Source organism: Amblyomma mixtum, chromosome 8 (genome assembly GCF_055824585.1).
Source record: "Amblyomma mixtum isolate Tamu chromosome 8, ASM5582458v1, whole genome shotgun sequence".
NCBI classification, from domain to species: domain Eukaryota; kingdom Metazoa; phylum Arthropoda; class Arachnida; order Ixodida; family Ixodidae; genus Amblyomma; species Amblyomma mixtum.
Genome location: NC_143019.1, coordinates 35,821,518 through 35,873,989, shown reverse-complemented (window position 1 = coordinate 35,873,989; position 52,472 = coordinate 35,821,518). Strand labels below are relative to the sequence as shown.

The 52,472-nt window shown below is 46.7% G+C and overlaps 1 protein-coding gene across 1 annotated transcript; it reads left to right on the top strand.

The window, feature by feature from the left end:
• Nucleotides 1-25,765: 25,765 nt before the first annotated feature.
• Nucleotides 25,766-48,516, top strand: LOC149332075 (phospholipase A1-like). The gene is made up of 6 exons (XM_089557467.1): nucleotides 25,766-25,807; nucleotides 28,837-29,145; nucleotides 35,174-35,426; nucleotides 40,719-40,904; nucleotides 44,574-44,806; nucleotides 48,442-48,516. The coding sequence occupies exons 1-6, from the start codon at nucleotides 25,766-25,768 to the stop codon at nucleotides 48,460-48,462; spliced, it is 1,044 nt and encodes a 347-aa protein (XP_089413593.1). The 3' UTR covers nucleotides 48,463-48,516.
• Nucleotides 48,517-52,472: the final 3,956 nt, after the last annotated feature.

Here is a 52,472-nt window from a genome sequence, read left to right as displayed (position 1 = left end):
TCCGAGAAACAGAGTTTGATCTCCTGGAAGACTTCCGAGATCAAGGTGTCATAGCCCTTCGCCGCATCATCGTAAGGCGGAACGGTGAAGAGGGAGTGACACCCCATATCGTCCTAACATTTGAAAGGTCCCGTCTTCAAGATGCTGTGGAAGCAGCATTCATCGGCAGTAAAGTTCGTCCCTATATTTCAAACCCGAGAAGATGCTTCAACTGCCAAAAGGACGGACACAGATCTAAAACATGTCGCGGAAAACTCGCCTGTGCGAAGTGCGGTGCCCATGAGCACCCAACTGAAAACTGCAGTGGCACCCAAACAGAATGTCCGAACTGTCACGGGCCACATGCCGCGTATTCACAAACATTTCAGTCATTTCTGAACGAGGAAAAGTAATTGAGATCAAAGTAACAGAAAGCATCACATTATTTCAAGCCCGGAAGAATCTTTCGCTTCTCTCCGGTAGATCCGACGCTGACGCAGCGCGCCGGGGGGCCGGGCGGCGTCTCGTCACGGTAAGCACGCAATACAGCATCGCTGATGCGAGCTCCTCTCGGTCCCCCAAGCAAGCAAGCGGCTGCACTAACATTCTATGTCCCAGAGGTCAACTTTTCACAGACCTCTGCGAAAACACAGACAAGTGAGAGGGAGTCTCTCCCTCCTGCCAGATCGTCATCTGCTTCTGCGTCTCCACAGGAAGCAATGGAGGTGACCCCGGGATCTTCAGCATCAGAGACGCCGAGGGAGTCTCCCAAAGAGAAGTGGAGTTTGCTAGACCGCTTTAACCGGAAAAGACATCTGCCGGTAAAGCCTCCCGATAAAGGCGCTGGTATCTGAATAATTCCCTCTAGTCTTCACTTCCTCACTAAGAACAATGGCCGGCGAGAGCATTATCCACTGGAACTGCGGAAGGCTACTTAAGAACCTGGATGTCATATGCGAAATACTCGCACAATATCATCCAAACATACTTTGGCTGCAAGAAACGCACTTAAACCCAACTCATAGAAAGTTTCTAAAAAAATATGTAGTATACCGGAAGGACAGGCAAGGCAGCGTCCACTTACTAGGTGGCGTTGCTATTGTGGGTCAAAATTGAATTCCCTCTCAATGTCTTTCATTCGCTACTGATTTAGAGGCAGTGACAACAATACGAGTCCCAATGTTTGGTAGAGTAATAACCGTATGTTTCATATATTTCCCACCAGATCATCGCCTATCTATTGACGAACTTGAAAAACTTAGCTTCCGGAGCAGGTCCTATTGGTAGGCGATTTTAACGCACACCACCCATTATGGGGAGGTACTAGAGCCGATTCTCGAGAAGCGCTAACTGAAAAATTCTAATTGTCGTCTGGCTCATGCTTATTCAATAGAACAGGACCAACACACTTTAATCCAACACACAACTGATACACAGCAATAGACCTTGCTTTTGGATCTCCATTGCTCTTGGCTGGTACTGAGTGGGTTGCTATTGATAACCTTTATTGAAGTCACCACTTCCCCATTTCTTTAAAATGCACAGAAATTATAAATTCGAAGGTAAATGATCCTAGCAACTTTAAAGACCAGATTGATAAATACGGCAATGCCGAGACTTCCCGGAACAACTTCTTGTCAGGAATCACAGATCTAGGTACAGATTAATCACAATCCTTGATAACTCTGTACATTATAGACTGTACAAAAATTCATCCCACAGTCATCAGGTAAAATACAAAACAAACGAAAACCATGGTGGAATGCACAGCGCAAGAAAGCTCGTCAGAACCAAAATGGCGCACGGTCGAAACTCCGCCGTTATCTTATGGTTGACAACTTAATAAACTTTAAGTGAGCTAAAGCGAACGGCAGGCGTACTCGACATACCGGGTGTTTCAGCGAACACTTTCAAAAATTCTCATAAGTAGAATTTTCTTGGTAAAGATATGGCTTTTGCAGCATAGTATTTCCAAAGTTGGCGGACACCAGAAAACCGGTGAATCATATTAGGTAGTAAACTGGTTCACTAATATTTAATAATTAACTTTTAACTATTACAGTTAGGTGCCTAGTTGCAATTAGATATTTGTAGCTGGTCGTTAGTAACAGCCATATCAGTTTTTAGAATTTCGAAAATGCGATTATCCTCGGCGCTGTGGCTCGACAAAATTTGGCTTTTTCGACTAGTTACGTGCACTGGAGGGGATGCTTTGCCTGCACGCTTTCGATAGCGCATGTATTTTTCGCCCGATGCAGCCAAACTTTGTCGAGCCACAGCGGTGAGGGTAATTGCGTTTTCGAAATTCTAAAAACTGATATGGCTATTACTAACGACCGGCTACAAATATCTAATTGCAACTAGGCGCCTAACTGTAATAGTTAAAAAGTTAATTATTAAAAATTAGTGAACCAGCTTACTACCTAATATGACTCGCCGGTTTTCTGGTGTCCGCCAACTTTGGTAATACCATGCTGCAAAAGCTATATCTTTACCAAGAAAATTCTACTTATGAGAATTTTTGAAAGTGTTCGCTGAAAAACCCGGTATATCCAAACGGAAAAATTGGGAGTCATTTCTCTCCTGTGTAAATTCTTATACAGACACGCATAAAGTGTACAGTAGACTGAAAACACTTAAAGGGCATAGTGCACATCCAATTCTATTTGTTAGCACTGCTGGCGATACATTGAAGCACCGAGCAGATGCACAAGGAAAACAATTCGAATACACTTTTAGCTCAGCGCATTATACAGATTCCTTCTTGAGATGCAAGCTAGCTCAGGAGCGAAAACCTATTGGGAAAAAAAGGCCGTCTGTCGGATAATACAATAGCCCATTTACGTCACAAGAGTTGAGGGTTGCCTTCGGCACATGTGGCAACTCAACAGCAGCAGGCCATGACAGGATCACATATGAAATGTTCAAGCACCTGCATGAAGAAACCCTTGAATCTATCCGGTGCCTGTTTAACAAGATGTAAGCCACTGGACGTTTGCCCGAAGCCTGAAAAGAAGCGATTATTATATCGATATTAAAGCAAGGCAAAGCAGCCACACTTGCGGCCAGTTATCGGCAAATTGCCCTAACCAGCTGTTTACGTAAACTCTTTGAAAAAGTTGTTAATCGTCACCTTGTGCATTTCCTTGAATTCAGTGGTCTTCTTGACCAGCACCAAGCTGGATTTAGGGCTAACCGGTCAACCACTGATCAGCTCGTGGCTTTCGAATCTTACGTAAGGGATGCTTTTGTGCATAAACAGCACTGTTTATCAGTTTGAGAAAGCATACGATACCACATGACGCTATTGTATCGTACGTGACCTGTTCGCCTTTGGGATTTCGGGAATATGTTGACTACCGTTCAGAGTTACCTGACTGAACGAACATTCAAGGTCCGTGCAGAGCATTCCTTATCTAAGCAGTTTTCACAAGAGAATGGCGTCTCTCAAGGCGGCGTTCCTAGCTGCAAGCTTTTCATAGTAAAAATGAATTCATTAAAGAGTATCGTACCTAGATCAATATCCTACTCTGTTTATGCTGACAATTTAGAAATAAGCTTCAAACCATGCAATTTTTCCATCTGTGAGCGGCAAATTCAGCTAGGAGTACACAAAGTATGAAAGTGGGCAGACGAAACGGATTTAAACACAGAAAAGTCAGTCAATGTACTCTTCACACACACAAAAAAAACAAACAAACAAAGTGGTATTAGACCCGAACCCGACATCACACTGAACGGGCAAAGTATTGGTGTCCAAAAAGACAACAAATTTGTTGGTGTCATAGTCGACGAGATGCTTACATTCATCATACGCATTAAGCAGTCAAAAGTTAAATGCATGAAGGTGCTGAACCTTCTAAAAATCCTGTCACACCAGTCGTGGGGTACAAATCAAGACTGACTGTTGAGTCTCCTAAATAGAGTAGTTCTGTCACGTATAGACTACGGCTCAGCAGTATACGAGTCAGCAAGAAAAAATTCAGGGGGGCACTTTGTTGACCTCAAGTGCGGTGAGGCGAAAACCTTAAGCGCCGTGGGGCTGCTTGTGCCACTGATGTGTGGTTGAGATGTTAAGCATCGCCACTAAGAATGGAACGCGACAGCGTCTTGCAACACTGTCAGGGAGTCCACAGAACGCCATCACCTGTTCGGCTCTACGCCTTGCTCATCGGTAAATTATTTTTTGAGGAAAGGTAATGTGTCTGTCTCGCATATCTCCGCGGACGCCTGAACCTCGCCGTAACGGGAAGGGAGGAAGATGGGTGTGAACGAAGACAGCGTATTCACTAGACGCGCCTTTGTTCATTCCAAACCATCGAGTTGTCATGGCGGAGTGGTTAGCGTGCTCGTCTCGCACTCCTGTGGTTCAATTCCACAACTCGACCAATTTCCTACTTAGTTTTATTTATTTATATGGTGTGACTAGAAAGGTTATTTAGGCTAATTGGTTATTAAAGAAATTAACTAAACACAGTCCCACTTACTTGGAGCATCACTATACGATCCCTTTAATTGGTTGCATGGTTACTAGATAAAGTACAACTGGCCCCGTTTGAAATTGACGTCACGACCATTTCGACCAATTTAAACAAGGCCAGCGTAGCTAAAGCCCGACGGCGGCCATCTGAGGTCTCGCTTTGGCTGTCGGAGTATTGCTTTCGCAACAAAAGCACCTTAAAAATGCTCGATTCCGTATACCACCGAGGGCTGCGGTTGGCTACTCGTGCTTTCCGTACAAGCCCAATTGCCAGTTTGTATGTTGAGGCTGACTGATGGTCACTTGAACGACGGCGGAAGTTTACAAGTATAGCATATGCCACGAAGCTATTATCTCACGCTGACCATACATGCAACGCGATATTGCGAAACCCAACCAGGACATTGTTATTTTCAAACCGACCGTCTGAAATCCCACCTTTACCCATTATAGTCGTTACACTTGTCTAAGGCATGAAAATACATGAAAATACCAGTCTCCAATATTCTGGTAACTTCCTCCAAAGACATAATTGCTTCCTGGGAAGTGCATTCGCTTGACTGCGGCATCTTTTCGTGAACTTGTCAAGCATGGGTCGCCTACTGACATAAAACAGCACTTCATGACCCTACAGGCAAAGTACCAGTGCACACAGATTTACACTGATGCCTCCAAGACTTTCTCAATCTCATGTGCAGGTCACAGCTGTGAATTTTCCGAAACAAAAACAATGAATGGACAGACAAGCATATTTCCAGCATAATGTCATGGTATCCTGTTCGCTGTTAGATCCATCCTGCAAAAGAAAATCCCAACCTCTGTTCTTTACTCAGACTCTTTGAGTGTGGTCATCGCCCTGTCCTCTTAGAAATCTTACAAAAACCCTGCAATGAATTCGTTCTTGAAATGTGTTATGTCTGCACGCATATTGAACCTCAAAATTACGGTATGCTAGGTACCAGGTCACTATGGCATAGATGGAAATGAGGAAGCAGATAGGCTTGCTGCGTCAGCTGCCCAACTGAGTCGTATTGATGTAAACCAACTTACATGCCAGGACCTCAGGCCACATACCGTATTGTGCGTTTTTATCGTAAAGACTTTCGAAATTTTTCTTACCTCAACCGCTGGCTCGTTTGCGGTGAAACTGCACACAGAGCTTGCGTATTATGGTAACTTTTGTGTCGTAGCAAGTTTTACAATGGTACTTACTTAGTTAAGCCGTGCATGATGCAAAAGCATAATCGTCTGCGTCGAGATCGGCGTACCGAAACCCAAAACACCGAGTTTTTGCTGAAGGGCGGCAGTAGCGCCATCTGTTTTCCACAACGAAATTAAACAAGAAAAACACAGCTCAGGAGTTCGCGACGTCGTCCTCCGACGAGCCACGAAAGCAGACGATATAAGCTGAATTGGATAAAGCCATTGGACGAAAAAAAGACGCGAACAATATTCTTTTAACGGCACAGCCTCGTTAAAATAGTTGTTTCTGGCATTTTTCCGCTCAGTTGGCCGGAAAATGTTCGCAGCGCTTCAGTTCTTGAAACGCTCGCCTTGGCGCCTTGTGACGCTTTCCACTGCAGAAGACAGATGGCGCTACTGCCACCCTTCAGAAAACCTCGGTGTTTTGGGTTTCGGTACGCCGATCTCGACGCAGACGATTACGCTTTTGCATCATGCGCGGCTTAACTAAGTAAGTACCGTTGTAAAACTTGCTACGATACAAAAGTTACCATAATACGCAAGCTCTGTGTGCAGTTTCGCCGCAAACGAGCCAGCGGTTGAGGTAAGAAAAATTTTGAAAGTCTTTACGATAAAAACGCACAATACGGTATTAGGACTGCACTCCGCAAAGAGTGGCAGCAGTACTGGGATGAACAAGCAGAAGACAAACTACAGACAATAAAACCAAGGATTGGAAGCTATGCCACAGAAAAACTAAATAGATTCAAAGAAGTTTCTCTCTGCAGACTGAGGATAGGACATACATACATCACCCACTCACATATGTTAAAGGATACGCCGGCACCGCAATTCGCGACATTTGGAGCCCACATCTTTGTTGTCTACACATTAATCATCTGCCCGAGATTGGAAGCAGAAAGACGACAGCACTTCCCAGAACTATACAGAGTGAAAAAACCAGTGCACCCTTCTTTATTCTTAGATGATGACTGCATGTTTTCATTGGATAGAGTTTTTACATTTTTAACACATGTCGGATTTTACAAGAGATCTCTTATTCCAAGTAATCTCAGCTCCTCCTCATCTCTGCGCAGAAGGCTGAGCTTAGCCGAAGCTGCCAGACGGCTCACCCTTCTTGCTCGAGCAAGGACTGTGGTTGAGGTTACCAGTCTTCATACTCTACAGTTAGCAGTTTTTAACACAATTTTTAGGCGCTATAGACCTTTTTCAGGTGCGCGCGGCCATCTTTCGACAGCAGCGCCGTCTTGCGCCTGACCGATTTCTCCGCCATGTTGGCTTGGGTGGCCGCCGCTGCAATACAGGCAGCGAGTACTCACCGCGCTGTTCAGCCTTATCCGCGTGCTGATTTTTGCGTTATTTGGCCTGCAAAGTGTTGCACTGTATCCACTGAGCAACTGTGAACAAAATGGCTCGTGCTTCGGCGAGCGGCGATGCGGATGTTTCCCTGCAAGTTGAGCCGAAAATCGACATTGGAGGCGCGCTTCTACGCAAGTGTGCGCAGTTCATTTAACGGCTTTCTGGTATCTATAATGGAGACATTTATTAATGCGAGCACGAAACTTGCTGAGCTCTTCTATGTTGTATAATTATAAAAGAAAAACCGCTCCAGTCTGAGCTAGCAGCAGTGTTGCTGTCAAGCGTTCAAGCGGTCTGCTCTGCGTTGCGCCGGTGACTCGGTGAAAATAACTGGTGAAGTGTGCAAATGTAGGGTGGTCCACTCTTAGGGTGAACATGCGAGTGTGTGGCAGCGCTCTTCGGAGCGCCAATGCATCCGTCGGCGCCGCGCGTCGAAGCAAAGTGTCGCAGGAACAGAGGAAACTGGATGTGGAGCTTCGCGTCGTCTGACATTTCGCTAAACTCGGAAAAAGATGTAGTAGAGAGGCATCTGGCCTTCGAACGCGATGTAATTTATACACTCGAAACTGGTGCACCTGCTGTGACAGTTCCTGAGGGGCATATCTGCTTGGTCTGGCTCGGGTGCGGCCGCTGCTTAATGCCGCAAGAGCGAGAAAGCGCGTGCGTGTGGTCGGGTGGGCACTGCGTGCCTGCTGATTGCAAGTCCCTAATACGTACATTTTTTTTAAACAATCGGCACTTTTCATTATGGCGCCAGTTGAAAATAGTATTTGGTCGAAGCATGAGGTGCCACGATGCAAGGTGGACACGTCAAAGCTGCGGCCTTCAGTTCTTAGGTCCTGCTGGTTTATCGGATATTTACTGCAAGCAAACAGCTGTGGCATTTGTGCAATGCATCATGGCTTTCAAGTACTGTCAAATAGCTGTGTTTACAGTGCCGTTTTCTTTATATAATCAGTCGGCAGTTACAACAGAAATGTTTCACGTAACCCTCAGTGCTGCTGCATCATTTCCCCAAATTATTACTTATGTTTTGATTTTGCAAGGGTCACAGACGACACATATCTTAGCGACATCACCAGTAGATGCTCGCGTGTAAGGATTGTGCAGCTGAAACAGCCCGCAACCGCACTTCCGCCGTGGCTCTCTGTGTTCTTCACACTGCTCCGCTTCAAGCCGCCTTCGCTTCCTGTAGTTGTTTGAACAGCCGACGACTGCGCAGTGGTTTTCCGAAGACCTCGTTGCAGCTTTCAACGCACAAAAACCGAAATCGTGCTACTACAGCTAAGCAACCGCATACAGTTAAACATGAAGAACCGCAGAGAACGCACGGGACGCACGGACACCGCCTTTCCTAACCAGCCAGAGAGGAGGAAAGCAACATGGCGGTGTTCGGCGCGCTGGGAGCGAGGCTAAAACTGAAAAAGGTCTATACACCACCACTTTAGGCGATTCAGTCTGACATACACACATCTGACACACTATAATCATGCACTTACTCATTACTCTAAGGCACTGCACACAAGTTTTTTTTTTAACAATTGTACATATTTTAGCCTGAGCCAACCAAAAACCTTGTGTCTGGCACTTTTTGGCCTCAGAAACACTTGCGCCAAAAAAGACCCAGTATCATCATCATAAAATTAATCTTTAAGCATTTTCGCACTGGACCGTACGAATGGAATTCGTAAGTGCAAATGAAAGTGAAAGAATTCTTAGAAGATGTTGCAAAACGATCATACGGAGCTCCTATCTATTTCATTTTAGAAAATTTTTTTCTTCGATCTTTGCTCTCTGCCAGCTTTATTGACCCGGCAGATTTAACGAAGGCGAAAGTGCAGAACCCTGCCAAGCACAACATGCTTAGCCAGTTTTGTTCTTGCGTGCTTTACCAGTCTTGAGCAAAGTATGCCGTCATTAGCACACGAGGCTATGGGTGCTGTGAATACGTTTAAAAGGACTGCCCGTTTGTAAGAATTGAAGTATACTTCGGATGAATTAATTTCATAATTGCGAAAGTACACTTTTAATACACTGACAAGATGCTAAAACTGCATACATATCTTTCACGCATTTGAAAAGTGCTCGAAGTATGCTTTAAGTGAGGTATTCTTGGCATCTTTTAAGAATATATTTCGAATACCAAGCATGAAATTTAAGGAACGTATTTCCTACATATTTTTAGTGCATTCATGAATACAAGATACGTTTAAAATACAATTTAAATAGCCCACCCTATATTTCAAACGCATTAGCTTTCACTAAGGGTGTGCGAATACAATTTATTTAAATGGTTTCAGCATTTTACACAAGCGAATCAATTTATAATTAAATACGCATGTTCTAATGTGCACTACGAAATATGAGTGCGCGGCGTGCAATGAGTGATGTATATTTTTGATTTCCGGTTGTGGCCGGCCTTTAATAATTGACTGCGGGAATGGAAGCAGATTTGCTGGTTCGCATTAGCTTTAGTGCAACTACTTCCTGGAATACAGATTGCACCACGATTTCAGAAACTGCATTTTGGATTTCTTAAAGTTTACGTATTTTAGCATTCGACTATATCAATGAATTTGACAGTAAAACTAGTACATACAAAACATTCCTACGAAGAAGTGCCGGGGAAAGTTGAAAATAATTCAGAAAGCTGCTTTCCTGAGACAGCTGCATCGGACTCTGAAAAATTCTAAAGGCAACCCGAAATTTCCACTAAAGCTTTGCGAGGAATAATTCTAGAGGCCCGTGTACTGTGCGATGTCAGGGCAGGTTGAACAACCCCATTTGGCCGAAATTTCCGGTGCCCTTCACTACGGCGTCCCTCATAGACCGAGTCGCTTTGGGGCGTTAAACTCCCCATAAACCATAAACCATGTAAAGTTTTGATGCTGGTTAGGAGAATTTCTTGACAAAAGCATCGAAATGTTGAAGAACGTCCCGGTTGCTGCTGTATGCGGGTATGCCTGTTGGGATACAGGCACAAGAGATAATCTAGACAGGGACAAGATCGGGAATATTTATTTATTTATTTTATTTATACATACTGCAGCTCTATTGGACTATTGCCGGGGGGTGGGTGTGAACAAAAAAATGTAGAGAAACAAGGAAGACAACAATGGCAAACAGCCGAAACAATATGTGTGAAATGCAAGAAATAAGGCAAAACTATTCAATAGCCGCTAAAAACAGCTCTAAAGGAAGAGATCTAGTAGGACCAGTTAAAGAATTCCAACATTAAGTATTAATGTAATAAGTAAGTAATAAGTAATAATAAGTAGTAACAGTAGTAGTAGTAGTAGTAGTAGAGAGTAATAAGAGTAATAGTAGTAAGTAATAAAAGATATCAGGCGTACTCCTGGGCCTTCCTAAAATCAAGCCAGTCGTTGTCGCATATATATACCTGTTTTATATGGTAGCAGTGGCAATAAAACATTCCTCACTTAAACATGGTAACCAGCGCTAAAAAAACACAACGGACAGCGAAAAATGCCGTCGGGACACACGCAAGGTAGCTTTTCGTTGCCCTTTGTGTTTTTCAGCGCTGTTACCATGCTTCAGCGAGTGAATAAAAAGCCCCAATTAGCCCGTCTTCCTTCTTTAATAAAACTTTTCATTACGAATGATTTCAGATCATGAAGGAGATTAAAAAGGCGGTTGCCGTACAGAAGCCGTAGAGAGCCTAGAAAATAAATTTTTATTTAGTTATGCTACCAAGCAAGCTTTTCGATATAACAGTCTTGTGCCGCCTATTGATCACGTGACTGCGGGCTTTATGCGTAAAATAGCGACAAAGCACAAAAAAAAAAGTGCCATAAGTGAAAATTTTAGGGACACTTCAGCTTCGCCTTAACGGTATGACGCGATAGCGTAATGGGTCAATTCCCATTTATGCAGAAGATCATTCTCTACTTTATATTCATATATTCCTAGGAGTCCTCATACCCTTCCTAGCGCAGTGGTGCAGCGGTTAAGCGATGCGCCACTGCCCTGCGATGGCAGGTGCTGCGAGCGGTGGGTCTGTGCAACCCAGGTTGCTCTTCCCAAGCGACCAATCATTTTTATGCGAAGCATAGTAGCCGCACAACCGAGCTCTTCCTTGCTGCGCCGCGCGCGGCCGCGTAGCTACCACTTGACCTACATCGGCGCACCACGTGATATGACGTCACAACAGCTGTGAAAGCTGGGGTTCAACTCGTGCGCTCGCTTGCGGACGCGCAGCCTCCACCGGCGGCCTAACTCCTGCTCCTTCCGCTAGGGGCGCTGACGTCACAACAGCTGTGAAAGCTGGGGCTCAACTCGTGCGCTCGCTTGCGGACGCGCCGCCTCCGCCGGCGGTATGCTTCGCATCCTAGGCTTAACCATAAGCTAAGCCAGGCCATTTTTTTTAACTGCCACCTGCTAACGTGGCCAGTTTGCTCACTACATGGTGTGGTGGGCAGGCAGGTTGTGATCGCGCCGCAAGGTCACATGACCTACGTGGCCCACCTGGCTCCTGGGTTGCCCTCTGGAGATTTTGCGTGGATGTTTCGCCCACTGTCAACAAGGCCGATGGCGATGTCGGATTTTCTGCGACGTGAGCTCCATAACGCTGTGTCGTTAAAACTAAAGGAAGTACTTATACTATGCACTTACAAAAGTCTCCTATGGAGATGCACAACATAGGTATACGGTCCCTCAGCCCCAGTACGGCTGATGTAGCGCCGAATGCAGTATTGAGTTGGTAACCTTATTTGTGCTTGCCGAGGTGTTTGCTGTATGCAACCGATCCATTCCCGTGTGTAATCGGCGCCGTATAGAAGCCGGAAGGGGCCCGACTGAGATTCGATGCTGAATGGGGCCTCGGCCAGTTTTCTTGATGAGGACATTGGACTTATGAGGTGTCGTCAGAGGCAAGTACGGTTTGGTCTTGTTCCTGTGTTGCACACAGGGGACCAAAGTAGATATAATAGGGCTCCCAGCAGCCGGAATTCACCGCGTGGTACACACAGGGGTCTAATATTGTGTCTTAATTTGAACGCATGGTTCAACATTATGTTTACGAATATGTTCGAAGGGGTATTTTCAGGTTTTTACAGATTTTTTTGCACGGCTTCTAATAGTGCTAGTGGTCTTGGAGGTTTAGAAAAAGAGCAGTAAATTTCCTTAGTCGTGATAGCAGTAAAAAGTTTAATAATGCGATAGTATTTAGGCTGCCGTCATGCGGTTCCTTGCTTCTCCGTAACGAAATTCCCTGATTGTTCAATACCCTAATTGCGTCATCAGGGTCTTGTGTCCCCATCTTAGCAACCAGAGAGCACCGAGAAAGTCGAAATTTCTCGCGAAATAATGTGATTCGTTGGTGGGATGTGACTTCATCTGAACCTCCCCACCGTGGAAGGTAACTTTGGTGGAAGGCGTGCAACTTGCAACCGAAGCAGACTGCCCGCCGTCGCCGAAATTAATGCAGTGGCCACATTCCCTCTGTGGCGCTGCGGACGAGCCTTACGGGAGCTCAGGAAGAGGAAACGGCGTGTCACTAGTCCCACTGGTGGCTGTGTTTAAAAGAGCCCTCTGCCGTGGCAATGGCGTATCACTTAATCGTTGCACCACTCCGCCATTTCGGATATGAGCACTCCCAGCGACCTATGAATGCGACTTGAAGGGTTTTGACGTCAGTACCATGTGACCACCATTGGACCAATCAAAGCACACTGCGAAAGTTGAAATAATGAGGACCGTTAAAGTTTGGAAGCTGGCCCACCCCCCAAAATTCGCAAGGACACTAAAAAATTTGGAAGGAGGCCAACCCCAGGAAATGTAGTAAGGTGGATTATTAAGTTGGATTGCTATAATCACATAGGATAATCAATGAAAGGTACTTGAACAGACTACGGCACCTCTTTCTCTCTTTCTTCTTTCACTTCCACCTTCCTCCCTTTCCTTACGGCGCGGTTCAGGTGTCCACCGAGATACGTGAGACAGATACTGCACCATTTCCTTTTCTCAAAAACCAACCAACCAGCCAACTTGAACATTCTAGAAGATGGATAACTAACGCATACCACACATGGGCGATGGAAGTGGTACCACCCGGAGATTTGGTGGGAAAATGACAGATCATTAGACAGTCACTGTAGACACCATCTAAGCGCCATCGCGTTTTTTATGCGTAGCATTGCAATCACTCAGTTCAGTCCTTGGGCGCGGCCGGGCAGCCACCAAACCACGTGACGTGACGTCACGGACCACGTGACGTGACGTCCGTCCGTCCGTCCGTCCGTCCGTCACGGAGGAAAAGCTGCTGAGAAAATTGAGTGCCGCCAAGCAATACGTCGCGCAAAAAGACCGCCCAATATGCAACGCATTCTTAGCTTAACCAAGCTAAGCCTGGGGATTTTTTTGCTAAGAATGTGGCTCGGAAGGCACCGATGCTTTTTTTTCTCGGAAAGTCAATAAATGTCACTGGCCACCCACTATCTGCACGTGGCAGCGGTCGTGGCTTGGCTCGAGCCAGTAAGCAGGCCCGTGCAATTTCCTACTCATCCTTCTCTCAGTCACAACAACAACAACAACAACACTGCGGTTGCTAAGTCGTTATGCCGTTGTTTACTGGGAACTAAGCAGTGAGTTAAAACTCAACAATGGTGGGCGCAGATGGAAAGAGGCTGAAAAGAAAAAAATATCCGTTTGAATTGAGACGCTAGTGCATGGCAAAAAAAAGCGCAGCTGGTCGAACAGGCATGATTCGTTTTGGAGTTGGTGGCTTTCCAAGAGAAAAAAAAAGCATTTCAACGAAATGTGATTAATCAAAAGCTAAATGCGCCTGCTTACAATGGTCGTCACATGCAAAAGGTCATCCTCTAGACTGCATCGTTCGTTATCAATATGATGTGACCTTTGTATTTGTGGCAGAGTGCATCGTCATCGGCGCGCGCGCACAAGACGACCACTGCGCATGTCTGAGCTCAACAGCTGCCGGTAGGAATACCGGAGCACTTCTTAATAAACTATTCATTCCTTGTTCTCACATGCTTGCGTGCTACTGACCTTACTGCGAGCGGTAAGCTTTCAACGAGCTTATTCTTTTTTTCCCTCACACGCGTATCCTCCTTGATCGTGCTATTCTCTTTTTGTTGTCTCTATGAGTGATTGCTTATTCTAAATGTTCATATTTTATGCTGACACGCACATGCTCAGAGAGGCGGATAAGTGCGTCCCACCAGCTGGCAGACTTGCAAATGGCTCTTTTCACCCTCAGCCTTTCTATAAGAACCAACAATAATCGTGAACTTCTATGCAATTGTAATTACGCGGACGACGACGACAGAGGTTAGTAGTCGACGCAGCCGAGGCTTGTCAGGCGGTTCTCTGACACCATTGAACGTTAAGTAATTCAACCTTTCGACGAGGATCCGAAGAGTGTGCGTACAAGTTTTTGTTTCCATGCGCCTGTCATTGCCACGTACAAATGAACCCCTGACGGGAAAGCTTGCAATAGAAGCGGCCAAACTGAGATATTCAGGTTTATGAAATTCGATGAGCCGTTCAGATATGTTGTGGTTGTTTAAATTTGGCACGCGAGTTTAAAAACTACATTAGTCACTGCATCGCAGGTAATAATGAGAAACTATGACCTGTGTCCATATTAAACTACCGTCGTCGGTCCTTGATGATTGACAAAGTCGGTACCCCTTCCGTCGGCTGTTATCAGTTTTTGAGTGTAGTAGAAAGTTTAGAATGTTTTTGAGTAGTGTATAAATTACGTGGGGACGAATGGTGAGAATTTTGGTGAGTGGTTGTTGAGTGTTCAAGTGGTTCTCAAGGATTTTATTTACGTTGAGCTGAGTCGAGGCCTAACTGTTAGGCTTAGCTGTTCGCGCGATCCGCTTAGACTTCAGATTCTCATAGGATTTCAGGAAACGGTCCCACCTGAATAAGGGTGGGTGGTCTCCTCGTTGTTCTAGTTGGAGCCAGATGGTTTTGTGGCGCTTCGGAAAGTGCTTCGGGAAAGGAACATAAATTCGGTGCAGCCGACGTGAGACACGTCAGCTCTTATCGACTGCTAGGGACCGTCTATACCCCATAAGGGCAATTGAATCGGTTCACCCGGAGCTTTGTAGGAAAATTGCCAGAACGTTCGGCACTCATTGCCGACACCACTTAAGCGTAATCGCATTCTCTCCTCTAAGAATGTGGCTCGGAAGGCACCGATGTTTTTTTCTCGGAGAGTCAATAAATGTCAGTGGCCACCAACCCCGGTTGCTGAGTCGTTGTGCCGTTCTTTACCGGGAGTTGAAACTTAAGCATCGTGGCCGCAGCTGGAAAGAGGCTGAAGCAAAAAAGATTACCCTTTGTATTGGGGCTTTAGTGAATGGTAAAGAAGCGCAGCTGGTCGAAACTTGCATGATTCGTATTGGAATTTGTGGCATCGAAATGTGATTAATCAAAAGCTAAATCCTCCTGCGTACAATGGTCGTCACATGCGAAAAGTCATTACACTGAATCGTTTGGTTATTGATATGATGTGCCCTTTGTATTCAAGAGACGTGGTTGGCAAGGGCTCTTTGAAGCCTAATATTCAACAAAACATATATAAAAGCTAGGCTGCTATGTGCAGTGAAGCTTTAGTGAAGAGATATGGAAAATGACTTTTTCCTGCAGTGGACATTGCTCTTGCAATGAGAATAATAATGAAGTTACTATGAGCGGAAAGCTTTGAGCGAGCTTGTTCTTAGTTTCCCTCACACGCGTATCTTCCTTGATCCTGCTATTCTCTTTTTGTTGTCTATATGAGTGATCACTTATTCTAATGGTACATATTTTATGCTATCACACACATCCCCAGAGAGTCTGGTAAGTGTGTCCCTCCAGTTGGCAGCGGTGCAAATCACTATCTTTTCACTCTCATTCTTTCTATAAAAACAAACAACTTTCGTGAACTTTTATGCAATTGTAGTTATGACGACGACGACCGAGGTTAGTAGTCGACGGAGCCGAGGCGTGTCCAGCGGTTCCGTGACACTCCCCAACGTCGAGTGAATGCAACCTTTCGACGAGGATCCGAAGAGTGTGCGTACATGTTTCTATGTCTCCATGCGCCTGTCATTACCATGTTCAAATGAACCCCTAACGGGAAGCTTGCAATAGACGTGGCCAAACCGAGATATTCTGGTGTATGAAATTTGAAGAGCGATTATGGAGATCGGCGCAACGGCGCAGTGCTTAAGCGAAGCAACACTGCATTGGCAGGTGACTGTTTCGAGCCACATGTGATTGACAAGCCCATGTGACCTGCGTTTCAGAAGCCCCACCGCTGCTTGTGAAACCCGGGTTATTTTTTTCCCGAGCAATGCGAGAAGAAATAGCCTACGGAAGACTGGTCTCCTTTTCGCACATTGGAGGCTGTATATTTTGCTCTTAGGTCTGCTGTTCTCTCAGTCAATTTATTCTCAGCAACTTTAGTTTTTTCTGAGTCATCAAGCGGAGAACGAGTGGGAGATAGAGGCAAGAGGAATGGGTGGTGGTTTACAGACGAAGGTGGAGAGGGTCAACTCTCCCTAAACCCCACGTAGCTGGTTGAAGATTCACACAGACGCTGACACCGAAAGTGACACCGCCGGACAGTTTTCGCCTTCATGGACCTCCTAATGCTATTGCAACTGCCGGGCTTACGTGGATGCGCACAAATCAGAGAGGATCGTCGTTAAGTTCCACGGCGCGATCTGTGCGCTAAACCTTCCTCTGAGTCGCGGCAGGCAAGAGGGCCGGATGTAATTGGGAATTGGGACGGGCAGCTGTAGCGTGTTACCGCAGGTGGTCCCGAAATCTTCGCGGGGCCAATGTGGCCCACGGGCCGAAGTGTGGCGACTTCTCAGCGAAAAAAATCCCAGGTACTAAGAACTGACCCAGAGACCATCAAAGCACTTCGGCATGCCACATAAATCCCATTCCCGCTTTGGCACGAATATAATCACTTCAGTGAAACACGACCAATCTGCAGCTGTCTAAGTCTTCGTAGCAGAGCTGCTAAATGCAGAAGCGCCTATGCCACGTGAATATAAAGGCGCACCCTTTGATTCAGGACTCTAGGACAGTTCCTTCATAAGATCATTTTATGTACGAAAAATACCCTGCAGTGGGCGAACTGCTGAATGAAATTGGCATATTCATGCAGGTATACATACTCCCTCCAGTAGCAGTTATAAACTCCGGCAGTGTTTAATAGTATATGCAGCTCCGGCGTGTGGAAAGCTTGTCTTACTTCAGCCAATAGAACAGTTCCGGTTCGGTCGTTCCGGACGGGTAAAAAGGTACGTAAAAGTTTCTTACAGCCTCAGAGCGCCGTAAATACCGCGTGCACTAAACCATGTTAGGAAAGATGGCGGTGTAAGTGACTAAACATGGGGATTTTGCGACGCTCGAAAGCACTTAATTTAACCCGCCCTTATCAGGAGACTGTAAATACTGTTGTGGCGTGTACTGAGTACGGAACTGCTTGCCTCGGAACCAAAATACTGCAGCGAAGTAGGACAATCAGTTAAACAGAAAAGGAATCAAGCAAATGTTATTATTCTCCCTTTCTCATAGCCCCTTTTAAAGCGCAGCTCTTCGGCGCCCGTTCCCGAGTTTTGCGGCGTCGCCGTTCTCCCTCGTAACCAGCTCCGCAGCCGGGGCAGCGCGCTGCTCTAGTTGCGCGCTGCTCTAGCTGCGCGACGATGGCCGAGGAGAAAATCGAATGAGGATGGTATGGTGGAAGCCAGAAGACGGGTTTTGCGGCAGTGACCCGCCAAGAGATGCTGCCAGTGTACCGCGCGCCGCCGTCAGTTCGTCTGGGTAAAGACCCAGAGTCGGGGGACCGCTGTGCGCTGCCGAAGCCGAAACCTAGAGCGGCCTCCGTTAGGCACTGCACGTTCAGTATGCGGTCGCCTACGGTTTAAATACCGCAGCAGCTGCATCAAAAATCGCATCCCCGAGAAGAAAAGCTGAGCGGGTGGCCGAGCTCGCGAGTGAGAAAGATGGTGTCCTCTCTCTAAACGCATTCGACGCGAAGCAGTTGGCGCGTGCTCCATACATATCGAGCTCTTTGCGATGTGCGTTCGATGCAACGCTGTCGTGCACTCCACTCGACGCCGTCGCTCGCGGAGCGCGAGATGGGCGCCGTGTCACGGCTGCACACCGGCGTCTTTCGCAGGTACGGTCACGAAAGCCGTGAGTGAATCCAGTTCAACACTGGAAAGTAGGCTTTCTTTTTCGTAGTGCAAGGTCCACAGTGCTGGGTAAGATGGATTTGAGGGTTTGCGAAATTTGATACAATAAGTAAATGACTAAGCTATTGTATCGGCGGACATTCTTTGCAGGGACCAGTATTATACATGAAGAAGATGGGTCTCCATCGGTGTGTTCATGCGACGGTACGAAGCGCTTATACTTTAGGTATGTGGGCTTAAATACTCAATGTTCTACATATACTGTAGTGATGCAGATATGATATTTCACTTTCTCGAGTATAACTTTATTTACTCCACTAAAATTTGCGCAGCAGGTTCTTGGGACGACGATGTCTGAACGTTGCAGTTTCGGCGATCACTCTTTTCAGTTCACGGTATATGGAAACCAGGTGTTATTTTACCTGCATCATCCAGGAAACACAATTCTTTTCACAGATGGGTGGGGTTTGAGCTGGGCTTCTTCCGCTTAGGTCAGCACATTGCACATGGCGTCTCACAGTTCATGGAGTTACTATAGAGACTGATAACAGGGACAAATCTTCGGAAATATCGATAACAGTTAGTCTAAAGTTTTGTTGCGAAAGCAACACTACGCTAGTCGCAAAACCATTTCGCGGAGCTGCCGAAAGGCCATACTGCGCATGCGCGAGGAGCAGTGACGTCACACGGCGCACAGCGGGCGCGCCGCCGCCATCACTGCGTGGGTGACTGCGCAGTAGCGGCGCATAGTTAGCGTGCCGGGGCCGCTACCGCTGCCGCACGCTCTCCATCGCCTCTCTCTCTCTCTCTCTCCTCGTTGCTTTCGCAATCCTCCAGGTTTAACCAGAGCTAAACCACTGCCATTTTTTTAGGGGAGCGTAAACAATGTCTTTCTCGACAACTTGGTTGGTCATAGCAGCGCTTCTCTTGTGAAGGTAAAAAAAAAGAAAAAAAACGAACCACTGAATCTATATTTATATATCTGTTCAAAGCATAAGAATACGTCGACTGCGCGGCACTTATATTCAGTGAAAGCTGATGACGTTTCACCCCATAGTTGCGGCCGCGGATGACTGTCATTTGAGCAGTCTTGATGACGTTGTGTTAACCTCACACTGCGCCCACTGCTTATAAAATTATGCACTAATGCATGTAATAGCAGAATATGTCTCCTGAAAATGAGAGAAAGTTAATAATAGTCTAGAACAGAGAGAAAGTGAGCGCAATGGGAAGCACTCATGAACGGACGAAAATGAAAAACGAACTGAAAGCAAACAGTTACGCCTCCAGCAACTACTGACAAATAAAGGGGGGGGGGGGGAGAGAAAGGAATTTTAAGGAAGAAAAAGGTGGAGAGGTCGGCCGGTGGTAACAAGGCCCTGGCCTGCTACTCCACCACACTGGGGAAAGAGAAGGGGAGGAAAAGGGAAGTGCGAATAAAGGTTGAGGATGGCATAATACAATGAGTTTCATGGGTGATGTCCACACACACACGCACACTGGCTGACACTCGCATCGCGGTGAGTAGATTCGCGTGAAACTCATGTCTGGAACACACACACCGACACATGTCACTGACACCTACTGGAGTAGGGGCTCCATGAAAACAAATGTAGACCATGTAAACTGTGTAAAACAAGTACATAGTGCACAGGCGTTCACAGACGAGTATCCAGGTCTGTTTCACACAAAAATGTGAGCACGGCCTTTGTCACACACCACGAATCAAAACGTTTCGTCCTGGCGCCTAGAAGTGTTTCTTCAGAGAGAGGGCGAGAGTCCAGTTGTCTCATGGTCACTTCCATGGTTTTCCTCTCATCAGTGTATTTTGGGCACTCACAAAGAAGGTGTCCAATAGTCTCTGGAGTGTGGTACTGTACGCAATTTGGGTTAGCTTCGCTTCCGATCTTGTGTAGGTAGTATTTGTTTTAGCAACGTCAAGCCGTCACCGGTGGAAAAAAAGGGGGTATTATTGCACCACAATATATTCAGCAGCAGCAAATAGGTCTTTTGCATCCGCGATATGTTGAATTTATGCGAAAAAATTGAATATCCTATCTTTCAGTTCCGTAATATATGATTGTTTTTACAACAGGCGCGGGCTGAGCGTAGCGCTGTGAGTACATTTCTGAGTGGACAACTGAAACGCACCAAAGTGCATTAGGAAGAAAGAAAGAGGAATCTTAATAGACAATGCATGACAGAACTATATCGTACACCCAGTATGTCTTTCTTGGAGCTGAAATGCTGTTAACAATGAGTGACCTTTAATCCAAGACAAAACTCCCTGCTGTGTTCAGCGCATATCATGAGCAGTTTGAGAGTTCTGCGGAGTAGTAACTTTGCTGCGTTCATTTAGTCTGCAGTCTCTGCACAATAAATCAAAGGAATGTCTGGAGGGCGACTCCTGTGCATACGTGCGTACCGTTATCAAGAGGGCGGCTGCCGCAGAGCTAGTCCAGAGGGATGCAGTGCATCTGGAGCCGCATTCAGCACGAAACTTGTAGCGCTGACAGGGAAGGGATAGTGACGGAGAACACTGTTACAACGCGCTTTTTCTTTGCTTCCCCTTCAAATAGCCTTTGAAAGTGCTCGGCGAGCTCTCATACACTGCTTCGTTTTTGCCAGGCCGCGTCATGTGGCAAATTCGGGGGGTGTGATTCCCGGTGACATTCCCAAGTCATTGAAGAAATACGTGCGTCCAAAAAAGGCGCGTTTTACAAACACTGGTTCCTTGAACCTGATGGGTCGTGGCGCCTAACGCCTTTGCGGCCCCAACTAAGTAGAACGACTCAGCATTATCAGTGCATAACGACACTTTCGCTCTTACGCAGTGATCGGCAAAGAGAAAACTGTTCCTATTCCAATAAAAAAACAGAAGAAATTAAAAGTTGCAGGTCGCATACGATGCTGCGCTAAACTCTCTTACAAAACTGGGAATGTGAATTTGCGCATCTTCAGAAATTAGCGCGAACGTAAAAAATTGCGATCCCTAAAACTGCGATAATATTTTGCTATATTTTACTTGAAGAAATCAGAATCATATTATATAAAGCTTAGCCATTACATGAAGCTTTCAATTTTTCTGCAAATGAGCACGTATTCAGTTGGTTTTGATAGGTGCACGAGCATGTGTTCGTAATTTCCTTCTTTGCACCGTCCTTCTAGCCAAACTGCTTTACAGCAGCAGCTGTATATGACACATTCAGCAAGATTGAGTGGTGGTCTCATGTGCAGGCACCGCCCCTGACCACCACAGAGCTGAGTGTCAACACTTCTCATTCTGAATGTATGGCGCTTCTTTTTGGCATCTTTTCTCATTCTAGCGGCAGCTCAAATTCAAATTTAAATGATGTTAATTGGCCAGTGATATTTTCTCTTAGTAAATATGTTTGCAGAATATTAAATACGCTGGAGCTATGCACATAAGGAGTTGAGCCTATCTCCTACCAAACGCTGGACTAGAAGTGCGCTTATATTTTAGGGCTTTAAATGCGCTTATCATTTTAAAGCCTTTGTTAAAAATTTTCTTTAGCAAGTTCTAAGCACCCAGACAATTTATGCTATTCTTGGAATGAAGATATGGCCATTAGGAGAGAATTTAGCAAATGTCATGAATGCGACTGAAAACTTGTCGGGCATCTAACGAAATGACCTCCATTAGATTGAACTGCCATCCTCTCGGTTGAAGCTGAACTTATCTCGCACATTTCCACTCTTGAATGCAGTAATTTTCGCCGCTTTGCTGTGCGTGGGTGCCGATGAAGATGGAAAAAATGAAGATTATTTAATCACGGCAAACTCTTCCGGTGGATCACCAAGAAAAGAAGCGTGGACCGAAAACGTCATCAATGATACTCTTGCGTTTATGTATGCCAATCAGGTAATGATTTCGAAAAACACATATAAGAGAAGTTGAATAAGCCAGAGAAGCGACTAAAAGTGAGTGCGCGATGGACAACCAAGAGAAAATAAAAGGAAACAGGAAGCTACTCAGTTACGGTAGTTTGAGCTTCGGGAATACTACCAGCATTTTTCTAGGGTAGTAGGTCACTGCCCTGAAGAGGGCAGAGCAATCAGAGACGACTGAATATCTTGTCCATTGGAATGAGAAAATATTCTACTGTGCGACTATTCTTTACGGGAAAGAGGACATCGGCAGCAATATAACAGTATGTTGTACATTTATCAGCAAATACCGCCATCATACAGTTAGCCGTGAAGCTCATCATTTCGTTCTTATTGCTAATGGCTGCTGCACATTTTGCAAAAAAGCCCGATGGGCGATGAGGGCTAATGGTTCATTTGCGTTGATGATGTTGCTGTGAACGACAGTGTCACACATGCTGACTTGGAAGCGTAGTAGGGTAGGTATTCTTCACACTCTGTTACGTCACCAGAGACGTAACAGACCAGAGACGTAACACCAGAGACGTAATACGTCACCAGCACTTCCTACACTGCTTTTATTTTAAGACAAAAGCCTTATATGACCCATTAGCAATGAAACCCACCGTCGTTGTCGGCGCTCAGAAAAAGTGGTCCAGAAGCCCCCCCCCCCCCCCCCCCCCACACACACACACACACTCGTCTGACACCACCCGGAACGCTGTACGACGAACGGATGGAACATAATTTTAACGCGAGAGCGTTAAGGCTCCCGTTGCACAGATAATCTGTTGTCGTCGGCGTTGTGGGCGAAAAATAGCTCTCAGGTGGCCACTCACCAGAGAAGCAGCAACGTAGGTCACGTGAAATTGTGGCGTCGTCACAACCTGCCCAACGGATTGTGAGAAAACTAACCACCGTGGTAGGTGCCACTTAAATTATTGTGAGACATTCCAGCGGCTAAAAAGATAGGGACGAAGGTAGACGAGAGAGGACGAACGCCGGTACTAGAAAGTATGTCATTAAGCGTAGAAAGTTGGGCTAGTTGGTTGGTAGTACTATTGTGAGACATTCTTACTTTCATGACATACTTTTTAGTACCGGCGTTCGTCCTGTCTTGTCTACCTTCGTCCCTGTCTTTTTAGCCGCTGGAATGTCTCACAATAGTACTACCAACAAACTAGCCCAACTTGCCACTTAAATTAATGATTGATCGCGAGAGGTTGCTAGGGAAGTGCAACTTGGGTCTCACATGCCCCACCGGCGGCAGCACCTGCCTTTTCAGGGCAGCGGCGCTTCCCTTAACCGCTGCACCATCGCTCAAGGAGTGGTGTGAGGACTCCCAGGGACCTATGAATGTATGTAAAGAATGATCAATTCCGCATGGACTGAATAACGCTATCGTGTCATACCCTTAAGGCGGAGCTCATGTGTCTCCTCCAAATTTGTATATCAAATTGGTGTTTGAGGAAAAGAAATGGCGCAGCAACTGTGTCGCATCTTGATGAGCACCTCAACCGTGCTAAGGAAAGAGGTAACAATTATGAGAAGGCATGCAATTGAAGGTGCACATGTCGTGGGTTAAAATCCCTGCCACAAGGGCGCGGCAATGAAAAGTATTTCTGGTAGTTATGAGTGAAATGTAACTCAATTCTGTCAAACTATTTAAATTTTTATGCTCCTTTTGGAGCTGCTTAACCTATCTTGAATAGTGGTTGATGAATAGAATTAATATCGTCGCAAAGTCATTCCCGGCTCGTAAAAAATTAAGGAGAAAATCTTTGAGTCAGTACAATCATCAAGCACAATTTTGTGCAGTAAAGCTATTAGGCAAAGCGGAAAGTTGGGCAAGTTGGATAACGTTCATGATGTATTAGGGCCTTTTTCAATGGCCAGCACTTATTTGATTAAAAGATAAGCTTAAGCATGGGTAGTATCATAAGAACTTTCCTTTTTGTAGGAACAACTTTCAGTAACTAACGCAAGCGTACATAGCAGAATCGAGAGCTTTATTTCACTTTTAAACGTGTCAGGATTCGTGCGCAACAAACGGAATATTTCTACTGGCATTAGTTAAGAACTGCCGATTGGTGTGAGTGTTAAAAATCGCAGAAAAAGTGAGAGCTGAAAATTGAACATTCAAGCTTATTACCGAGTTTGCCGAGGTTATTGTTTCGCATGCTTCTTGGCGTAGAAATGCGGCATCGCAACAAACAGAAGCTGTGATCTCATCTCTCCTGTAGTAAGACTCTGGCGCTGCGTCGTTGAAAACGTACAGAAGGTACGATGCGCCAGGACCATCAAAAGAGCAGTTTAACCCCAATTTTCGATCACTATACATAAAGAAAAGTCATTTTATTATTGTATATTCTATATTTTTCTACTGCTTTACGGTGCGAGACCGAAGACCCTAGAGCTGCGAAAAAATCTTCACCATCTGCCTGACTACGCTCACTGCCGAGAAAACGCCTCTCCCATGTCTCTTCAATTAAAACTGTCCTTCGCCAGCTGCTGCTAACGTATCCCCGCAAACTTCTTAATCTCACCCGCCCACCAAACTTTCTGCCGCACCCTGCTACGCTTGCCTTCTCTTGGAGGAATCTACTCTGTTCCGCTTAAGGACCAGTGGTTATCTTGCCTCCGCATTACATGCCCTGCCCAAGCCAATTTCTTCCTCTTGATTTCGACCAGGATGTCATTAACTCGCGTATGTTCCCTCACCCACTCCGCCCGCTAATTCTATATCACTAATGAGCCCATGCCGAATAAGAGCAGGAAGAGGCCGACATTGCAAACGAGATTGACGGCCTACCGCAAACCGTACGCTAACCTGTTTTGGTCTGTTTCGCTGAATTTGTACGTTTCAGGAAATTAGAAATGTACCGGTAAAAGACCTTGAAGAAATAGTTACTTGCCTTGAGAAAAATATAACATTGCAAGATTGCAGGAAACCTCGCCGCCGCCAAAAGAGATTTTGGTCCTGGACGTCATTCGTGACGACGCTTGCCAATGTGGTGAAAAGACCACTCTATCAATTGGTGAGTGAGCTTCTTTATTAAGAAAATCTTTAAACTGATTCTTTATGGCCGGAACAAAACGTAGTAAGAACTTGAGGCTGAAATTTTTATTCAGTATCAGTTCGTTTTGTACGCCAGACAGAATTCTTACTTCTAGAATGGGCAGTTGGTTTTCAATTATGCATTAAAGTCCCACAGAATTAAAAAAAAATAGAAAAAAGGCAATCATTGATGTAGATTAAAATGAAAACAACACCCTGCTGAAAAAAAGTTGTATGATGCAATAAACTCATACGGTTTATCATACAAAATCATAGGATTATAATTAAAATCATAGAAAATTATCATACAAGTGCTATACATTTCTTCAAAATCATAGAGTTATCATAGAGATGTCATAGAATATCATACAAAATGCATGATATCCTATGATGAAGCTTCTATGAGGTTATTGCATCATATAACTTTTTTCACCAGGAATGCATCTCCGATTTTTTAAAAGATTTCCTGGAACGCATTCAGTAAGGAAAAAATGTTGCATTAAACTCTTACGTACTGAGCGCATACTGCGTGCACGTACCACGTACTGGGGCGTCTGTCTACAACGGTCGGCGACGGTGACGGAGAGGGTGGTTGGTTGTCCTCCAATAAAGATGGCAGATACCCACTACGCGGAAGTGGCCAACACCCAGGCAGTGAGCTGCTGGAAACAGGAGCGTTTATAGAGGGAGATAAGGAGTATTAATAGGGTATAGGCTGACAGATTGGAGGATGCAACGACAGGGAACCTGTTAACTGGGAGATCGAAGAAAGGACGACGGCTTTATGTGCAGATTTGAGTACAACGCATATAATGTTTGAATTTAGCACGGACCGAAAGAGAGTAAAAAAAAGAAGAGAAAAAGAAAGAAAAGTAAATAAAAAATTAACATGGGAGTCGGTGCGTCTCTAGAAGGTAGTTAACTGTACAGCAGAGCGCACACTCCTGTTGCTTCGTCCAAGCAAACAAGCGCCAATTGAAAGAAAGACCGCAGTGAACACAGGCAGATCCAACTGGTGAAATGAAATTTCTAAAAGGCGCCTCCTCAAAGAAGATTTGGTTTATTTGGTTTATTCGGGTTTAACGTCCCGAAGCAACTCTGGCTATGAGGGACGCCGTAGTTAAGGGCTCCGGAAATTTTGACCACCTGGGGTTCATTAACGTGCACTGACATCGCACAGTACACGGGCCTCTGGAATTTCGCTTCATCGAAATTCGGCCTCCGTGGCGGGGGTCCTCAAAGAAGAGAAGCGGCGGCAGGACAGCAGGTAGTGCTCTATTGCCTCAGGTTGGGCACAAAATTGGCACAGTGGAGAAACCGCCAAACCAGATCTGTGAAGGTAGAAATTTAGCAGAGGAACCCGGCATCGCTATCACGTCAAAGATGCCTCTAGTATGCGCGAGCGCCAATCTTTACTACTCCAAGGATTCAGAAGATGCTGATATTCGGAAGAGGAAGTAAGCGCCGAGGCTGAAAATTCCTGAAATATTGTGTAACTGGGAAACCTCACCGCAGCTGTATATGCACAGGTTGGCAGGACAGCAATTATTGGGCCGCAGAGAGAAGCCCTTGCTAAGGAATCGGCAACCTCAGTTAACTGAAAGCCCATGTGCCCTGGTGCTCAAAGCAACCGCACCGAATTTAGATGGAGCGGGATCAGCTGCTTAAAGAGGCCTAATGCCCGACACTCAGTGGATGAGGATAATGAAGAGCAATTAGAGTCCATCATATCCCATGACTTGGGAAACGGTAGCTCCTAATTTACGTAAGGCTAAAATTACTGCTATTAATTCGGCGAGATAAATTGAAATGAAGTCATGAAGACGAAGAGAAAAGGACCAACCAAATGTAGATAAAAAAATGCCCGCATCAGCCTTTTCACGCTCCTGCGAGGCATTGGTAGCAATAAGAATATGAGAGGGAAAGGGCCTTAGGTGGCCTTGCAACAAAACGAGAAGAAATCCAAGAGAGAAATAAGCCGGGTTAGTTGGTACATTATGTTGGTACAGCGCCTGTGCCTGTGTGTTCTTCTTGATCTCGTCTACTGTCCTGTTTTTATTCAAATCGTGAAGGAAAGGGCTCCTGCTTTGCATTTGATGGGAAAATGTCATCAAAGGCAATCTGGACAGAAGGAGAGATGTTATGAATGTTTAAGGGATCAAGCAGAGATTGCACGAAACATATCTGCGGAGTATGCAAACGAGACCAGGCGATGTTTAAAAAGACTGCAGGTTGACTAACAAATATTATACCGGCAGTGTTAAGAGGTGAATCGCACATATTTAAAAAGGTTTGGACTGTTAAAAGGCTAAAACGAGCCAATAGGGTCAGGCCGACCAGCTTTTTCTACCTCTACACCGAGCGCCTTCTCTGCTTCGTCGTCGACACAGAGCATGTGACCGCTGATCCGAATTGTGACGGGGAAATAACTAAAAGAATAGGAAGGGGGTGGAGGGCATATGGCAGGTTCTCTCAGGTAATGAATGGGTTCAACTCGCAACGCACTGAGCGTTGTGTGTTTGTATGTTTGTTTGTCTGAAGCCTGCTTTGCGGCAGACTGTGCACTTGTACACCGGGTCATGGGCATCCTACCCAGGTGCGTGTGTGATAAATATTTACACTGGCAGGTTACCCACTTGCCACTGCCCACCACGGCAGGTGGCAGTTCAGTCGCTAGAGGTTGCTTGGGAAGTGCAACCTGCGTCTCACGAGCCCCATCAACGGCAGCGCCTTCCATTGCAGGGGAGTGGCCTACCACGTAACCACTGTACCACGGCTCAAGGAGTGGCATGATAATCCCCAGGGATCTATGAATGTAAAGTAGAGAATGACCAAGTCTGCATATAAATTAGCATTAACTCATTATCGCTGTCCGAACAGCTTCCATCCTTGAACAGTGGATGCCAACACCGCAACCGGAGTACAAAGCGAACTGCTAGCGCACCTAATTCGCATTTGGCTGAACTACGCAAGTTGACCGTCATTTTTTTCCGTGTTTTCAACGCTTGATAAGCCGGATTGACTTCTTACAGCTATCGGCGGATTTAATTCTTGCCTTGTGAGCAGTTTTCTTTACGTATATTGTCTCTCAAACTAGCCCGAACCCCGCACTTTTAGAAGTAGATTGTGGTTGACTTAACAGTACTAGGAGTGTCGACGAGAATGTTCACTGCTCTTAGTGATGACGCTGCTATTGAGCACTGCATTTAAAGAGCGCCGTGGCGTGTCGTACGTATATCTCAGGCGTCCTACTGGGCTGTCCACACAGCCATCAGCTTGTAAGGTGTTCCTACGCTGAGCATTATAGTCTAAGAACCCCGTGCGACCTGTGCTTTGAGCTCCAAGGAACACGAAAAGGCCACGGTCGTGTGAGGGCTGCGTAGTAGCAGTGCTAGGAGTCGTTTCAGGGGACGAGCTCCCTGTACAATGTTTCGCCCCAAAAAAGAGAAAAACACGGAACTGTTTCTTCTAAGGCAAAGAATGGGACCATGACCGCACGATGCTCGTGACAAAACGCAAAGCTTAGCCTGACTGGGTGTCAAATGAAAGCGCCATGAATTCGGTAGCGTTGCAACATGACGAAGCTTGAAAATTTCAACCATAAAAGCATCTGTTAAATCTTATCACCGTTCGGGTAGAACCAAACTTGATTATGTTATTCTGCATGCGGCTTTTTCTCGCAGATGGAAAGCTATATCAATATGTACAAAGGAAATCCCACCTGCTACGATGGCTTAGGCTGCTTCCATCCTGTGAACCGAACGAGCCTAGACATCGGAGGTCCAGGAGCTCCGGAAACAATCGGCACGCAGATCATATTCTTCTCAAATAGAACCAGTCCCGGGATCGAAGTAAGCTACAGTACATGGGAAAAGTATTACAACACCTCTGGCGTGAATGTCGCAAAACCTCTTTTTGGGATCACGCACGGATTCACTCGAGACCTCAACATGTCCTGGATGACCATTCTTAAGGACGCACTAATGAATAAGGTGAGATCTACATGGCTAAATACTTTAGCCGAAAGGAAGCCATATTCACAGCTGTGGGAGAACTATAGCGCTGCTTTCGTCATTGGAAGAAATGGTGTGTTCACGAATGTAGGCCAGTGCCTTACCAGACGCAAGCTGTTCCCTCACAGGGTTATATCGGACTGGTTGCCCTCATATTAACGAAATGTTTTGTTTTAGCTACCGCATTTTTTGCATGAAAACCCGCCCGGTAATTTGTTTCAGCAAGGCTGCGCACTGTACCATGTACAGCCGCAGCACTTTTGAATACGCGCGCCTAGCTTTTAATACAAAATAAAAGTGAGAGGGCAAGTCGTAAGCTGGCTGTGAAAAGCGTATTTCGACCAAATCTTTCCTTCAAAAGAGCTGTTATGGCAGGCCATTACAATCACAATCAACGCGCTGACCTCTTGTACTGATGTTGAGCCGCTGCGGTGGCTCAGTTATCATGGTGTTTTCCTGGAGACACCAGAAAGACGCGGGTTCGATTCCTGGTGCGGTGGTCGCATTTCGATGGAGGCCAAATGCTGGAGTCCCATGTGCTGTGCGATGGCAGTGTACGTTAAAGAACCGCAGGTAGTCGAAATCAGCCGGAGCCCTCGGGTACGGCGTTCCTCATAATCTGAGTCGTTTTGGGACGTTAAACCGCACAAATCATTTTACCACCGATGTTAAATAAGCAAGGTCTTTTGCTAGGTGCGGAGTTTTGAGTATCTCCTCATATGATACTTCGAGGCCCCTGCTACGTTGCTCTTCTCTTAAAATCGACTCCATTAGACTAACAGACGATTGCTTATATGTTTACTGTATGAAATGTTGCGCCAGTTCAAATTTCCTCCTCTTTGGTATCATTGGGGTATCATCAACTAGAGGTAGTTCTGTAATCAAGATGCCTGCCTTCCACAACGGATTTTTCTCTTTACATAGCTCACTCCTCACCTTTTATCTCCTGCAGACAATTCTCATTTCCGTATAATTTCTTTCTCGCATAACTAGACTATTTAAATCATAAGAAAGTATTTAAATTGGTTTAAAGTGAGAAACCTCCAATTTTCATTTTCTATAGGCATGCACACAGCTGTGTACAAGGCGCTTTGCCGGTCGCACAATTATGAAGACTGCGAGTATAATGTTACAGTCCTATTTATTCTATTCCATTTAATTCTTATCGCCCTCGGCACCAGCTAGCTAACTCAGCTTATAATGAGGACATGGCTAATCTTAAGACAACGCAACGCGAACAGAAATATTAGATTGAGAATACTAAATATTCTGCCCGCTTTTTAGACTATGCAAGGGCAAGGAAGAGTCACTCGATTCATCAGGAAGTTTAGCACCTCATCATTTATTCATCATCATTTATTTGCTCTCAAGGGCTCTTGGCTTAAGGCATTACTAAGGGGGGGGGGAGCAGCCGTTACATAATACAGTGGTAGGTAACATCAACAAGAAATACAAAGTGCACGGTTCATGGTCAACATTAACATTATCGACATTATCAAAAGTACTACCGTAAGAAAGACACAGCAGCTCAAGAACAACTTGGAGAAAACTATGAAACACACATGCACACACTCAAAAACACGACAAAATAACTCAGCCCTTGAAATGTGCTGTTAATAACAGCCTGATTTTATTGGGTTCTATTTCAGTAACTATGAAATCAGGTAGGCAGTTCCACAATGTATTGGAGCTAGGTAAAAGAAATTTATTAAGTGAGTTTGTGGAGCCGTGTATGCGCGTCAAACTTAAAGAGTTAAAAAGTCGGCGTGAGGTGCGAAGCGGTGGGTGCAATACAGAGTTTCTTAGCAGTGGGAAGGTGTAGTACAATTTGTGAAATAAACAAAGCTGTGAAATTTTACGCCGAAGTGCCAGGGGTTGAAGCTCAAGAGATGCATAATACAACATTTTGTGCGAGTTGGTTACCTACATTCATTATTACAGCGCAAGGACGGCACAAAACAAGAGGGGGACACAACAGCGCTGTTGTGTACAAGGCGCTTTGCTGGTCGAACAGTTGTGACGACTGCGCGTATAATGTTACAGTCCTATTTATTCTATTCGATTTCATTCATATCGCTCTCGGCATAAGCTAGCTAACTCAGCTTATAATGAGGACATGGCTAATCTTAAGACAGCGCAACGCGAACAGTCCCCCACTTGTTTTGTGCCGTCGTTGCGCTGTAATAATGAATGAACTCAAGGGATGCCTTATAAGTGTTACACTGCGTCGCCTGCGGTATTGCGATGTGATAAAACGAGCCGCGCGATTTTGGATGGCTTCAAGCTGATCGATTAGATATTTCTGAAGGGGAGTCCAGATCGCCGAGGCATATTCGAGTTTCGAATGGATGAAAGTTGCGTAGGCGAGTTGTCGGACAGAATGGGGTGAAAAAGCAAGGGATCGTCTGAGAAACCCAAGCATCTTGGAAGCATCTGTACAAAGTTTTGCAATGTGCTCAGACCAGGTTAGTTTCTTGTCAATGATGATTCCAAGATACCTGTATGATTCTGTTTCGGAGAGTGGTGTGCAACTTAATGAATACGGATAGCTGAGGTTATTTCGCTTTCTCGACACATGCATGAACTTACATTTGGAAATGTTCATTTGCATAAGCCGTGATGTACACCAGGTTTTTATGAGGTTTAAGTCACGTTGAAGCATAGTCTGATCATCGGGAGTAGATATGCGGCGGTAAAGTACACAATCGTCTGCGAAGAGACGAATACAAGTTGATATGGCATTAGGAAGATCGTTTATAAATATCAGAAATAGGAGGGGTCGTAGCACTGATCCCTGAGGGACACCAGAGATGACTGTAGTAATTTTCGATCTATGGTTGCCTATTACTGTATATTGCGAGCGGTAGCGGAGAAAGCAGTCAATCCGTGATAGGATTAAAGGGTTGACGTGAAGGCAGGGTAGTTTTACCATTCAACGCCGACGGATCATGCACTCCATGGCACTAGTAATGGTCCATTGGTTCCCAATGATCCCCATGACCCATCACGCCCTCGCGCAGGGCTCGGACAAGCTTCCATATACGAGGTCTGTTAGAAAAGTATCCGACCTTTGGCCGAAGCAAAAAAACTGGCATAACTGGAGCGTTGGAAACCTAATCACCTTCAAAGTAGTCTCCTTGGGACTCCCCACAGTTCTCCCAGCGGTGCTGCCATTGTTGGAAGTATTCCGAAAAGGCCCTTTTCGGAATGGAGTTTAGCTCAGCTGTCGTTGCAGCCATAATGTCCTCTCTTGTCTGAAATCGCGCTCCTTTCAATGTCCTCTTGACTTTGGGAAACAGCCAGAAGTCGCAGGGAGCCATATCACGCGATTTAGGAGTCTGTTGAACTACAGTAGTCTGGTTTTTCACCAAAAAAGTCTGAATCAAGTGCGAGGAATGTGCAGGAGCATTGTCGTAATGGATGCGCCAATTTCCTGTTGAGCTCAACTCCGGTCTCTTGCGCCGCACAGCACCACGTAAGCGACGGAGGATGCCCCTATAGTACTCTTTGGTCATTGTTTAACTCTGTAGGGTGCGTACTCGGCGTGTGCCACACAGAGGGAGTCAAAGAAAGCTGTCAGCATCACTTTGACAATGCTGCGCACTTGGCGGGCCTTCTTTTGTCTCGGTGACATGAAATGCTTCCACTGTGACGACTGAGATTTGGTTTCCGGGTCGTACCCGTACACTCAAGACTCGTCACCAGTGATTATGGTGTTTATGAAGTCGGGGTCACTGTTTGTGGAATCTAGCATGTCCTGCGAGACTTCAACACGAAGCTGCTTTTGCTCCACCGTGAGCAGCTTCGGCACGAATTTCGCCGCAACTCTCTCCATGGCCAAATCTTCGGGAATAATGGAATGTTCAGGAAAATTGCTGATGTCCACCTCTTCCACAGTTTCTCGGATAGTCACACGACGGTACCGCATCACCACAGCGTTCACTTCGGCAATGACCTGGTCATTTCGGCATGTTGATGGCCGACTGAAGCGTGGATCGCTCTCCGCCGATGTGCGGCCACCTTTAAATCAATTGAACCACTGTTTAATTTGTGTGCTGCTCATAGTACCTTCACCGAAAGCCGCTCTGAATATTCCGAACAGTTTCCACTCGGTTATCATCCGGTTTCTGGCAAAATTTGATGCAGTAACGCTGCTCCGGTCGCTCCGCCATTTTCCTTGTAATAAAAAACCGACGAGAGCACTGCGCACTGCCTCACTCAAACGCTGCGTCCCAGCGACTGACGCTATCGGCAGGCTGGAAAATATTCGTACATGCGCACGAAGGTTCAACGTCGGCTGGTGCAAGCGCGCTTGTTTCATATCCATCAGGTGTTCGCAAAAAAAAAAAAAGTCGGATACTTTTCTAACAGACCTCGTACGTGACCCACAGACTCGTGAGATTAAGGCATACCCATCCCTAGCATCACATGAGCTGAATGGTGGGCATGGGCATATATTAAATTTGCCCACCTTTTGGCTGCTATATATAATCACTTACTACCCAGTTTTATAAAAAAAAATAGAACCTTAATTTAACACCAGGACATATTAAGTTGATATTCCATGACCATAGTCGAAATTGAGATATTTACTACAATTTAAAGAGGATCAAAGGTTTCCATACAGTGATGTTACAATTACGAATTGAAGTGTTTTGAGAATTCCAATGTTCCTATGGGTGTCACTGCTGTACAGAAACATAAAACAGACCTTTAAAGTACTAACACCTTTATAGCAAGCATTTCCATGTGTTGGGCTGAAGGTGGATTATCATACAGTTAGAGGTGCTTACTTGAACAGAAACAAGAGTATAAACAGGTTTTGCGGGACTGGTTTCCACTAGCTACCAGCTGCTGCTTGCGATGCTGCTACATGCTGAAAAAGCTTGTTGCCTGTTTGAGTAGCAGCAATCGAAAGTCTCTTTCAGTTAACATTGACTAGGGGGTTGACTAATCAGGTAGGTGGAAGCTGTTTCGCAGCAATGTGATAATAAGTTTTGTCGCGTACGCTGCAGCTTTGGTCGCAGAAAAGAGCACAGTTTGTGTATACGGATGAAATGTGCTTGGAAAGGAATGTTTGTGGTGCACTCAACTGCTCTTGAGAGGAAATCGCGCCCGCTTTACTAGAGCCCTTTGGGACTCCAGTGTGGAGCAGCTGAGGAGGGCAGTCTCCCATGCCTCTCGGGTTGGGGAAGGGGGAAGGTGAGGATTCTGAGCACATGCCCACACCGAGAGGAAATAATTTTTTCAATTTTATCCACTTGCTACTTGAAGCAAATGTCCCTACATTGCCTTATTACTAGTGCACCGTTTTGCGCGGCCTACGCCATTTCAGCATAACTTTTGGAGCCGGCGGTCGTTGGTTGGGTTTTTCCTCAATTCAGTGTTGGCGATTACAATAATGACGGACACAAGATATTAATGCGGATGGGTGAGCTTGCACTGCCACGCCGCTTGTCCGTCAGACTCGAAGAACGTGGATCTGTCAAGATCAAATGCTTAAGTTCGAATTGTGGCGAATTCTAGGTTTGCAGGAACTTGATCGCCATCTTAAGTGTTTCGAATATTCGCTCATCGCTTTGTCTATGTTGTCCCACATTTGTACTTTGCATGTCCAGCTCTTCAATATTGCGTTAGAGTTTCTCCAATGATTTGACTTGTTGAGGAGGGAAGTATGAGCTTATCGCATGTGCTTGAGGTGCTGTTCATTACGCGTGATACGCGTTGTTCACAACGCAACTGTTTCAATGTTTCATCCAACTATGCTGTTAAAAACAGCGGAGAGAGTATGTCACCGTGCTTGACTTCCTTTTGTATTCCTATCTTGTACTTCCTCTGTGGAGGAGAATGATCGTGGTGCAGTCGATGTGGATATTTACTAGCCAATTTACGTAACCTAAGGCCGGAAACAAAGCCTATGAACGAACCTGAATGGAAATAAGGTGCTAAGGAGAGTGCTCTATGCCCTGAAGCTCTCATAACTAACAACCGATTTTGTTGGTTACAGGTTGATTGCAACGTATTGATCATTAACTGGACTGATGGAGCCGTGTTCCCGTACTATGCAGAGGCTGCCGCAAACACTCCCTTGCCGGGCGTTATGCTCTCTTTACTACTTGAAAAAATGGTGCGATTGTCTGACTGTGCTCTGATTCCCAACGATATACACCTAATAGGATTCAGCCTTGGCGCGCACGTTGCTGGATTTTGCGCTCGGCATTTTGAGTCGAATACTCAGATGAAACTTGGACGAATCACAGGTACCGCTTCACGTAATTGAGCTTTGTTCTTCGGAGACCATACGTAATGTACGATCAATACCGAAAAAATTTGCGAAAACCTGTGGCGGCGGGGTGGAGTTGATGGGCGATGTCGCCGAGTGGTCGCTGTAGCGCTTTCATCTAAGACGCAGTGCCACTACGTGTGGGTGAGATGCCATAAGTCATGTCACTCGCGTTGTGGGCACGACGCGCGTCGTTCAGACTGGCTTCACAGTGAGAGCTGTTTGTGGGACACCACTGCCGGGATGTGCATCGGTCAAACTCGCGACCACGTGACCACCCCCGGCATGTACCTAGAGCTACTTTCGTAGTCTTCGGCTGGGGTGCTCGCCCACGCTTTAATTACGAACTTATGCAGAAAACAACGCTGAATATACGCTGCTCCCCATCCTGACCTCGAAAGAGCACAAGCCACCCCGTTCCGTCGATTACAAACTCATTCGTTTCTCAGTCACTCCTGTTTGGCGCTTATCACCAACGGTGAATTCGACCGTTCTTGCCTAAATTGTAACAATGATTCCTTCGGAACACAGACTCACATCTTAGGGGATGGGCGAAACAACCTCCCTCACACGCCTTACTGCCAGCTCCCACAGGAGAGGGCTAGAATGGGCTGCTCACAACTACAGACGAATAGTAGCTAGTGGCTCCCAGGTCGTGGGCCCAAGCAGTCGCCCCACCTGAGGGCCCCACTATGCCTCATTAATTCCAGTTATGGCAATAAAGTTTATTCACTCACTCACCCACCCGGGAAAACCCGCTGCACGCAACTCGGCCCTAACTCAAACTTTGTAGTTATCGGACGCGCGACCGTAACACACCACCTGACGCTCCGAATCGCCTGTAGCACGCTATACGTAGCTGAGAGGCGAGACCCTACAGACATGCGCCGGGGAGAGCAGGGAGCGCGCATTAGAGGCGCGCTCCAGATTCACTACGCAAAATCTTCGCAAGTCCGTACCCGTACGTTTCTGCCGTACTGCATAATAATGGAATATCAAATATCTCAGTACCGCCTATCTGTGCTGGTAACGCTTCACACATGTAAAACAGCATAGCTCGAAGCACGAGCGCCTTTGCTCTGTCGGAGCCACAGAGAGTAGGCGGCTCCTGAAGGGTTACAAGGAGTTACAGCGAAAGAGGCGGTAGCAGTTTTACAGTACGGGAACACCTGAACCTTACCATAAAGGAAGATATTATAGGAAAGGGGGATAGGGCTAGAGATATAAACAGCTGAGAATGTTTATTATAGTCCTCGCTCTATTTTGACATTTAAGCCACAAGCGGAACGTTGTAAATTTTTCAGGTTTGCAAAACCGGTGTGTTTTGTTGGCATACTTTGCTGTAGTTCTTCAAATTAACATGCAGAAAACCAAAGTAATGTTCAACAGTCTCGCAAGTGAACAGCAATTTGAAATGGGTAACGTGGTGCTGGAAGTGGTAAGAATATACGTCTACTTACGGCAGGCAGTGGCCGCTGATCCTGATCATGAGAGGGAAATGACTAGAAGAATAAGAATTGGGCGGAGCGCATATGACGAATTCGCTCAGATCATGAATGGCAGTTTACTGATATCCCTTAAGAGAAAAGTATACAACGGCTGTATGTTACCGGTACTCACCTATGGGGCAGAAACGTGGAGGCTAACCAAGAGGGTTCAGCTTAAGTTAAGGACAACGCAGCGAGCTATGGAACGAAAAATGATAGGTGTAACATTAAGAGATCGGAAGTGGTGGGGGTGGTAGTGAAAAACTTTTTTTAATACTCAATGACAGTTTGGCGGTCAGAAGATCCCGCTACATGGTCGGTATCTCCGTCTCGCGCCCGCTTTAATAGAGCCCTTTGGGACTCCAGTGTGGAGCAGTTGAGGAGGGCAGTCTCCCATGCCTCTCGGGTGGGGGTGGGGGGAAGGGCGAAGGTGAGGATTCTGAGCACGTGCCCGCACCATTTAAAAGAAGATATCGCAGATGTCTCCACAGTGGGGGCAGTGCCCTTCTATATTCGGATCACAGTGTTTGGAGATGGCAGGATAGAGAAGAGTTCCTGTCTGCAGGCGCCGCAGAGTTCGCTCCTCCGCCTTACTCAGCACCTTGGCAGGTGCCGGGTAGAGGCGGTGGCTGTCACAGTGATGAATTAAGATTTCGCGGAACCACAGAAGCGGTTTATGACCTTCTGAGCCAGGAGAGCTAGGATGAGGAGCCCGGTGTGGGAGCGCTCGGGCGGCCGCATCAGCGGCCTCATTGCCTCGTAGACCCTGGTGGCCAGGAGCCCAGATTACGTTTGTGCGAATTGGATCGGCGGGAGCCGGTCTGGAATTTGGGGAGGTGATATTTCCCCTCCAAGTAGTGTTCACAGGCCCGGCGAGAGTCTGTGATAACTGACCTCGATTTTGGATTGGCGGCAGTCAGAGCTATTGCAACTTCCTCTGCTCGCGTTGAATTTGGGGCACGAAAAGATAGCCCATCGACATTCATTCCCCGGTTGACTACGCCAGCCGTGTAAAATCCCGCGGGTGACGACCCTGTGATGTTCACTTATAAGACGCCCTGTTTAGATACATATTGCCTCTCAAGCGTGCGAACCCGCGCTTGTCGTCGGCCTTCATGTGGAGTCATGTCCATGTTACGCGGGAGCGGAGCGACCTAGATCATATGGCGCCACAACACCGCGATGTTCTCCGTACCCTCTGGTATGCATGTGTGTTGGAGGTGTAAGCGGTTTAGCAGGCGGCGCCGAGGAGTCGTCTGCGAGAGCTGCGTATATTGGTTCACGAGGTGAGCGTCCCAAAACTCCTGATAGGAGTCAGTTTAACACCACTAACGCCTTCAGTTTGGCGTCGGAGGTAGCCATCGGGTGGTCCAGTGCTCGCTTTGTTGCCTTCCTGATGATGGCGACAATGCGTTCGTCTTCTTGTTTGGTGGTGCGTAGGTACGGCACGGCATAGAAGATCCGGCTGGTCACGAAGGCGTAGGTGAGCCGTAGCGCGTCCCTGCCCCGCAAACCACAACGCTTGTTGGAAATGCGGTGGACCATGCGCCCTACCTGTTCGCCTGTGCGCTTGAGTTTCGCTATAGTAGAGCCCGGGCCTGAGCCTGTTATTGATGAACAGACGCAGGATGCGGAGATCTGCCACTTCTCTGATGGGACCACCCGGCAGAGACATGTGTGGAGACGTGTTGTCCTTGCGATATGCCTTGACATGTAGAAGCTCTCATTTGACGGGAGCACATTGGAGACCACAGTCGGCAGCATATGCATCAACTATGGAGGCGGCCTGCTGAAGGCGGTCCTCCATCTCCCTAGGCTCCCCTCGGTGGTCCAGATTGTAATATCGTCTGCGTCTGAGCCAGTTGGTAGGGGAGGTGCATCATGGCGATGTTGAAAAGGCATCAGCGGTAATACCACCTCTTGTGGTGTACCCCGTTAATGACATCCTAGTCGAGATCAAGAGGAAGAAATGGGCTTGGGCAGGGTATGTAATGTGAAGGCATTAAAGATTGTCCTTAAAGCTAACGGAGTGGATTCCAAGTGAAGGCAAGCGTAGCGGGGGGGGGGGGGGGGTGCAGAAAGTTAGGCGGGCGGATGAGATTAAGACGTTTGCGAGGATATGGTGGCTGCAGCTGGCAAAAGAAAAGACAGGGATAATTGGAGAGGCATGGAACAGGTCTTTACCCTGCAGTGGGCTTAGTCAGGCTGATGATGATGATGCTGATGAATTTGCTGTCACTGAATGCTTTCGAGGCTGGGTCCTTCTCTCTTGGATGAGTGTTTACCTTTATCTAAATAATCATATTTGAAAGGGTGTGCGCTAAAAAGACGTTCACAGGAAAAAGGGTAGAGACGACCGCTTCGTTCCTGTCGTCTCTACCCTTTTTTCTGTGAATGTCTTTTTAGCGCACACCCTTTCAAATATGAATACGTACCAACTAGCCCGTCAAAAAGCTTTACTATCTAAATAAATTCCAGTAAAACTAGCTGCAAGGTTAGGATAAAGCAGCCAGTTTGAATATTAACAGCCGTGACGTTTGGCAAAGTATTTGCTTAATTCAGTCGATAGGGTGGAAACATAAGAAGGCTTCGCTTCGCGACCTTACTCTGTACAAGAACTAAGTGGTTACTTGCTTCCGGCTGGAGCCTGGAGCATAGTGTTGTTTCCCTGAAACAGTAAAACTGGCTTTTCTACAACTGGTACTTGACAGGGCTTGAGTGGCGCTTACAATTCCTCTTTAATTGAAAAGAACACAATATCATAATTTTTATTATTGCTTCGGCTTTCTGAATGCGATGCATGTCATTCGTAAATAGCATGTAATTATGGTATCCTGTAGAGTTACATATTGTGGATCTTATACATAAAACAGCATTAATTAGAAGCCGCTCATGCTTCTTTTTATTTGAGCGTCTGTTCTCGCTTCGGGCTAATAATCAATGCACTAGCAGCTTGTTGGGCTAGCGGAGTGCAAAAAGGTCAAAGTAAGTCACGTGTAATATAAATGCCTATGAAACACAAAGAAAATATTGGAGGGGACAGACAAACTTCTCCTTAAGGGTAGGACAGGGTAACCTGATGGGTTAATTTTCATATATGGAGACGGCCATTCACTGCTTTACTTCATCCTCCTAGTGCAGTCGTGCTGCAGTCAAGCGATGGGCAAGTTGTGATGACGCCGCAAGGTGACGTGACCTAGGTGGCCCACCTGTCTCCTGCAAGAGCCACGCCGGTGATTATTTGTTCACAACGCCGACGCCAGAATTTGTGCGTAACAGGCCCTTTAACGAAAAATACCCGGACTCAGTTGAAGTGGCAGGTGCGCCAATCTTGTGGCGCAATCACAACCTGCCCAGAAGATTGTGAGTAAACTGCGCACCGTGGCAGGTGGCAGTTCACTTCATGATTGGTCACTCTGAAAGAGCAACGTGGGTCGCACAAGCTCCGCCAGTGGCAGCACCTGTCATCTCAGGGCAGTGGCGCACCGCTTAACCGCTGCACCACTGCGTCAGGAGTGGTATGAGTGCTGCCAGTGACATTTAAATAGAAAATGGCCAATTCTGCATATTCTGCATTACCCCATTAAAGCTATCACTTCCTGCTATTAAGGCGGAGCTTATGTGTGCCCTAAAAATTTGGTTGCGGTATATGCTAAGCAGGTTCTTTTATTCGAAGCCGTTAACTTGAATTTAACTCCCTCAGTGCTTTTGCAACATCAAGATGTGGCTTTGTAAATAGTGAAAAGACCGGTGCGGAACTAAACCACGTATTTCTCTTACAGGTCTTGACCCTGCAGGACCTTTGTTTGAGAAATCAAATGTGTCCTTATCGAAGACTGATGCGCTGTTCGTAGATATCATTCATACAAATGGAGGCACCCTAAGCGAATATAAGCTGGGACTCTTGGAATCAAGAGGACACGTCGACTTCTATCCAAATGGCGGATCAGACCAGCCGGAATGCAATAGTAATTGTTCAATGATTTTCATTAACTCATTTATATGAGTACTCTGACGTGTAGTGGTGATCGTTTCCCTCTTGTTACTCCGGATCTCTTGTTACTCCGTTACCCCGGATCTGGATGCGGCAGGTGCAGGCGCCGATCGGCGTCACTACGTGGCCACTGGCGGTGCGAATCACGGGTCCACACCAAGGCGTCAGAACCTTACGGAGAGTCGTGGCGAGTTGACTGCTCATCACAGAAAAATCAGCGCCGGTGTCGACGAGTGCGGTCACTTGATAACTGTCGGCGGTTACAAAAATTTCAGATGAAACTAATCGTTCGCAGCACGTCGGTGAGGTCGTCGGAGGGGCCGTCGGATCGGGTCGCCACCCCCCGGGCAGGGGCGTCGAATCGTCGGGTGGAGGCTGTTGACTCTGTACAGCGGCGGCGGCCCTACCCCCGGAGGACGCCGTCTTCAGTTTTCCTGGCGAGGGGACGTGCGTCTGAACTGACCAGATGTTGAGGGCCGACTGGGCGAAGCAAAGCGCCTCGGGGATGGCGATCGCGATTGGTGCTGCTGCGAGGCCGGGGGCAGCACGTGAGCGGCGAGGTACTCGTCGATGTCCTGCGGTCTTTCACCATAGCGAGGTCGAGGCGCGTCGGGCGGGAATCCTCTCAAACCCATACGCCGGTACGCGCAATGCCGCAGAATATGGCCAGGCTCCCCGCAGTGGCAGCAGAGCGGGCGGTCGTTGGGCGTGCGCCACACGTGCGCTTTGCTGATAGGAGGGCGCAGGTTCTGCTGCTGCTCGACGGGGCGCACGCAACGGTGGGATGTTCGAGGTCCGGCAACGGGGCGAAACTCTTGCGGCATGGGAGCAGGTCGGCGCAGGGCATCGCTGTAGGACATGACGTGTGGCTCCGGTAGTGGTGCTGGTGGTGGCTGCACCACGCGCTGGATTTCGTCACGGATGACGTCCCCTGTAGAAGGTATGCTTGCCGACGGAGCATCCATGCGGAGGTGTCGCAGTTCTTCGCGGACAATGCTCCGTACAATCTCTCGCAGCGCCTCATCCCCGGGGCCTGGCAAGGGCGCGAAGTACTGAGTGGCCATTACATTTGCCTGACGGCCGTATTGGGCGCTCCGTTCCAGCAGCGAACGCTCCATGGAGGTAGCTTCCTTGGCGAAGGCAGCGACAGTTAGCGGAGGGTCGCGCATGAGGCCAGCAAACAGCTGCTCCTTCACCCCACGCATAAGGTGCCGCACCTTTGTAGCTTCTGGCATGGTAGGGTCGGCCCGATTGAAGAGGCGTGTCATGTCCTCTATAAACATGGCCACGCTTTCGTTGGACTGCTGTGACCTGGAGCGAAGGGCAATTTCAGCGTTCTCCTTCCGTTGGCTCGAGCTGAATGTGGCGAGCAACTCACGGCGAAAAGCTGCCCAGTTGGAAAAGGACGCCTCGTGGTTCTCGAACCACGTTTTCGCCGAGTCGAGCAGTGCGAAATATACATTCAGCAGCTTCCGCTCGTCGTCCCACTGATTGAATGCGGCCACACGGTCAAAATTGGCCAACCAGTCTTCTACATCCTCAAACCGGTCGCCGTGGAAGAATGGTGGCGACCGAGGTGCGAGAAGGACGCACGGCGGGGCACTGCCGGAGGACTGACCTGTCTGGCTGCCAGTGGTGGACGTCATCGCTCTCACAGGCCTTGTTAGTGGCTCGAACTCGGGTTGCAGGCCTCGCAGGCGACGGCTCGTTTTGTGGACGGGTGTGGCGTCCGCGGGTCGGGGAGAAGCGTCACGGCTGTCGTCGGGGTCAGCGTACATGGGATGGTACCCAGCACCTCCACCAAATGTCACCGACAAACGCAGCAGAAAAGCGGGAAGCACAGCGTTTCCTAGGCCGAAGCCCGCCGAACCGCCGAGCTCATGCAGAACGAAGACGACGCGCGCCCACGCGCTGGGAGCCAAGGTTCGGCCACCAGGTGGCGCCGGCAGAGTGCCAGCAGTGTGGCCCTATTATTACTTCGACGTTCGTAATTTTTAAAGCTGCCGCAGAATGATGGCAGATTACATCAAAACATTACAAACTGAGATAGACGGGGAGGGAAGGCAGGGATGTTAACCAGAACGATGTTTTGGTTGGCTACCCTGAACTGGTGAAATGGGATGATGGTATTGCGAAGGAAAGAGAGAGAGAGAGGGTGAGGAGTACAGTCAGAATTGGTCACTCAAGCCAGTCGCTGTCAGAAAAGACCTAGTAGGCCTTGAGGGCACTCGACTACTGTCCACGGTCCGAGGACCTCATCGTCTGTTAAAGGGCGAGGATCGAGGCGGTCCAGAGCCGAACGCAGCCTATGCCTTTCGGTATCAAAGAGGTTGTCGGCCACCCCAATAATTCATGTGGAGATTCGTGGCTTCCGCAGAGCTGCATTTGGGTTGAGCCGCAAGAACTAGATGCAGCGCGTCCAGTGCTATGCAAACGTTCGTGCGAATAAAACAGTATACGGAGAGAATTAGTGGATTTCAGCTGAGCGAAATAGCAGCCTACCTTAAAGTGGGATGCTCATGAAAACAGATAGCAAACTGCTTGGTTATGAAAACTATGAAGACCTGCTCATTTCACGGAGAGGCAGCGCGGCGGAACACACCATTCTCCGATGACTAGCGCTTTTATGATATTTCTTTCATCTGCAGTTTAATTAAAAAATTGTTGTATCGAACTTGTTGAGCATCCATTTTGATAGCGTAAGTGCTTTTTTGTCTGCTCATTCGGAATGTAGCACTTGATCACCGTGCAGCGATTTACGTGGCAAAACCATTCCGATTGCTTCCAAAATATTTACCCCTTCCAACAGGGCGTTGACGTTTGCAGCCGCTACTGTTGAAAGTTTTGCTCGAAACGTCTAGCGTTGTTTTCAGGAAGTCAAACATGCTGGCTAGATTTGAAATATCGGCTGCACAGAACATTGGACTCACTTGTTCTCCGCCAAAAACACTCGCATTCCACAAACAAGAAATATAATTCGACGCCGGAAAGTTCTAAGGTGCGACTAGGCAGTGTCTGGTGCTGTAACATTTTCTTCTCTCCAGTGGCGGAGAATGTTTTATTAATGGACACTGCAGCTTATATTTCTCTGCATGAACAGCTTCGGATGATGATGGGAATAAATAGTGAGGCATATAGGTTTTTTGTTTGCATCCATGCTCGGTACAATGAAGAGGCATACCATTTTAGCTTTCGTTCATTTCGTGCTTTTCTTGGCCAGGTTATGTGTTCGCTACAACATGCACGAGCAGCAATCCTTAAGAGCTAAGCGGCCGAGCCTGAAAAAGAAAAGGCAGATGGCTATTCGTGGATATCTACTAGTCAACTAGCGGACCGTTATATTCAAATAACCCAAGACAAGGAATCCCCGTGCACATTTCATTCTCATGCATTTCCCTCCTCAGGACATTCCGTTGTCTTCCTGGTGGGAGTTCCTAAAAATACTACAAAATAGGCGAGGTAAATTTTTGTGTGGTGGGCATTGGCGGCTAAGTACTGCGGATGTCAGTTTGTAATAGTGTTGCGCAAATTCTGGGCCGCAGAGCCTGCAATAAAACAGCGTTCGCGAATAAGTGATAACTGCGTTGGCCAGCAATAGGCATTCCTCGTTGCACTGTAATATTTTTTTGCATCAATATTGCAGATCCTTTAAGCTTCGCTTGCAGTCACAACAGAGCTCAGGATCTTTTCATCGAATCAGTAAAAAGGACGGATTGCTTGTTCACGTCATATTTCTGCGACGGCTGGGAAAAATTCGACGATTGCAAAAAGCAGACCAATACTTCATACATAGGTGAAATGGGCTACAATAGCATTAACAAAACAGGAAGAGGAAACCAGTTTTTAGAAACCAATGACCACGCGCCATACTGCAAGGTAGGTGAACGTATCCTCGTATCCACAGTCCTTTAGAAATATACAAACTCATACACTTACGAAAGTAACACAGGAATGTGCTTGCTCTACAGGGAAGCATGTCGACAATACTGCCTTACCATAGACAAGTTGCGATGTATAGAAGCTTTCATGGATAGTGTCGAAGCTCTCCCACACTTTTTGAGACAGTCGCCGGAGGGTCAAGCGAAATCTGCTTCATTTCAGTTTTCTGTATTCATTCGCAGGAGGTACCAAAAACATGCTCACGCTGTTTACTCATTACCTATATTCTGATTTCGCTTCTACCCACCCCCTTATTTTTTCTAGAGAATCAAACGAGATTCAGGAAATTACGCAAGAATAAGTGCATAACTGTCTATATTCTTGTAGCTTTTTCAGCGCAGACCAGAGACACCTTATCTCCTTCTTACTCGTTGCGTACGGATATGAAAAATCATCTGAAATCATCTGCAAGCGTAGTCTATAAGGTTCAACTATGTTTCTTAACTAAGGTAAAAGCTTGGGCGAGTTGGTGGTTGGTCATTCTAAAACAGTGCAAAAAAGGCACGTACAACAGGAAAAAACATACATATGGCGCTGTACACAACGCCCGTTTGTACGTTTCTTCCTATTTTCCGTGTCTTAATTGCACTGTTTTAGAATGTTTATGAAGCGGAAGCAACGATTGCTTTTTAGCCGAGTTCTTTCTTCTCTTAAGTGAACACATATATTCAGCAGAAAATATTTCTGATAAGTAGGCTGGGTGTTCTGGCGCGCAACTGCACATGTATTTGGTTTCTTAATTAAGTAAAGAGTACACATTTTTTCAATATACATCCTCTTTGGTCATGCGTGTTGAATTACATGCACTGTTGCTCAATTCATAGAGCGTGTGCACGAGGATTGTAATGTCACTGTAATGCAGGATGTCAAATGGTGATACATAAATAGCTCCTGATGCCCGCCTGACAGCTCAGGTTCGCCAGGCATTTTATAACTTTCCTGGTTTTCAATTGTACCATTTTATTTGGTGTTCTATTGTGGGCGTCTTTGGGAACAACAAAAGCCTCAAGGCATCGATGCAGATTGTGTATCCCGAGAGCAGTTTCAATGTTTTCTGCGCGTTAGTGGACATAAGTTGTTTCCTTTTGTATGTGGCGACTATCCCACAAAGAAAGAAAAGTGTGGTGGAGCCTCATAACAAGGAAAAAATCACTACATACTTACTTTAGTTTCGTCAGAACATCACAACGTGGCGTTGTGCGCCACATGCAGAGTGCTGCCAGAATAGTTCTCTTAACTACCTTAGTCAAAAAAATTCTGTAACTTTGCACACGATAAGGCTAATAAATAATTATAAGAACTCAATACTTGCATTGGTCTAGGAAGCGACGTTCATTGAGCTGCATATTTTGAAAACTAGTAGATTCTTGCCGAGAGAACCCTCGGCAAGCGGTATGAGGCATCACTGCGTTTATCTCTTCTTTGGGTTTCGCCTCATGCCGCTCGCTGTCGGAGCCGCATGCGTTTATCTCTTCTTTCAATCCACCCTTTGATAACCATGTGTGCCTGTGAGTGCGTGTGTTGAGTAGGCTTGATTTCACCTTTCACCCTTCCCTTTTTCATTTTCCTCTTCTTTTCACCCTCTTCTTATCTTCTTCCCATCTTTCACTCTCACCTGGAGTAGCATGCCAGGCTAATAACCAGGCAGACCTCTCCTGCATTTATTAAAGTATCTCCATCCTCTTACCCCCCCCCCCCTCTTTCAATCTCTCTGTCGGCTACAGGGTTCCTCGATGTTCTCTCTCTAATTCTTCTCTTCTTTCTTCCATCGGCGCCCTTCCGTTCGTTATCTCATCATTCTCTCCTGACCGCTTCAATCGGGGACTATGGACGGCCTTCGTCTACATGACGGCACGAGGTGGGCTGCGTATAATAACTCACGCCGTAAAAGTTCTATTCACATATCCCCAACAAAGATGCACTTGAACGCTGTTATCAAACCCACTAACCTGGAGACCTCAAAATAAACAGAATTCTTTATCGAAGGTCCGCACAGTTGCAGGATAGCGCCCGTATCCCAACTGCTGTCGTTTTTATCGACATCCGACTGTCTGAAACACAGGAAGAGGATGTCAGTGCTCTTGCGCCTCTGTGTCCTTTATCTCACGTGAGCCTCAGCTCAGGTGCTTCAGGTTTCGATGGCAGATTCCGCGACTAGCAACTTCATTTCCTTCCTTGGGTATTTTATTAATAGAGACCCACTAATAATAATGTCAGATGCCACGTTAAACAGGTAATTTGAAAGCTGCTCCATTCACCCTGTAGACTTAAACTTTTGGCACGATATGTACAAATATGTGCACAAAGCGAACTCGCAGCTTTTTATGTGAATGGGTTGCACCATGCAGTAGTTTCTCTCCTTCAGTTGAATTTCCATCATCCTTTTCGCTAGTAAGTTGGTTTTTTAAGCCATATATCATGCTCAGTAAATAATTTTCGCAACAGCGAGCGAAGTAGCACGTCTCCCGACATTTTTGTGCAGGCATAATTGGCTCCAGGAGGTGCCTAATTTTTTTAGCAATTTATATCGGGATGTTCACTTTCGAAATAAAATTATTTCCATGACCATGCGGGTGTTTATTGGATAAGTCACAGCATTTCGATGCTGCAATTTTCATCTTTTCATCAATTATGGCGCTTGTACAAAATTATGCATATTCGTGCAAAAAAATTAACCGCTAGTATTTTCCGCTGGAAAACTAACAAGTTGTCTTTTTAAGTCCTAAATATACTATTTTGGCGAAGAATATTTCATTTAGATGAAACAGACATTTGCGTGTAAAAAGGTTAAATGAAAACGAACAATATTTCATATATTCTCTTATGTGTACTTTTAAATACCAAAGGCATATTTAATGAAACTCATAATTATTATTTAATTGAAAGCTCGAATAGCTGAAATTTTGTTAAATGCACATTGATGAACACATGCAAAGCTGTTGAAAGTTTTCAAATGCAGACGAAACCGTCACAGACCCTTTTGCCCCAAGGAACTGCAACACCCTTGTGATTATGCACACCTCAAAAGTTCATGATACAGTATAGGTGTCGGCGTGCTGAGCTGAGGGGTTTACAAGAAATTAACAATCGATGGTGGAAAAGTACAGTCTTTGCCAAAAGTAAGCGCGAAACGGTCGTTCCGTGCTTAGCCGCGCAGCAAAGCGCTTACAGCAGCCCTTAAGCTCTGAATCTGTGTAAAGTAATGTGAACCCTTGTCCTCATGTTTTAACACCTTTCGGTCTTTAGGGGTGCCGTAAAGGCTCAGTTATATGGTTGAGAGGCAAAAGCCTGCTGCTCGGTTACTTTTGGCAAACGGGGCACCTTCACTGTCTGATAATCTTTAGGGTACATTTTTTTATTTTGCTGGGTTTAAACTCGCCTCAGGAGGGGTCCCAAACTATTCCTCTCTTCTTGCGCGAGTCTGCTTATAATACTTATGGCACATGTTAACATGTTGGTTTTACCGATACAAAGAACCACAAAACTGTTTAAATAAAGGTATTACTGGCTGATTAGACGCGTGCATGTTATTTCGCCATGATAATCTTCTCCGAATATTTTTTCTTTCACAGGAAGTGTCTGGGAGTACATGAAGAGGCCTGGTCTTATATAGTGGATTATGGAACTATTATTGAGGAATAAATAAGCAATCTGCGTCTCCCCTGAGCAGCTTTATCCTTTTAGGCACTTGTACAACACGATGCTGAAGAAGGCTAATAGACACTGCGCCTTCTTTGGATATTCCACGGGGGACACCCACAAACTGCATACACATCGCTGAAATGAGGCGTCTGCAATCATGAGGCACTGCTCGGTGCAGAGGAACACACTATCTTGATTGATGCTGAAACAATCTATGAGAAGCGCCTAATTCAGGATAGTTAACAAAAAATTAACTGTGGCTTAGCTCTGGTTAAGCCTGAATGATTGCGAAAGCAATAGCTCCCTGGCTGCGCTTGGTTCTGCTGGTGGCTTGGCATGGCTTCGCCTTTTGTGCAACTAAAGGATTTACTCTGGACACAACGTGGTTTCTACTGTTTGTTTATTCCAATGAACACGCTTTGGTGGTCCGTAAAGTAGTGACTCTTGGTCTGAACACTGGTAATTACATATTCGTCATTATATCGCTCTGCACTACTCATAGACGATTCTTCGGGATTCAGAGAGTCCATGAAACTACTCTCGCTCACTGAACTTGTAGAACGCCGCCGGGCTCGCTATTCTGCGGCATAGGCGCTTTGCTTAGCCAACCACTCTTGCCTTTCTTCATCTGTCTCCTCGGCACGGCGCCGGCGTTTGCGCGCAGCACGCCGCTCCAGCGACGCCTTGTGCAACTCCTTAGACATGACTAAGCGGAGCGCGCCTGCGGCGCCCCGTGTATCCTCTGCTAGCGAGCGCCCTCACGGGGCGGGCCGAGGAGGCCGTCACGTGGTAGCCGCCGCGCCGACCGAAGGAACGACTACGGCCGAAGAGACGAATTGGGGCCCCTGCTCTCCTCTGGTCGTGACGTCACGCTGTCACGTGGTCGTGCGCCTCAGCTGCGCCGGAGCGAAGGAACGACCTCCACCGACGGCAGAAAAGTGCTAGCAGTATTGCTTTCGCAATAAAATCTCTGCCTCTCCCGTAAACGAGAGTAGAGTAAGCATGAAATGTTTACGGGCCTAATGTCATCTCGGTGGACACCCGAACCGCACCGTACAGGAAGGGAGGAACGCCACCACCCGTTCAGCGCAATGCCTTGCCATTTGAACGCAAGGTTTCTTGAGGAAAGGAAATGGCGCAGTAATTCTCTGCCATCTCGGTGGACACCCGAACCGCACCGTAAAGGAAGGGAGGAACGCCACCACCCGTTCGGCGCGATGCCTTGCCCTTTAAACGCAGCGCTTCTCCCCCGGATCACGTATGACAACGAAGTGTAACGTGGCATTTATGTGCTTTTTGCACGCGTTATTAGAAATCGGAAATTATAATTCCGTGCATTATCAAACCCACAGCTCCACTGATATTTTGATAAACATTGAGAAGGCACTGGCAGCAGTTATTTTTTGTCTTCATTTGGAGACCAACCGGCGCTTGCATGCCGGTTGCGTAGGAGGGCTTAGAGAGTCTCGTTAAATCTCGTTAAGTCTCGTACGGTGCCCGGATGTTCTCGTTTCAGAGCCCGGATGACTGGAATTCAGTGCCCGGATGACAGGATTTCAGTGCCCGGATGAGTAGATTTCAGTGCTCGGATTAGTAGATTTCAGTGCCCGGATGACTGGAATTCAGTGCCCGGATGAGTGGATTTCAGTGCCCGGATGATGGCTCTCGGTCTCGGCGTGACGTCACCACACTGCCGACAACGGGAGCTAAAAGCTGGTTGGTTTATGGGGTTTAACGTCCCAAAGCAACTAAGGCTATGAGAGACGCCGTAGTGGAGGGCTCCGGAAATTTCGACCACCTGGGGTTCTTTAACGTGCACTGACATCGCACAGTACACGGGCCTCGAATTTCTCCTCCAAAGAAATTCAGCCGCCGCGGCCGGGATCGAACCCGCGTCTTTCGGGCCAGCAGCCGAGCACCATAGCCACTGAGCCACCGCGGCGGCCGGAGCTAAAAGCATTTCATGCTTAAAATCCTTGTCGGCCCTAACACTACTCGAAGAAGGTAATAGATACTACATGTATTTCGCAGACATTTTATGGTTCATAGGGTTTAACGTCCCAAAGTGACTCAGACTACGAGGGACGCCGTAGTGGTAGACTCCGGAAACTTTTAAGGCGGAAGCCTTTAATGTCTCATCGTTGTAAGCAGCAGTTGTCGACAGAAACTGTCACGCTTTTCAGTTGGTGGAAACGGTCATGACGTCACAGTGCGCGAATTTCAAACGGGGCCAATTGTACTTTGGCTAGTAACCATGCAACCAATTCAAGGGATCGTATAGTGATGCTCCATTTAAGAGGGACTGAGCTTAGTTAATTGCTTAATTACCCAATTAGCCTAATTAGCTTTACTAGTCAGGCCATATAAATAAATAAAAATTCAGGGGGCACTTTGACTGTCTAAAGTGGGTAGAGGCGGAAGCGTTTTCCGCACCACCTTCGCTGTTTCTGTGGCACTGGTGGCGTCACATATAATTGAGTACTAATTACTAAGTGATGACAAATCACTAATTAGTGGTTAATTACTGATTAATGCCTGAATACTAATTAACTGCTAATTAATGACGCTTAAGCTTCGCCTTTAGGAGTGGAACGCGACAGCGCGTTGTAGCGCTGCCAGGGAGTCCACCGAACGCCACCACCCGTTCGGCGCGATGCCTTGCCCTTTGAACGCAACTCTTTTTGAGGAAAGGAAATGGCGCAGTAATTCTCTGTCATCTCGGTGGACACCTGAACCGCACCATAGAGGAAGGGAGGAAGTGGGAGTGAAAGAAGATAGATAAAGAGGAGCCGTAATGAAGAAAATGAAAATTGTATTTGAGGAAAGGAAATTACGCAGTAACTGTCTCACAAAATTCAGGGGGGCACTTTTTTGACCTGAAGTGGTTGGTTGGTTTATGGGGTTTAACGTCCCAAAGCGACTAAGGCTATGAGAGACGCCGTAGTGGAGGGCTCCGGAAATTTAGACCACCTGGGGTTCTTTAACGTGCACTGACATCGCACAGTACACGGGCCTCTAGAATTTCTCCTCCAAAGAAATTCAACCGCCGCGGCCGGGATCGAACCCGCGACTTTCGGGTCATCAGCCGAGCACCATAACCACTGAGCCACCGCGGCGGCTGACCTGAAGTGTTTGGTTTGGTTTATGGGGTTTAACGTCCCAAAGCGACTCAGGCTATGAGAGACGCCGTAGTGGAGGGCTCCGGAAATTTCGACCACCTGGGGTTCTTTAACGTGCACTGACATCGCACAGTACACGGGCCTCCAGAATTGGTCACTGATGTGTGGTTAAGATGTTAAGCTTCGCCCCTAAGAGTGGAACGCGACAGCGTCTTGCAACGCTGCCAAGGAGTCCATAGAACGCCATCGCCCATTCGGTTCTACGCCTCGTTCGTCGGTAAAAGGAAAGGAAATGTATCTGTCTCTCATTTGTCGGTGGACACCTAAACCTCGCCGGAAGGGAATGGAGGAGGATGAGAGTGAGTGAAGACACCGTATTCACTAGACGCGCCTTTGTTCATTCCAAACCATCGAGCTGGCATGGCGGAGTGGATAGCATGCTCGTCTCACGCCGAAGACCGGGGTTCGATTCCTGAGCTCGACGAATTTCTTAATCGGTTTTATTTATTTATATGGCCTCACTAGTAAAGCTAATAAGGCTGATTGGGTAATTAAGCAATTAACTAAGCTCAGTCCCACTTACTTGGAGCATCACTATACGATCCCTTCAATTGGTTGCATGGTTACTAGCCAAAGTACAATTGAACCCCTTTTGAAATTCGCGCACTGTGACGTCACGACCGTTTCCACCAATTGAAAAGCGTGACATTTTCTGTCGACAACTGCTGCTTACAAAGATGAGACATTAAAGGCTTCCGCCTTTAAACCGATTAAGAAACTGGTCGAGCTCAGGAATCGAACCCCGGTCTTCGGCGTGAGAGACGAGCATGCTATCCACTCCG

Excerpts from the sequence above, each read along its gene's own strand:
- LOC149332075 (XM_089557467.1), top strand. The coding sequence starts at position 25,766 with ATGGCAGATACCCACTACGCGGAAGTGGCCAACACCCAGGCA. Across the intron at positions 29,146-35,173 it reads AGGACGCACTAATGAATAAG|GTTGATTGCAACGTATTGAT; the intron begins GTGAGATCTACA and ends TGTTGGTTACAG. Across the intron at positions 35,427-40,718 it reads GAAACTTGGACGAATCACAG|GTCTTGACCCTGCAGGACCT; the intron begins GTACCGCTTCAC and ends TTTCTCTTACAG.